This window comes from Glycine max, chromosome 15 (assembly GCF_000004515.6).
Source record: "Glycine max cultivar Williams 82 chromosome 15, Glycine_max_v4.0, whole genome shotgun sequence".
In the NCBI taxonomy this organism is placed as follows: Eukaryota; Viridiplantae; Streptophyta; class Magnoliopsida; order Fabales; family Fabaceae; genus Glycine; species Glycine max.
Window position 1 is genome coordinate 34058003 of NC_038251.2, and position 72089 is coordinate 34130091.

The following is a 72089-nucleotide window of genomic DNA, read 5'->3' on the forward strand; positions in this document are numbered from 1 at the left end:
ATGATCAGTGTATTCCTTTCACGGCTAGGCTAGGTTTTGATTGTACCAACAATATGGCCGAGTACGAAGCATGCGCCCTCGGGGTTCAGGCGGCCATTGATTTTGATGTAAAACTACTCAAGGTGTATGGAGACTCAGCTTTGGTGATACGCCAGTTGAAAGGAGAATGGGAAACTAGGGATCCGAAGTTAATACCCTATCAAACTCACATCTTGAGGTTAGCCAAGTACTTTGACGACATTTCTTTCCACCACATACCTCGGGAAGAGAATCAAATGGCTGATGCATTAGCCACCTTGGCGTTCATGTTTCAACTTGCCCCACACGGGGATCTGCCGTACATCGAATTCAAATCTCAGGGCAGGCCGGCATATTGTTATGCAATAGAGGAAGAGCGGGATGGGAAACCGTGGTATTTCGACATCAAACAATATGTCGAGAACAAAGAATACCCACCAGGGATTTCTGACAATGACAAAAGGACGTTGAGGAGATTGGCTATTGGTTTCTTTGTAAGTGGTACCATCCTATACAAACGGAACCACGACATGACCCTCCTATGATGTGTAGATGCCAAAGAGGCAAACTTCATGATTGAGGAGATCCACGAGGGTTCCTTTGGGACACATGCCAATGGGCATGCTATGGCCAGAAAAATCCTTAGGGCCGGTTATTACTGGCTCACTATGGAAAGCGATTGCTGCGCTCATATAAGGAAGTGTCATAAATGTCAGGCATACGCGGACAATGTCAATGTTCCGCCACATCCTCTGAATGTTATGTCCGCTCATTGGCCTTTTTCCATGTGGGGAATAGATGTCATTGGGGCCATCGAACCCAAAGTGTCGAATGGTCACCGCTTCATTCTTGTGGCAATAGATTACTTCACCAAATGGGTCGAAGCGGCTTCTTATACTAATGTCACGAGGAGTGTGGTAGTCAGATTCATCAAGAAGGAGTTGATTTGTCGATACGGACTCCCCAGGAAGATCATTACTGACAATGGCACCAATCTGAACAACAAGATGATGTAGGAAATGTGCGAGGATTTCAAGATCCAGCATCATAACTCCACCCCTTATCGGCCAAAGATGAATGGGGCTGTAGAGGCTGTGAATAAAAATATTAAGAAGATTGTTCAGAAGATGACAGTGTCATACAAAGATTGGCATGAGATGTTGCCTTTCGCCCTGCACGGATATAGAACCTCGGTACAAACTTCTACTAGGGCAACGCTGTATTCTTTGGTTTATGGGATGGAAGCAGTACTCCCATTTGAGGTGGAGGTTCCTTCTCAGAGGATAATAGCGGAGTCAGGCCTAGAAGAGTCAGAGTGGGCTCAAGCACGCTACAACCAACTTAACCTTATTGAAGGTAAGCGTTTGGCAGCCATGAGCCATGGGTGTCTATATCAACGAAGGATAAAGAACGCATTCGACAAGAAGGTACGCCCGCGCAAGTTCAACGAGGGGGACCTCGTGCTGAAGAAGATATCCCACGCTGTTAAGGATAATCGAGGCAAGTGGACCCCGAATTATGAAGTACCTTTTGTGGAGAAAAGAGCTTTTTCTGGGGGTGTTCTGATACTCACCCACATGGATGGCGAGGAGCTGCCCTCGCCCGTGAACTCCGATATAGTTAAACGATATTACGCTTGAAGTCTGGGGCAATCGAGAGGACCGTTGCATGTTTTTATTTCTGAGTTTTTCTCATTCTTTTTGGTTTCCTCCAGGGATTCCCTTTCATTGTAATTGTCTCGTTTCTTTAAAAGAAGAGGAGATGGGTTAGGATTCAGTCTTCCCTTTGGTTTTAAACCTCGTGTTAGTTTATAATCATCTGAGCCCTCTTCGCTTGGTTTATGGGGTGCCCCCAAACGATTATTTAAAATTGAATCTAACTAGCCTTCACTAAAAATCATCGCATTAGAAACATTCATACATGCACATGCACATGCATATCTTGTGATAGCAAGGAGCAGAATCGTCTCAGGCCACGGTCAGAAGTCAAGACAAGTCGATGGCAGAAATCAACCAAGGTAAGACGATGACCGGTCACGATTGGCCGCATATTGTTTGTCTCCTACTTGCAGGTACTTAGGGATGGAGGCAAATGGAGGATAGGGTCGCGACCGACCAATCGTCACCCCTTCCCGGCGTTGGGCCAGCGGAGAACGTCGCTGCAAGGCAGCCCAGTATCCTTTGAATTCGCAGTATTTTACTACTATTGTTTGTTTTTAAATAAGTAATCGACGCCTAATTCTAACTTAAGAAGGTTCAAGTAGGCAAAACGCTAACCCATAATAGGGGGGGGGGGGAAGGCATGGTTAATGTATCCTTAAAAAAAAAAAATTGGCAGGTTAGCTCGCTTGGGCGAGCATCCCCTGCACAAAAAAATAAAAACGAGGGAGGGAAATGTTTTTGGACCCAAAAACTTCCCCTCCCTCATTTAAAAGAGAGAGTTCACGAAAGGCTTGCGGTTTTTGCTCCCTCAAGTCACTTTGGGTTGCATTTTGCTTTCATTTTTGGTGTTTCTACTCACTCCAACAAGTAAGTATTCAATCCTTGAGTTTTTTGCTTCCTATTGGAGTGTTTTCTTCATCTTTTAGTGCTTTAAATTGTGAGAACGTGCTTATATTTGTAGGGCAGTTTTGGTTTGTTTTTATGTTTGATTTCTTGAGTTGAGGATTTGAATGAGAAGGCCTTAGGCCTATGTTGTATTCTGAAGCAATGGGGCATGCCACATTGCCCTCATTCTCTTGCAATTTATGTCCAAGCGTGTGCCCACCAAGTGCTCGGTGAAATGCCCCAATGATATATGAATATGGTTTTGCAAAATTGGGATGGTGGGACTGTTTTATGTATCTAGAGACAGCATAGGAGATTCAAAATAGGTTCCCAAATGCAATTTCAAGCTTAGGAACCCAAACTTTTTAGTTTCAATGCAAGAAGACATACTCATGGCTAGGAATCCAAAATTTGGTTTTAGAGTTAGAAAAGCATGAAATTTAGGACTAGCTTGTGAGAGTTTTTTTACTCGAATTTGAGCTGCCCCATGATCGATACTTTGCACCTAAGTGATGTGGGAAATGCTTTTCAATGGTATGTGGATATATGTGGGGCATGAAATTCTTTGCAAAGGGTGAATGAATATTGAGATCGCTTCCTAAATGAATGTATGATAGCATTGTTTTCTTTCCGTTTCATGCATACGCATTGCATCATTCATGTCGGAGTCTTGATCCACCCCTTTTTTATGATATAAATAAGTGTGATATATATTCCAAATGTGTGTAGTTAGTTTGTAATAGCAAATGTTTAGGATATAAATAAGTGTGAGTTTTGACGCAATGCCTTGGGCGTGAGAATGTATGTTCTTTTCAAATGCATATATATATGACAATTAGAATGTGTTGGATGGCCTCTATGCTGATATAAATAGTAAGATATTCCGCACATACGCGTGTGCATAAATAGATTACATGAGTTCGTTCTAAAATCAGAGGGATTAGCATGACGTTTTTTGCGTTAAGATAAGCATTATCTTGTAAAACTAACTTCTAAATGTTTGTTCTCGCAGGAAATGGCCCCGAGGAAGCTTGCCTCAAAGAGATCCAGGAAGGATAAAGCGGCTGAAGGAACCAGTTCCGCTCCCGAATATGACAGCCACCGTTTTAGGAGCGCTGAGCACCAGCAGCGCTTCGAGGCCATCAAGGGATGGTCATTTCTCCGGGAGCGACGCGTCCAGCTCCGGGACGACGAGTATATCGACTTCCAGGAGGAGATAGTTCGCCGGCAGTGGGCATCACTGGTTACCCCCATGGCCAAGTTTGACCCAGACATAGTCCTCGAATTTTATGCCAATGCTTGGCCTACAGAGGAGGGCGTGCGAGATATGCGATCCTGGGTGAGGGGTCAGTGGATCCCGTTCGATGCAGATGCTTTCAGTCAGTTCTTGGGATATCCTCTAGTGCTGGAGGAGCGTCAGGAGTGCGAGTATGGCCAGAGGAGGAACCGGGCCGATGGGTTTGATGAGGAGGCCATCACCCAATTTATCATTTCGGTTTCTTACCAAGTAAAAGGGATCATTTTTAAGGTCCAACGCCTTGAAATGATCACCTTTCAAGTAAAAAGAATCGCTTGATTCACGCTTAAGAAAGAACTACGTAGGTCTGATTTCCTCTCCAAAGGAGGGTACTGCCGAAGTGTCAGTTGGTGTACGCCATCCTGACACGGATGAGCATTCACGTGGCTCAGTTAATCGCTGATGCCATCTATCTATTTGCAGGTATGGCGCCTACCAGGCACCCTCTGGACCCGGATAAGTCCAACAGGGCCCTGCGGTTTCCCGCTTTGATCACAGGACTCTGCCAGTCATTCAGAGTCCCCGTCGCACCTAGCAAGGTGATTCGGCCACCCATCACCCGAGCTTTTATTGAGAAGTATTGCACGCAGAGACAGCTCAGGGGGATGCTCCGCAGGCCGCAGACGCGCCGCCACCTCATCATGCTGACCCAGCTGGATCATTTGATACGGAGCTGTATTTGCGGCATTTGGTTCGCCAGCAGGCGGCCAACCACCGGGCGCATGTACAGACCCATGATTGTCTTTACCAGTTGAGCCTCAGCCTGCAGAGCCAGGGTTTTACTTCTTTTCCGTGCCCTACTCCGGATCAGTTCAGGGCAAAGGTCGCATGGCCTAGAGATTGGCCTGAGGCTCGGGCAGGAGAGACACCAGCAGAGGCTCCCGACGAGGCAGATGAGGCCCATGAGGACGAGGAGATGACCGATTTGCTTGATTTCTTAGGAGGGAGCAGAGCCACATGATTGGGAGATCCCTTGATCCATATTTCTTTTTGTTTCCATTTTTTTCCCTGTTACATATCATCTTATTTTTGTTTGACTAAGGGACTAACGTTTGTTTCATGTTGATTGACCTTTGTTTTGTACATACATATCGTTTGAGTCGTTACATTAGTACTTGTTTCGTTGTTGTCAATAGTGCTTGTAGAAATTCCAGAATCGCGTAGAATTGTTTTCATTTAGGAACGTCCTCCTAAAAATAAAATGAATCAAAATCATGATAAAAAAGGAAAGAAATGTTGTGAATAAAATGTCTGCGTATATAAAGAAAAAGGAAAATGTGCATAGAAGGGTTTTTTTTATAAAAAAATATGTATAAGGGAATTCTTGTGTGTGTGAGCAGCAAGTGTATATAAAGAAATTTTTGTATGAACCATAAGCGTGTGTTAGGAAAAATGGAAAAAATCTTTGAACGTAAATAGGATTTGTATATAGACCGTGTGATGTAAAGAGAAAGAGTTCCAATGCGTGTACATAAAAAGTTTGTCATATTCAAAGAAAATTTTCTTCATAGAGGACCATAGGTGTATAATTTTTGTGAATATATAAAAATGAAACAAAAAGGAAAAAGAAAGAAAGACCGCGAAGGTCGACATGTTATAGTTAAGAAGTATAAATAATTCGTAAAGAGCAAACTTATCTTCTGGAAACAAGGGACTAATGCTAAGAGTTTATTTTCCGGAATAAACCGAGATAAGAATGGATGAATTCATTGAAGGGATGGGAGAACATAATTTGGAAACATTGGGTCTGTTTGTGTAAATTCCCAACCGTAGTATCACAATGCCATAAACGGGATGCTTGAGTGCCCACCTGGCTGTAGCCATGACTAATTTTGCACGTTGTTTTCAAATCATCATTGTCACGCGTGCCTTATGGAATAATATGGATGTTCAGCCCGAAATCGACTCCTTGACACCCAAATTTGTTTCGCCCTAGATATCAAGATTGGGTTCCCACGATAAAAGACCCCATTGAAACACAACCTTAGACCTTTTTGAACCTTGGCCTATAAAAAAGAATCCTCATTCCTTCCCCGAAGCAAAGGACAGCGGAATCTCCTCAAGGGAGAGCGAATAGAATGCTAAAACTGGATTTCCCAAAGAAAGGGATGGCGAAGGAGAAGTGAAAAGAAAGAAAAGGAATAAATGAAAAGAAAGAAAAATAAAAAGATGAAAATAAAGAAAAGAACAATAGAAAAGAAAGAAAGGGAAGGATTCCCGATCGAAGGTCGAAAGGAAGTAAAAAGGAAAAAGAAGCAATTCTCGATCAATGAAAGAAAGAGAACGGAAGATCTTCAAACCAGATAAATCTTCGGCAGGGTAAGTGACTGCCGACAAAGGAAAACCCATTTTTGGTGTCTCCTCCTTTCAGATTGCCATTCAAGGTCATTCTCGACGGGCGATATCCCACCCCACATGAACAAAGAGGAAAAGACCAAAACACTCAGCTTTCTCTCCTAAAACACTACCCTCGAGAAAATCCTATTGGTCCGTGATCGTACGTTTGATCTTTGATTCGATAGGAAATCGTGTGCAAAATAAAGTCATGATGCAGTTATGGTTTCGGAATACGATGAAACACTTGCCTGTGTGAATTTTATACAGTATGAGTGATTTATTTTCAACTTAGCTCGATGTTTCCCCTGCATGTTCATTTAAAAGCTAAATGTTGACATCCTGCCCTTCATTCTCGGTTACAAGGAAGATTACCCTTAGCACAAGTATATTGTTTCTCTAAGATATGGTGCTCTCGCGAATGATTTATTTTTCTTTGCAAAAAGCATGTTTGCCTTTTAGGTGGAAAAACCCGGTGGACCGTTTGGTCCTGCCAACAAACTTTTTTCGGAGCCAAATGAATGTCATTGCCTAGCGCTGTTCATGTGTCCTCCAACCTCGAGTCTGGAGCCCCGTGAAGTTATGCGTAGCGTTGTTCGCCAATTCTCCATTCTCCACTTTTTCGGAGCCCCATGAATGTTATTGCCTAGCGCTGTTCATGCACCCTCCACCTTCGAGTCTGGAGCCCCGCGAAGTTATGCGTAGCGTTGTTCGCCAATTCTCCATTCTCCACTTTTTTCGGAGCCCCAAGAATGTTATTGCCTAGCGCTGTTCATGCACCCTCCACCTTCGAGTCTGGAGCCTCGCGAAGTTATGCGTAGCGCTGTTCGCCAATTCTCCATTCTCCACTTTTTTTCGGAGCCCCATGAATGTCATTTCCTAGCACTGTTCATATGTCCTCCACCCTCGAGTCTGGAGCCCCGTGAAGTTATGCGTAGCGCTGTTTGCCAATTCTCCATTCTCCACTTTTTTCGGAGCCCCATGAATGTTATTGCCTAGCGCTGTTCATGCATCCTCCACCATTGAGTCTGGAGCCCCGCGAAGTTATGCGTAGCGCTGTTCGCCAATTCTCCATTCTCCACTTTTTCGGAGCCCCATGAATGTTATTGCCTAGCGCTGTTCATGCATCCTCCACCTTCGAGTCTGGAGCCCCGCGAAGTTATGCGTAACGCTATTCGCCAATTCTCCATTCTCCACTTTTTTCGGAGCTCCATGAATGTTATTGCCTAGCGCTGTTCATGCATCCTCCACCTTCGAGTCTGGAGCCCCGCGAAGTTATGCGTAGCGCTGTTCGCCAATTCTCCATTCTCCACTTTTTTCGGAGCCCCATGAATGTTATTGCCTAGCGCTGTTCATGCACCCTCCACCTTCGAGTCTGGAGCCCCGCGAAGTTATGCATAGCGTTGTTCGCCAATTCTCCATTCTCCACTTTTTTCGGAGCCCCATGAATGTTATTGCCTAGCGCTATTCATGCATCCTCCACCTTCGAGTCTGGAGCCCCGCGAAGTTATGCGTAGCGCTGTTCGCCAATTCTCCATTCTCCACTTTTTTTTCGGAGCCCCATGAATGTCATTTCCTGGCGCTGTTCATGTGTCCTCCACCTTCGAGTCTGGAGCCCCGCGAAGTTATGCGTAGCGTTGTTCGCCAATTCTCCATTCTCCACTTTTTTCGGAGCCCCATGAATGTTATTGCCTAGCGCTGTTCATGCACCCTCCACCTTCGAGTCTGGAGCCCCGCGAAGTTATGCATAGCGTTGTTCGCCAATTCTCCATTCTCCACTTTTTTCGGAGCCCCATGAATGTTATTGCCTAGCGCTATTCATGCATCCTCCACCTTCGAGTCTAGAGCCCCGCGAAGTTATGCGTAGCGCTGTTCGCCAATTCTCCATTCTCCACTTTTTTTTCGGAGCCCCATGAATGTCATTTCCTGGCGCTGTTCATGTGTCCTCCACCTTCGAGTCTGGAGCCCCGCGAAGTTATGCGTAGCGCTGTTCGCCAATTCTCCATTCTCCATCTTTTTTGGAGACTCATGAATTCATTGCCTAGCACTGTTCATGTGTCCTCCGTTATCAAGCGCGGAGCCTCCGGTGACTGGGAAATATGTTTTTGTTATTTTTCGGATCGGTTCCTTCGCTAAACATGTGTATATGTGTATATGTATATTCTATTTGTTGTGCTTGTTGTTGTTTGTAGTTTTGTTTTGTGTTGTGTAGAGAAAAAGAAAAAAAAGAAGGAGTAGAGACGAGAGTCGTCATGAACTAATCACGGAAAGGGCAGGACGGATGAAATCAGTGTTATCTTTGCTTTCCTCTTATCTCCGATGAGAGGTAAGTAAAGAGGGGCAACTGTCATACCCTAATTTCTTCCGGGATTATTATTTGATGATATACAACCTTTGATTGGCCGCTTCGAGTTACTTGGCACCCGTTGTTGCACAATATGTGAAGTCCCGAGACGTGCCGAAAATCAAAAGGAAGCAGGCTTACGCGATCCGTGAAAGTTCCGTAATGTGACGGAAATCGAAGGGAGGTGTTTTTCGCAATCTGTGAGTTTTCGTAACTTCTTCGAAAGCTAAAAAAGAGTAAATACATAATTCATAAGGATTCATAACCTTGCGGAAGGAAAATAAGTATCGTTACAAAATTCGTAAAGTTTCGTAACGTTACAGAAAAAGAATTACCAAAAAAAGTAAACGGGGGGTGCATTTAGTAAAAAGGGGGTACAAATAGCAATCAGGCCCACTTGGGCCTTCCAGATTCTTCCTCCAGAAGGTTGTTGCTTCTGGAGGAAGCAACTTTGCTCGCCTGGGCGAGCTAGGTGGCAAGCTCCTCCCCTATTTTGCTATAAATAAGGGGAGGAGTGAAGGGAGAAGGGGTTCAGCCTTCTTGGCACTTCTTATTCTCTCGAAATTGCTGAGGAAAATTGTTTCCGTGAAGAAAATCTAAGCCGAGGCGCTTCCGTAACGTTTCCGTGAGTAATTACGCGAAGATTTTTAACCGTTCTTCAACATTCATCGTTCGTTCTTCGTTTTCTTCAGTCTTCAACGGGTAAGTACCTCAAACCGAGCTTTTCAATTCATTCTATGTACTCGTGGTGGTCCACATTTTGTTTCATGTATTTTTATTCTCGTTTTCATTTACTTTCCATACCCCCTTTTGACGTGCTTCAGTCATTTATTTAAGTCGTTTCTTGCCTAATCTAGAAATAAAATGAATTTCCACCGATCATTTGAATTCTATTATCCGTTAATTTCGGTTAAAATGAATTCCGACCGTTCGGTCATGCCGTAACCACGTTGGAAATAAAAAAAGAGGTAAAATAATAATATAATAATAAAAAAATACCCTTTTAGTAAAATAAAGCGAAAAATCAATCAGACGTTTTCTCTTTGGGACTTCTCATTCTTAATTGAATTGACTAATAACTAAAGTGAAACTAAGGCTAAAATCAACTCGCCTAGTCAAGCTCGTCCACAAAAATAGGGTTTTGAAAATTTATCATTTCGGTTTCTTACCAAGTAAAAGGGATCATTTTTAAGGTCCAACGCCTTGAAATGATCACCTTTCAAGTAAAAAGAATCGCTTGATTCACGCTTAAGAAAGAACTACGTAGGTTTGATTTCCTCTCCAAAGGAGGGTACATAGGAGCAAAAGCCCCGCTTTTGTCGACCTCAAAAAATAAAAAGAAATAAAAGTTAAGGTAACACAATTTCCACAATTCTAAAAAATAGGCTGTTGTCTTTCGAGACAAACGTAAGAGGTGCTAATACCTTCCTTAAACGTAAATACAACTCCCGAACTTAGAATTTTCATTTTGACCGGTTTCCTTCGATTTTCCCGACGTTTTCCACAAATAAACGTTGGTGGCGACTCCGCGCATCTTTCCTCCTTTGGAAAGCGCACCCGTGAGCCTCGCCTCGCTCGCCCGCAAAAGGGCATGTTGCGACACCAATGAAATATCCACTGATTGTTCTTGCATCCAATTTTCTTTCTTGCGGATTATAAATCCTTATTTTTGCCTGACAACCCCAAACATGCAGGTGCCTTATACTAGGTGTCCTATTTGTCCAAAGTTCAAAGGTGTCTTTGGAACTGCCTTACTAGGAACCCTATTCAACAAATACATGGCAGTTTTCAAGGCATACATCCACAAAGATACAGGTAAAGTCAAATTGATTAACATACTCCTAATCATATCCATTAAAGTTCTATTACGCCTTTCTGATACACCATTTTGTTGTGGTGTACCGGACATTGTGTATTGTGCACAAATGCCACGTTTCTGAAGAAGCTTAGCAAATGGACCTGGGTGTTGCCCAATTTCATCATATCTTCCGTAATACTCACTACCTGTATCATATCTAATAATTTTCACATTTATGTCTAATTGCCTTTTTACTTCATTGTAGTAAATTTCTAAGGCATCCATTGCCTAAGAAATCTTGGGCAGTAAGTAGATATAATCGTAAGGTAAATAATCATCAATAATGGTGATAAAGTATCCTTCCTTTCCGAAAAAACTATCATCAAAAGGTCCACAAATATCAGTATGCACAATTTCAAGAAGCTGAGTGCTTCTTGTAGCTCCTTTCTTTGTATGTTTTGCTTATTTTCCCTTAATACAACCCACAAAAATATTTAGATCCGTAAAATCTAGATAAGGAAGAATTTCATTCTTTATTAATCTTTCCATCCTTTCTCTAGAAATGTGACCTAAGCGTTTATGCCACAAGAAAGTAGATCGTTCTTTCACTAAACTACGTTTGGTGCCAACATTATGGTGCAAAGTTAAAATAGTTTCAGCATACAAACTATCTATTTTCAATTTATATAAACCATCACAAAGAATATCAGTACCAATGAGATGATTATGCTTAAATAAATTGAAACATCCATTACCAAAATTAAAAGAGTATCCAGTAACATCAAGTTTAGATAATGAAACTAAATTCCTAGATAAACTAGGTACGTAAAGAGTTTCCAGTAAATCTAAATGATGTCTAGTGTCGAGTTTTAAATAATAAGTCTCGACTACTGACACTGAAGCTTTCACTTTATTCCCCATGAAGACGAACTTCTCATTTGGGCTTATGGTTTGGATTGTAAGGAATCTCTGCATAGAGTTAGAAACATGAATCATACATCCAGAATTAATCCATCATGTATCATGGGAAACTTCAGTTAAGTTTGATTCAAAACATACATGAGCATTAAGCTCACTTTTCTTTTCGAACAAGACTTGCACTTTAGGTAATCCTTCTGGAAATGTCCTGATTTCCTACAAAAATTGACAATTATTTCCCTTTGATACCTTCCTCTGGATTTGCAAAAAGTATTGATCTTTAATTACCCTCTGCCTTTATCATGCTTCTTCATAAATTTTTTTCCAACTCCTTGATTCCCTTGGTGGCTTACATAATGGACTGAGTGACTTCCTTGATTCTTAGGCCTCGTTTCTTCCTGAACTAACATAATGTGCAATTCATGCACATTCCATTTATCTTTCATGGTATTATAGCTCATTTAGAATGGGTCAAACTCAGACGGTAATGAGTTTAGAATAAACTGAACAAGAAAGTTCTCATTCACAACCATTATATTCCCAAGGTCTTAAGTCTTGCTGCAATGTTTGTCATCTCAATGACATGTTCATACATAGTACGTGAACCATCAAACTTCATGGTGACCCAATGTACTCATTAATGTCCCAGCAACAGACTTATCAACTGTTTGAGAGCGCTCTCCTACTAATCACATAAACCTTTTAGCACTTTCAATTTTAGGGAGATTTGTCTTAATACTGTTTGCAATAGTCATTCTCATTTACATTAGGCTGAGTCTGTCCGATTTTTCCCAATCTTTATAGTGGGTTTCTCTTCATTGCTACTAGCATCAATAATAGTAACAAACTTTTCTTCCAACATAGCAAGATCATGATCAAAAACACTGAGGTGAAATTGGACTTGCTCATTTCTATTAGAGAAGTTAAGCCCATTAAAATTGGCACAGATGATACATAAGAATCCAATGAATTCAAAACATGTATTACATAATAAAATTCACATAAGTGCTTTGAGACATAAAATACATGTCATACATATGATTCATTCAAATAACAGTCAATGTATATTGATGTTCTCCTTTGGGTGATACACCAACACACAACATACAAACATAATGATGCTAATAAAATTTTAATATTATTTGGAAATTAAATATGCACCAATTAGTAGTATCTATTTCCTTTGGGCATATAAATAAAATTAATGATACACACAAATCGCCTACAATTATATTCATTAATTATAAGAACAACTAATCAACCTTTGGGCGATTCATAAATGCCTTATAACAATGAATTTCAATTACCCATAAATCAATAACCATATTATTTGGCATCCATTATTCTTTGAGTAATCAAAATAATCATTAATTTTGGAATTAAATAACCTTACAAATTTGGCCACTTTGGTGACTAACAAATTCAACATACATTTAATTCCAACCAAATATAATTGAAATAATCATTAATTTGGAATTAAATAACCTTACAAATTTGGCCACTTTGGTGACTAACAAATTCAACATACATTTAATTCCAACCAAATATATATGGCCTGCACATACTTATTGCTATTAACAATTCATAGCCATTCTATTAATTTCATTCCAGGCCATAAAATAATATTTGCATTCAAACACTTTCAAAGGAATATGTAGCATATGCATATTTACTGCTACCAATAATTTCAAAACATCCCCGTTAACTTAATTAAAGAACATAAACTTTCAATCCTTTAATCACGTTTAATAATCATTTTCGGGAAAAAAAAATAAGCAAGTGGGATTGGAAATAGCAAAAAGGGATTTGCAAATAGCAATTCGAAAAGGAATCCTTTTCCCTGCAAACAATGTACATGGCCGCGCTTTTCAAAGAATTGAAATTAACACGTACCTGCGTGCAGCTTTTCAAAAAAGGATAATATTTGCTTTCTCCAAAAAGTAATTGAAATTATAACTTTCTCTAAAGTGGTACGTAATTGCCAAATTTTATTATTATAATATATGATTGTCTTCTTTGATCCCAAATAAAAGGCACGAATTTGCAGTTCAACTAAAACCTCACTTTTCGCTTTCTTTCCCAAAATTAGAATTCAACAATAATGAAATGTTACCAATAAGACAATACATGTAGCGAAAAATAAAATCCCTAAATTTCATAATTAAGGTTGATGTATAATTGGGAGAAATTAAATTATCCCTAAATTTCATAATTAGGGTTCATGCATAATTAAGAGAAATTAAATCATTATTGGAGAATCATAAATTTCATAACACATGCTCTGATACCACTTGTAAAAATTCTTAAGGGGTTTTCTTAGACTATCAATTATAGAATACCAACAGGATCTTGAAACCTATGATTCTCACAAACAATATATAAATAGATAATGCATACCTTTCTCCATAGGAAGGCTTGTACCTTTCTCCATAGGAAGACTTCTCTCCGATGTACTTTGATTTCCTTGAAAGAGAAGAGAAATAAAATTTCACTTCCTTAGACCTTTCTTTTCTGTCTCTCTCTATTCGTGATGGCTATGGGTGAGAGAGAACACTTTTCTGTCAGGAATGGGACCTTATTTCACGTTAGTGGGTATTAACCCCTTTTATAGTCACTACTCCCATCAAGTAGCAGTTTCCTCTAGAGACTTCTCATAATTAACCCAATTACAATTTAGTCCTTAATTATTAATTATTTATTTATTAGTCCCTACATAAGTCACACGTCTCTCACATGAGACATTAATTCTAACAGAAACCACAGTTGGTTCCAATTCCCAAGGACCTTCAGATGCTGCATATCCACCATGTTCCTTGCCCCATGGTATGTAGATCATATTGAAAATGGGCCATCTACAAACCTCCCTTAGAATAGCTTTCCTCTTATGCTTACCATTGTGAGGCAATATAGGAAATTTAAGGACCTCCTCCACATCCTTCCTTTCCAGGAAAGCCTTTAGCAGGTCCTTATTCCAACATCTACTCCCTTGGGAGGAAAAGATCCCTAACAGTGAGATCTCCAAAATATGGGGTAGGCTCTGATTGAATAGATGCATGTGTTTTTCCCCTAAGCCAAGCATCGCCCCACACCCTAAGATTCTCCCCACTCCCCACACGCAATCTACAACCCTCCCGTAGAATAGCTTGGGCACTCCAAATACTTGTACATGACACACTTGGGTTGTGACCTAACGAAGCATTCAAAAAGTTTGTATTAGGATTAGTACTTGGCTTTGAGAACTCGAGAAACAAGGGATTCTGGGTTTATGAGTAGCCTCCAAAGTTGTTAGTAAATATTTGTTTTATAATTTAAGATTTATAAAAATCTATTATTCATATTAATTCTGTTTTTATAAAATAAATTATTTATTTTAGAATCTGTTATGTAAAATTAGATTTCCTATCTTTTCTAAGATTTTGCTTTTAGTGGGTCAATGCATTTTGTTAAGTGTTTATTACGTTTGTTTTGATCTGCACGTTGGTTTCCAATGGGTCACGTAGTTTTACTTTAAAATTTTTTGTTGTTGCATAACGAGGTCTATGCCTATATATATCTCTTTCCTTCTCTCTAGAAAATACACACACAAGCAGAATAAACAATTTGCTTTCTTTCTCTCTAAATTTTCCTTTCTTATAAAAAAATTATTTTTGAGAGCAAGAGCATTGGTGTTCAGAAGGTTTGGGGATCCTTTCGCTGCACACGATTGGAACCAACGGGTTCTCGTATCTTGGGAGAGGAGCGCAATAAGATTTTTCTACTAGTGCAGTGTGGACGTTTTCTCTCTAAGGATAGCGTTTGCGCGCTTCAACCTAGACTAATTAAAAATTTCTCCTTTAAATTATTTTCCTTTGTGCTTATTGTATGATATATTGCATTGTTAATTCATGTTCTGTCAACTGAAATGATTTTACTACTATTGTTTTGTTATTTAGTTTAAGACTTTGCATTTTCTTCTTATTTATTTCTTTTATTTTGTTTTAATTTTCTAACAGTCTTCTTAACAATGCTAAATTGAAACCATTTAGGTTGAGGAAATTTAGGCCCTCATCCTCCTTATTCATTGCCAACTTCTCCCATCTAAGCCATTTAATACCTCCTGATGACCCACTCTTCAAACCCCACCAAAAGGAGTTCAACATCCTTTGAATTTTGTCAAGATTGGTAACAGGAAGCATATATATGCTTATGAATACATGGGTATTGCTTGAAGCATAAACTTAATAAGGACTTCTTTCCCTGCTTTAGATAAGAACCTCTCTGTCCATGACTGGATTCTCCTCCATACCTTGTCCTTAACAAAGCTAAACACTACCTTCTTGATATGCCCCAATGGAGATAGCAACCCCAGGTACTTCCCTAACCCCCGACCCTACCAATTAGAGGTGTGTTTTTACTAAACATAGCCTCTGATTTATGAAAATTAATGAGCTTCCCAGACGCATTACCATAGTTTTCCAAAATATTTGCAAGCAGTTCACACTCCACACCATCCACTTTGCAAAAGATGAAGCAGTCATCCGCAAAAAGCAAATGGTTAACACCATGAAGCTCACCCCTCCATTTTGCTCTCCCGATGAGCACTGAAAATCCCTCCATACAACCCCAATTCAAACTCAAGTTAATTAAACTAATTACCAACTACTTTAATTAATTACCTCATAATTGTTTTTAACACATGTATATCATAACAAGTTCTAACATTCATGAATTCGTTTTTTTTAATATCATTGTTCTTACTAATAATTTATTTGGTATATCATCTTACAATTATTTAAGTTTATGAAATTTCTATAAAATTAAATTAATAATTTCTTTCAAATTCTTATTTTTATAGATATAATTTCAAAATTTGTTGAAACATCTATAATGCTATTTTTTGTTATTAAAATAATATTACATTTCCATATTAATTACATAATTTTTTTTAAAAAAAAGGATATTACAAATTTACTCTATAAGGGAATGATACTTTACATTTACATTGATCAAATGCATAAATAATGTTCAATCTACCCTATACATGTTAAAATCCTTTTGATTGTCTTCTACCACTCAAGACGGAAACATTGTTTGAAACAAATGGTGTTGCATTGACAAGTTCTTTGGTCAATTCTGAAGATAAATGAGTTCTTTCCCTTTGGTACTTTTCCATGAAGTGTAATTCTTGAAGTCTTTTTACAACTTCTTCCATGTATGGCCTTTCCCTCCCACTCTCCCTTAAACAATCTATTGCAATTTTAGCAACACATATTAGTTGCTCAACATCTACCTTATGTATCAATTCTTTATCTATAATGTCAACCAACCGATCATTTTTCACATAAGAATCAAAATGCTTTCCAAGACCATCATCTTTGCCCATCCTATCATATTTGCCCTTCCTATCATCATAAGTCGAGGTAACAAAAAAGAGTGGCTTTTTTCTTGTCATTAGTATGACTAAAACAACTCTAAAGCTATACACATCACTCTTTTTTTGTTAATTTGCCTTTGTTAATGTATTCTTGGTCCATATACCCAAGTGTCCCCCGATAAACGTCAAATTTATTAGATTTTCATATGTATTTTGTGACATTTATTCAGCATTTTAGTTAACTTTAGGCCTTGTTTTGAATCAAATTAGCTTTAAATTCAGTTTTTACTTTGTCTTAGGTAGAATTTTATGTTTTAGTTATTTTTAATGAATTTTTGATAGTTTTTCAACAATCTCCTGCTTAAGCGCCAAAGCTCCAGAGGCCCAAAATCAACAAAAAGTTCTAGAAGGAGAAAATGCGAAAATTGAAGATAAAAGTTAGGAAAGTCAAGAGCAAGATATTTTTCAAGGATAAATTAGTTGAAAAAGAAGATAATTAGTTGAATTAATTAGAGATTATTTGTTTGCAATTTCTTGTGATTATCTCCATAATTAAATCTAGCTACAATTTTATAAATAGAAGGTTGGACATTCATTGTAATAGTGTAGAAGTCTTCAGCAATTCTTAGAATTATATTTTAGACTTCCACCTACTAGATGCCTCCATTATTCCATTAGACACTCTAGGTTTTATTGTATTATTTTTACGAGTGCAATTCCTTCCACCTAGGAGAGGAAAGGATGAATCTTGTTTCGTTTTAATTCTATCAATTCAATACTTCATCTTGAGTTCTTTATTTGTTTCCATACTTAATGCTTTTATTTGATTGACCATCTTATAGATGAATTTAAGAATTGACTTACGCTTTGGCAAACCTTGTTGAAACCTAAACACGAATCAAGTACTTAATTGAGATTATCTTTAGTGATAGAATAATCTTGGTTAAGCCTCGTTAATTTTTGGCCATTAATGTTGATTGCTTATGTCAGCATATCCAAGGGATTGGGTATCTAGCAAGTAGTTTAGAATCTGCAACCATGCGGAAGCTGAGGTAGAATACATTAGTAAATTGGGGATGAACAAGAGAGATGAGTATAAAATTGTGAAGTTACATTGGATCAAACAAATTTCAAGTCCAAACCTGACGTAGCTCCATGTGGAGCTTGTAGGCCTTGGATCTTCTTCATCAATGGAGTCTTTTGCTTCTTGAAGATCAATGGAAGCGGAATGGAGATGGAAGAAAGATGATTGGAGATGCCACTTCAAGGAGAAGATAAGTCAAGAAGAAGCTCACCACCATAGGAAGCCATAGATAAAAGCTTGAAGGTAGGAGAAGATGAGTGAAGGGAAAGGGAGAGAAGGAGCACGAAATTTTGTGCCTCAAATGAGGTCTGAACTTTGAAGTGTAATTCTAAGATGATCAAAGTTCAAAAAAATGCACACACAAGGTCTCTATTTATAGCTTAAGTGTCGCACAAAATTGGAGGAAAATTTGAATTTCTATTCAAATTTCACTTGAATTTGAATTTAAATTTGTGGAACCAAATTTGGAGCCAAAATTTCACTAATTATGATTAATGAATTTTAGCTATGGTTTAGCCCATTAATCCAAGATCAAGTCCAAGATTCTCCACTAAGTGTGCTTAGATGTCATGAGGCATGTAAAACATGAAAGACATGCACAAAGTGTGACTATATGATGTGGCAATGTGGTGTAGCAAGCAAATGCTCACCTCCCCCTCTAAAATTTAATTGGATTGGGCTTCTCCCAGTTCAATTAAATTTATCTCCCAACACACACATCAAATATTCACTTAATACATGTAAAATTACAAAACTACCCCTATTACAAAAACTAGTCCAGGTACCCTAAAATACAAGGGTTGAAAAATCCTACATTATTAGAGTACCCTACCTACATTAAGGAGCCCTAAATACACGGCCCAAAAATAATGAAATCATAATCTAATATTTACAAAGATAAGTGGGCTCGTACTTAGCCCATTGGCCCAAAATCTACCATAAGGCTCATAAGAACCCTAGGGCCTTCTCTTGCCTTTCTGGCTCAATCTTCTTGGAGTCTTCTATCCAATGCCCTTGGGGGATAGGATTGCATCAAAACCTAGGCATTCATTCATCAAGATTGACATCACCATTCAAGTCTAGTATTTCTATCTTTACTTAATTATTTTATTGTCATTTAATTTTTATTACAATTTATTTTATGCTATTTATTTTGTGACAATCACAAAAAAAAAATATAAAAACCTAATTCTTAGTTAAATAATTATATGAAATCCCTCCTTTATTCCTTTGGGAGACAACTTGTACGACAATTCAGTTACTACATCATAATTGGGTTACTCTTGACCTATAAGTTGAATCTAACGTGAAATAAAATCCTAACATCCTCTCACCTTTGTGGTTATCTAAGTTTGATCTTCAAGAATAATCCTTGAAGTTCCAAAATCAGAAACCTTTACATTGAGATTGTGATTTGTAGAAGCAAATGAATTTGGTGTTTTGATGATGATCATGATGATTTGATGCAAATGATGCAAATGGGCTTTTCAAGTTTAAATTCAAAACAATGATTCAAGAATACAAGCCACAACATCAAGATGATCACTAGTATTTTAGGAAGGGAATTCCTATTTGATATAGCAAAAGGTTTGGCCAAGTAATTTAAGTTAAAAAGTGTTTCTCAAGAGATTTACTCTCTGGTAATCGATTACCAGAGGATGTAATCGATTACCAGTGGCCAAAAATGATTTACAACAGCTACTAAATATTTGAATTCAAATTTTAGATTGTGTAATCGATTACACAATATTGGTAATCGATTACCTGCAGTTAATAAACGTTTTAATTCAAATTTTAAAACCTGTAATCGATTACACAAATCCTGTAATCGATTACCAGAGGAGATTTTCAAAAAATAACTTCCAAGAGTCACATCTATTCAAATGGTTTATGAATGGCCATCAAAGGTCTATTTATATGTGACTTGGAAACACAAATGGAAAGAGAGTTTTTCATTGCCCAAAAAGTTTTATCCTCTCAAAAGATTAAGAGAGTTTTTCTGAATTAAAATGTCTTATCCTCTCAAAGATTCCTTGGTCAACCACTTGCATATTCAATAAGGAATTGTGATTGATCTTCATTGTACAATCTATCTCTTTTAAGAGAGATTTCTTCTTCTCTTCTTCTTACTTCTGAAAAGGGATTAAGAGACCGAGGGTCTCTTGTTGTAAAAGAATTCTGAACACAAAGGAAGGATTGTCCTTGTGTGTTCAGAACTTGTAAAAGGATATTACAAGAGAGTGGAAAATCTCAAGTGGGTTGCTTGAGGACTGGACGTAGGCACGGGAAGTGGCCGAACCAGTATAAATCAATTTGCATTTCTCTCTTCCCTTAAACCTCTTTTATTTATTATTGTTTTATATTTATATTCAGATTGTTCTATTTGAATCAATATTTAAGAAGTTCATTGTTAAGGGAATTTGTAACTTGAATAGAAAGTGAAATAGAATTTTAATTGGGGAATAGTTCTTGTTATCTTAATTCAACCCCCTTCTTAAGATAAATGAGGCCATTTGTCTAACAAGTGGTATCAGAGCAGGTTTCTTGTGTAAAGTTTAAAAACTTCAAGAATTGATATGGCCTTATCCAACTTTCCATTTCTTGAGGGAAATTCTATTAATAGGCCTCTTATGTTCAATGGCGAGGGTTATCACTATTGGATAACCCGAATGCAGATCCTTATTGAAGCCATAGATTTAAATATATGGGAAGCCATTGAAGTTGGTCCTTTTATTCCTACAAAGGTAGTGGGAAATGCAACTATAGAAAAAACAAGAGAAGAATGGAATGATGATGAAAGAAGAAAGGTTCAATACAATTTAAAGGCCAAAAATATAATCACTTCTGCATTAGACATGGATGAATTTTTTAGAGTCTCAAATTGTAAAAATGCAAAAGAAATGTGGGATACATTGCAAGTAACCTATGAAGGCACAACTGATGTCAAGAGATCTAGAATAAACACTCTCACATATGAATATGAACTGTTTAAAATGTTTCAATATGAGACCATAGAAGATATGCAGAAGAGATTTACTCGTATAGTTAATCATCTTGCATCATTGGGAAAAATATTTCCTAATGAAGATCTTATTAACAAAGTGTTGAGATATCTAAGCAGGCAATGGCAACCAAAAGTAACAGCAATTGCAGAATCAAGAGATCTCACTAATATGTCTCTTGCCACTCTCTTTGGAAAACTTCAAGAACATGAAATGGAACTTATGAGACTCCATCAACATGAAGAGAATGATATAAAGAGAAAAGGAATAGCACTCAGAGCCTCATCATCTTTTATTCAAGAAGAAAGTGACAAAGAGGACTTGACTGAAACAGAAGAAGATGATGATGATTTCAGACTCTTTGTGAAAAGGTTCAATAAATTTATGAGAAACAAAAGAAATAAAAGGGAATCAAACATCAATACAAAGAAGAAAGAAGAAGACTCCTCCTTAGCCCCAACATGCTATGAAAGTAATCAACCTGGGCACATGAGATTCGATTATCTTGTCTTTGAAAGAAGAATTGAAAAATCTGACAAGAGGAATCTCAAAGAAAAGAAAGAAAAGAAAGCATAGATCACTTGGGAAGAAAATGACAAAAATTCTTCAAGTGATTCAGAAAAATAAAATCATAAATCTGGGTATCATGATGAAAGACTATGAAAACAGAGAAGAGCAAAGGCAATACATTGATAGCAATTTCTCCAAACACATGGCATGCATCAAATTTTATTCATATTTCTCCCCAAGACAAATGGATATGTGATTTATGGAGACAACAAACAAAGGCCACTTGATCAACAAGCCCAACAAGTAATATCAAATGATACCAACAGGTCACTTGTCTTTGATTGATTACTTTGATGATTTTTGTCTATGATTGTTAACTTTTGATTGAGTTTTTGATGCTTGTTTACTCCTTAAATATTTGATTGTCATTAATGTTTTTGATTGATAGTTATGTTGATTGTCTTAGATAATTGTTTTTGATTATGTTTTGATGATTGCTTTTGTTTGATTGTGTTTAATTGTAAGTATTTGATTATATTTGATTGGTGTGTGTTAATTGTTTGATCAATACTTGTTTGAATGAATTAAATACATATTAGTGATGATGATTGATAGTGTTAGATGTATTTAGCATAGACATAGGTAATTTTTTTTTTTGGAAACTAGCCTAGTTTATGCTCTGGTAATCGATTACCATCCAGTGTAATCGATTACACAAGAATAGGCAGCCTGTAATCGATTACAACATCCTGTAATCGATTACCAGAAGGCTTATTACTCCTGTAATCGATTACCAAGCCTTGTAATCGATTACAACTCGTCCTCATCTATAAATACCTATGAAACCAGTGTTGCTGCGCAGCCAAGGCTTCTCCTCGTGCCTCCTCCATCCCTAAATCTTCAAACCTTCGTATCTTACTCAAATCTTCACCAAAACACGTCCCGTAAAGCCCAATCTTCCTCTTTTTCACACCTCTTTCACTTCCACCGATTGAAATCCACTAAAACTTCATCAAATGGGAGAACCATCGAAGAAGAGAAAGGGATCATCCTTCACCGCCACTGCTGCTACCCATCGCCGCCACGGACCATCCGAAGCACCCACAGCACCTATTCATCCCTCCTTGTCATCTCCAAGATCATCCACGTTGTTTTCATCCGATGATCAGCGTCTACGGTACCTTTCTCAATTTTCTTCTAGGATCATCTTAGACCCTAAGTACCTAGACGTAGATTTCTTTAATGATGAAATGTTTGATTGCTATCAAGTGTTTCAAAATTCTGGCTTGGTTGATTTCATGTCCTTAAAATTGCCACATTATCCTGAACTTGTAAAGGTCTTCTACTGTAATTTAAAAATTCAGGATGGCATTATTTCTTCTGAGGTGCATGGTATTCCAATGATCATTGATCAGTCATTGTTCTTTTCTTTAACTCATTTACCCAGTCAAGGTGCACCTTTTGAGGGCACCATTGTTGATGACTGGAAATTTGATTATTCTAGTCGTGATGCTCGCCGTATGGTCTGCAATGACCAGGCTGAAATGACCGGTAGATTGCTGGCCGAGTCATTAACATTTGATAATCGCATCATGCACTATATAATTGTTAGAATTTTGCTTCCCCGGTCTTCAAATTTGGCACAAGCCTCTGAGGAGGATTTGATTCTGATGTGGGCTTTTCTTACCGGTCGTCAAATCGACTGGGCTCACTTGGTTCGGTACCGAATGCATAAGGCATTACGGGCCAATGCACCTCTCCCTTACCCTCAATCGATAACTTTGTTTCTGCGTCATTTTCAAATTCCGCTTGATGATGAACCATTTGTTCAAGTCAAGCGTTCCTTTGCAATTGGTGCTGGTGCAGCGACTTCCTTTGGATACCGTAAGGATCGGAATGGTCAATGGCTGAACAAAGACGCACTCCCTCCTCAAGATGAGCGTACTCCTTCACCTCCTCCTCAGCGAGATGATTCAGCACTCATGACTGAAGTTCTTTCCGAATTAAGGGGTCTTCGTTCTTATGTTGGTGAACATTTCGACTCACTGGATACACGCTTTGCCGGAATGGATATTCGCCTCACACAGCTTGAAGAGGATGTGGGCTACATTCGTCAGAGTTTCGATCTTCCACCACCACCTCGACCTTCTTAGAATTTAGTTTCTAATTCTATGTCTCTTATAAGCCGTATATTTTTGCTATGCTACTTAGATTATTATTTTCAGTACTTTATTTATCTTGTAGTATTTGGATTTCAGACTTTTATGCTTTGATACTATGTGTTTTTGAGTTTTGAACTGTTTGGATTCTGGTTTGGTTATGTCTTATTTATGATTTTGGTTGGTTATGACTTATACTTTGTAATTGATCTGTTTCCACTTCATTATTATATCTGTTTTGATTCCCAAGTACTTTGGCTTTTGATGTTGCCAAAGGGGGAGAAAAATGAGGTGTAGAAAGGCTTAGAAAAAGCATAGAAATCAAGTGATCATCAATTCCAAAACATAGGGGGAGTGAACGTCAATTTTATACATATACATTGTTTGCTTGTATCTTGATTTCAGGACTTATATTGTCATCATAAAAATGGGGAGATTGTAGAAGCAAATGACTTTGGTGTTTTGATGATGATCATGATGATTTGATGCAAATGATGCAAATGGGCTTTTCAAGTTTAAATTCAAAACAATGATTCAAGAATACAAGCCACAACATCAAGATGATCACTAGTATTTTAGGAAGGGAATTCCTATTTGATATAGCAAAAGGTTTGGCCAAGTAATTTAAGTTAAAAAGTGTTTCTCAAGAGATTTACTCTCTAGTAATCGATTACCAGAGGATGTAATCGATTACCAGTGACCAAAAATGATTTACAACAACAACTAAATATTTGAATTCAAATTTTAGACTGTGTAATCGATTACACAATATTGGTAATCGATTACCAGCAGTTAATAAACATTTTAATTCAAATTTTAAAACCTGTAATCGATTACACAAATCCTGTAATCGATTACCAGCGGAGATTTTCAGAAAATAACTTCCAAGAGTCACATCTATTCAAATGGTTTATGAATGGCCATCAAAGGTCTATTTATATGTGACTTGGAAACACGAATGGAAAGAGAGTTTTTCATTGCCCAAAAAGTTTTATCCTCTCAAAAGATTAAGAGAGTTTTTCTGAATTGAAATGTCTTATCTTCTCAAAGATTCCTTGGTCAAACACTTGCATATTCAATAAGGAATTGTGATTGATCTTCATTGTACAATCTATCTCTTTCAAGAGAGATTTCTTCTTCTCTTATTCCTACATCTGAAAAGGGATTAAGAGACCGAGGGTCTCTTGTTGTAAAAGAATTCTGAACACAAAGGAAGGATTGTCCTTGTGTGTTCAGAACTTGTAAAAGGATTTTACAAGAGAGTGGAAAATCTCAAGTGGGTTGCTTGAGGACTGGACATAGGCACGGGAAGTGGCCGAACCAGTATAAATCAGTTTGCATTTCTCTCTTCCCTTAAACCTCTTTTTATTTATTATTGTTTTATATTTATATTCAGATTGTTCTATTTGAATCAATATTTAAGAAGTTCATTGTTAAGGGAATTTGTAACTTGAATAGAAAGTGAAATAGAATTTTAATTGGGGAATAGTTCTTGTTATCTTAATTCAACCCCCCCTTCTTAAGATAAATGAGGCCATTTGTCTAACATGATCAAGCAATATGTTTGCACTTTTCACATCTCTATGTATGATTGATGGAGAGGTATCAGAATGCAAGTACTTTAGTGCCTTAGTAGTTTGTGTTGTTATTTGCAATCTAAGTTGCCAAAAAAATCCTAAAGATTGTCCTTGATCGTAAAGACGCTCATAAAGAGTACCGTTTGGAAAAAATTCATACACAAGAAAAGGAACTTTTGTTTCTAAACAACATCCCAAGAAGTTTACAAGGTTCTTATGCTTTATTTGACAAACTATGATGAAATCATTGATGACTATCTCTTTCTGGATTGCATCACAGATTTGGGACTTCTTAATGGCTCATTTTTAAACTATTCCTTTATAAACTATTCCTTGGCCACCTTTGCCAAGGATCCTGCTTACGTCAAAATTGTTGGTGGCCTATTTTTTTTCTTTTTTAGTGAAAACCTTAGGTATTTCTAATGATGCTTTATGCTTAGCTATTTCTTACCATAAGAAAAGGCCACCATTTTGTTTAGTATTTTGGTTTTTAAATTTGATGTACATTATTTAATTTCGTGGCACCCTAAAATCTATTATGAATAAATATGCACTTTTTCCTTTAAAGTAAACTCATTTTTAATGTAATGATGTTCATTAATCCATTTGTGGAAATATCTTACCTTAAGAAAATGCAAGTATTTTTTTTTCTTTTTAATCCTTTATGTATGCAAGTCGTGACATAAATATAAATCGTTTGGTACAAACAAATGTGTTTCAAAAGTAAACCATACATTTTTTTTTAATAAAGAGAAGGGGAAATGATATAAAATAAAGCTATTGAAATATATTATAAAGAGTGATTCATTACAATAAGTACTAAGTTTGAAACCGAAGATATATCAAAGTGTGGGTAAGTCTCAAAATGCATATGATAAAAAGCTTATGACCACAAGTACATACAAAATATCTAGAACCTACGTCTACCTATACATATGAAAAAGAAAGGAAGACACCCAGTCTCAGAGCAGTCATTGCCAACCCAATCCTACAGGAGAAACTGTACGCAAAAAGGGGCGAGTCAAGAATCAACAACTAAGAGGTCCTTAACAGCAAGACTCCCTAAAGAGACATCCCACCTATTTTTATCAGGGTCCTCCTCACTACTTTCCTTCATAAGCCACCCTACTTCTCCATAAGAAAGCTCTCCATTGACTATAGCTATGCCATCCACCATGATAAGATCAAAAGGATACTCTATCGCCTCTAGCGGGTCCTCCTCTAACATCTCTGGGTCCTCCTCGATCTCATCGTCCTTTGCAATGGGTGTTAGAGAGAGCATGGCTGACACCGCATGCTCAAAATCCTCACCTACATCAGATGGCCCTAGCATATAGTCCAATGCGCCCAAAGAAGATGATGAAGACAACAAAGAGGAGATCTCTATGATCTCCCTAGGAATGGCATGACGATAGTAGGGTGATGTAGGTTGCACCCACCATATAAAGTACTTTATGAACTACGATGCCTCCTCGAAGTAAAAAAAGGATGTCACAGTGAACCTTAGGTACCCAATAAAGTGGTCAACTCCCAATGCCACATCCAGGAAGCATCTGCCAATCCCACAGTCAAGCTTGAGGAGAAGCTCCGACTCCATCTTACCTTATAAATAAAAACGTAAGGGTGAGTCTTTCCACTTTATCAGCCAAAACATAGAAAGACCTAAATCAAGTTAAAACACACAAGACTAGCAATCACTGTGATGTGGCTATCTATCGAATCTCACATGCATTTTAAGGCATTACCTTTTGATTAACTCAACATATATGTTTATATATCCCACTGGCCAAATGCCAAAGGAACTTCCAAAACTAAGTGGTCTTACGATACTTTAGTCTGGATGACTGTCAGGAAGGCACCCTATGGTATAATGGCAAGGCTCTCACTAACTGGTTATGTCTCGCATTTGTTGGGATTGCTAAGTCGACACTGTGGAAAATGCAACCGCAAACTTAGTGCCATATCCCTAAGAAACAACAAGTTAGCAAGCATACCCTAGGTACCACTCGGTAAGGCCATCCTAACTTTGAGGCCTTGCTCCTCAACCACTCCTTATTGTTGTAGGGCTCAACTACATAGGTACAAAACATCATCAAAAGGCGAACCAAGTTTGAGAATCATCCAAACTTCACATCACAACAACAGGGATCCCATCCATACCGCATGATGGAAACCACCAATCAATTAGTGTCTAGTGAGCTCTCACAATTTTTAGCACATTCCCCCATGCGACTCTCTTGAAATAGCTCTCTACATTCCCTTGCGAGTCCGCGTCCACTTGTACATCGCTCAAATGCATTAAGAAAACATCCTAGTCACAAGGGTACTTGTATTTGAGTCCTTGTGAACTAACAGAACTTGCACATTATTCAAGACATACAATGTCCACTAGAACAAGGTTCTAGTCCACATTGGGACTCATGCCTAAGTCCTTGTACCATACACACAAAGGCACACGTCTTTCGAGATGCAATATGCCCACTAAAATAGGGTCCTAGTCAACACTGGGACTCATGTCTGACACTCTGTAACTATCACACACATGTCTTAACACATAGATCATTACCATTGGCGATTGCAAGCCAATCGAGCCACAAACCAAACATCACATGCAACAGTGCCTGAGGTCACACCTCCTGATCTCCAATTAAAACATCGCATTCCACAATTATAAGTGCCTGAGATTCACAATTCCTGGGTCTTTCAAATGTAAACAAACATATTATACTTACAGGGAAATCACTAAATTATCACACAACAGTTTGACAAAAATTAACAAGGCAAATCATCCATACTTAGTCAAAATTTAAACTATAAGTAACATGCATTTTAAAAAACCTAGCTTTTGGAAATAGTCAGATTTAAGCATCTGTAAAACTTTACAAATAATTTTATTATTGAAAACTTTTTACAGACTTGAAGGAAATTTTATTATCTTTCAAATAAGGTAAAATAAACCATCAACAAAAATCTAGAAAAAACATAAAAAATTCTTCAAGGCAGTGAGATAGAGAGCACTCTAGTTTGGACATAATTCAAAGACTTTTGAATTTCTACTTCTTCCCAAAACCAAAAAGACTTCTAATTTTTATAGTGTAAAGCTAACATCATCCCCTTTTCAGAAAGGTAAAAATTACACAAAAATTCATCCTATGTTGTTCCTGGTGAAATTTTCTTTTCAACACTTTTCCCCGACCTAAAACTATCTTTCTTACAGCAACTATGTTTCATTTGAACCCTGAGAAAATGATTTATAAAATTGTGTTTGGAGCGAAACAAAACAAAATTCATGAAAAGTCAACAGGTAGATTTAATTCTAGGCTTGAAACCCCGAGGCTGGTTTAGAGGATCCAACCTCTCCCTTCTCATAGCCTAATTTTGAAAATCCAAACTTGCTTTTTAAAATCTAAACAAAAATTGGACAGAGTCTCCTTTGTACTAGTAGCTTTTCCAAAGCACAAAAAATGAAGAAAAACTAGAAGGAGAACATGCATGCAAAGAGAAAAAGGTTTCAGCTTGGAAAAAACAATGAAAAAACTGGAAAAAAATAAAGGAGAACTTTGATGCATGCAATGCATAGGAGGCTTAATACACCATGGTTGCCTCCTCCCAAAGGCAACCAAGGCAACCATGCATAGCTGAGTTCATCACAAAAGCCCTCTTACCCTAAGCTTCATATCACGAAAATGAGAGGAAAGTGAGGTTGCAAGCTCTTGGCCTTGCACACCACGAAATACTTGTGCTGAAAAATAAGGTGTGATTACCCTAGCCTTGTAGTGTCCACACAAATTGAGAGGTGGAAAGGAGAGTGTCTAGCTTTCTTGGTCTGAATAGGAGGTGAGAGAAGTGACATTTAGTTCACTCTTTGCTTAGTCACCAAGATTCAAAAAAGAAATGAAGTGAATGCATGTGAAGTGAGGTATAGAGAAAGGGAGAGTGGTGAAGTGATTGAATGGGTGAGTGTTTATGATTAGGTAAGAGTGTGGTGTAAGCATGAAGTATTGTTTTGGTTTTTGAATATGTTAAGAAAACATTGATGTTATTTCCATAAGCATTTGAGAATTCTATTTATTGTGATTTTTTCTTGACTTGGGTAAAATACGAATTATACAAGTAGTTTTTTTTTTCCATTATATGAAGGAGATGTACTTCAGTCTACCTATTCTAGATGATCCATTCAATGATCGAGGTGGGAAACAACAATTCAAAACAAAGGGTCCTAAATAGAAAAACGTTGAAAACCAAAAGACAAGATGATTCATTTTAATGGTCAAGAGTGTAGATGAAAAGAAAGGTGCAATTGGTGGGAGAAAAATAGCAAGGAAATTGAATGATTTACAAAGAAAAAAATGAGTCTGTGACAACTAGCAATAATCTAAGTTAGAAAATGTGTCATTAACTTAAGTGACTAAGATTATAAACTAGCTATAATCCTTAAGAAACTCACTAATTTCCTATTTTTCAAGAGAGACGATCTATGTAATATGAAGAAAAGGATCTGGATATCCTTATACAAATGTTTTATGGGATGTAAGATTACATTATTAGATTGTATGACATTGTATAACTGATTTGGTTGGCCAAATATTTCTTTATCTTTTTTAATCATATCTCCTCAAATCTTATCTTTATTTATTTATCATCTTATCTTTGCATTATTTTATAATATTAAATAGTCTTTGCAAATCATAAGTGAATAATAAATACTTTAAAAACAGGAAAAAATACAATTAAGCACATGAATTATTGATTTAGTCAAATTTATTTATAATCATTAGTGACTCAAAATTTATCATGTTTACATATGTAGTTAACTACATATGATGCTCAATAAAATTACTAACCACTAAACAAAGTAAACAATAATTTATGATTGACTTAATCACCTTATTCACGACATGAATAGAAATTTTCATCATATGATTCGTCTAAATTTAAAGCAAAAGTAAGATTTATCATGTGTGCCATACACTTATGAAATAATTTATCATTGTCATGTTTTGTAGTTTTTACCTTAACTTTGGACAGAACTAACTAGGAATATAGGTTGCATGATTCAATTCGTACAAGTAGAATTATTCCCCAAGATGATATGGCACAAGCTTTGCTCATATAAGTTTAGTCTTTTAGGCATGCAATAAAAGAAAATCATGTTCACATTCGACTTTTGAGTAATAATATTAAAAGGGATAAAGTTAACAACCAATGATAACATGAATACAAATTTCAACCATACGATGTGCCTTGATTTAAAATAATAGTAAGAGTTAACTTGTGCATTACACATTTATCAAATCATTTAGGATTATCATTTTTTGAAGTTTGTAATGAAAAGTTTGGCTTTAAAATGAAATCCAATTGAATGTAACAACTTAAGTTATTAATGTAACCTTAACTTTGATGCACATAACTAACCAATAAATATAGCTTACATGATTCCCTTAATACATGTAGAATTATTCCCTTATATGACGTGACACAAGCTTTACACACACAACATGAATCTTTTAGGCATGAGTCAAAGAACATCTTGTTCAAATATGACTTTTGAGAAATATATATTAGAAGGATTAGAGTTAATCACAAATGATAAAAGGTTAACAATTATTTATGATATACTCTTTTCATCAAGTCATACAAACATCCGAGTCCATTTTGGCATTCGGGAAAATCTTTCATTGTTTTCACCCTCTAGGTGCACATTTTTTTTCCAAAAAACCTTTCGTGTTTTGATCCATGAATTTCCAAAGAAAACTGGCGATAAGTTCTTTTTCAAAAGAATGTTAGTTTTGTTAGTTTTTTTAGTTTTTTGTTTTGAAAAAAGTTATAACCTAGGAAAGGTTGTCACCTGAGATTACACTTATCAAAGGAACAAAGGGCGCGTGAACGAAAAGAAACCATACACAAATCCCTTCTTTTTTTGTTTAGTTTTTTCTTGTTTCAAACCAACCATCACAATGAAATAACACGACAACATGCTGGAAGCGATAAACTAGAGACGAGTTCCATCACAATGAAATAATACGTCAATATGCTGGAAGTGATAAAATAAAGTTTCATCACAATAAAATAACAAACAAATACTGAAAGAAATAAAATGAAGTCAAGTTCTATCACAATGAGATAACAAACAAATACTGAAAGCAATAGAAACAAAATAAAGACGAGTTCACAGTTTTAAGTGATCATGGTCAAGCGACTTAGCCTCCTCAAAGGAAGAAGTTCATCACATCGACCATGTCATCGTCCTCCTGAGCAACATCCTCACCTTCGAGGGTCCCTGCGGGTCCTGCCCCTGCCTGAAATTGGGCCTATCTACAGGCCATGCAACTGTGGCCCCGAACTGCTCTGGGGTAGGCCACGAGTAAAGGCTGGGATCCTGGCTTTGCTGATGTAGGGTGTACTGGTAAAAGCTCTCATTCAACTGCACCCGACCCCTATGATTGGCCACTTGCTGGTCAGCCACATGCTACATGTAGAGTTCCATCCTCTAGATGTGAGCAGAGATGGACTCTAGGGATGGCGGCTGCTATGGAGGTGGCGGTGGTGCATATGCGACTAGCTACTGCTGATGGTCCTGCCCCTGCTGCTACGCTTGTCTCGACATGCAGTACTTTTCTATAAAGGTCCTGTTAATAGGAGGCCAGATAAGCTTTGTGGGCGTAACCGGCACCCCATAGAACTGGCAGAGACCCGTGATCAAGGGTAGAAAACCTAGTGCTCTGTTGGACTTTTTCGGGTCCACTAGGTGTCTGGGAGGTGCGATCCCTGCAAATTGGTAAGTTTTGTCTGAGATTAGCTAGGCCACATGAATACTAACTTGAGTAAAAACGGTGTAGACCAGCTGGCATTTCGGCAGGGGAAGATCGAAATTATGATCGCTGGGGAGGATATTACTGAGAAGCAGCGTCATCCAGATCTGTGTCATGGTGGTCATGCTAGTGTTCATGATCCGCACCCGTCTCCCCGCCACACTTCGTGCAACGTCCTGTCCTGGAATGCACAGTAGCTGGCTTATGGCCTCCTTATCAAATCCCGAAGCTTGGCTCCTCCTTTCACTGAACTCGCAACGTTGCCCCTCTTCCAGGACCAACGGATGCTCCAAGAACTGATTAATGGCATCTTCATCAAAGGGGACCCATTGGCCCTGCACCCTGGAGCGCTTATCCCTAACTTCTTCATCTGTGGGCCATGCATTAGCATAGAATTCCATGACTATTTTCGGGTTATATTTAGCCATGGGCCCTATGAGTTGAGTCCATTGCCTTTTGAAACTTCCTCCTGGAACTTGGTGTATTCTTCCTCTCTTAGTTGGACCCGCCTCTCCTTGAGGAAAGACTAACTCTTGATCACCTCAAAGCGGCGTTGGTGTTCCTCACTTTGTAACTGGTGTCCGTCAAATTCTATGTCCGCTTGTGGAGCCACACTGGATCCTTCTCTCGTGGTGTCCTTCCTTGCCCTCTTAGAGAGAAGCTTCTTTGGAGCCATTGCCTACAAAGACACATCCATAAAAAGTTAGTTTGCACAAAATGCACAACCATTATTTCATTTATCTTGAGAAAGAAAAGGCCAACCAATTTTGAGTGGTGTGTGTTTCTTTTGCTAATTGCAAGTGTTACTCTGCAAATAATTAAAACAAATCACACACCAGTGCATATTATTATTTTTCTTTGAAAAACATCCTACAACTACTTAGATGCAAAGGGCATATGATAGTGTAGCAAGCTCAACCAATAACTAGGCTAATTCCACCCAATCACTTTCACATATCTATGTAATTCATGTATTTTGCAACTTAGGTTGTTAGATCAAAATTCCAAGAGCATGAGCTTGACTGTACATGCATAAACTCATTTCACACTTAAATTCCAAAACAAAACATGAAATGGTCATTGAGGCATTTTATTGAACAGTTGGTGGGCGCATGTTTAAGCATGAAAAAATGAGGAATAAAGAACAACATGACAAGCCAACCTATAATAGGATCAAGGATAGGCCTAGGGCCATCCATTGAAGCCCCTAATCAAGCATTCAAGATACCACAAGGAACAAGTAAAATTGAATGGAGATGGTGCTTACTTGTGTGAGATGAAAGAGAATGTGAAAAATGAAATCAAAAGGGCACAAAGGAAGCTTGGGGCCGCCAATGGTGGCTCCCCTAAGCTTGCTAAAGGTTTTGAGTTTTGGGGAAGAAATGGGGTGAAAATGGCTTCACCCTTCCCCTTTTTATGTTTTCTCGTCAGACCTCGCTCGCCCAGGTGAGCTGGCCACTCGTCGAGGCGAGCTAATTTTTTTTTTTAGCAAAAAATCCTTTGCAAAGTTGTGTTATTCATTGTTATATTTTCTCTCTAAAAATCCTATAATTGCATATAAACTTAGGCGAATTCAGGATATAGTTCAAGAAAACAAACAAGTATGAAATAGGAAATTTTAAAAAGCAAAGCTAGAGATACTAGGCTGCCTCCCAGGAGCGCTTCTTAAACATCTTTAGCTGGACGTGGGGTGGTGATCGATTGATCATGGGCCTAGCACCTGTTCGTACCTGCCCCTAAACTTGGACAAAGAAAGTTTCATCATGCAACAAATGTGAAACAATACTACAAGATGCTTGCATTACTTTTCTCCTGCCCCTAGTACTTACCCAAATTGGTATGGTGCTGACCATCACTCAAATGATTCTTTATTCATCTTTCGATTTGCAGGATCCTGGATGACAAGATGCAAATGCATGCATGTTTATGATCGAACGTTAAATGTAACAATTCAACAGGTGTTATTGTGTTCAATTTTACTTAAACGCTTACAACACCCCGTTGATCGAGCCGAATGGCTCCGGATTTAGTGAGGAAGATCGAGAGTGTATGTTCTTAAAGACAATAAAATGTAAAGGACACAACACTGGAGGTAGAGATGCAAATCATTAACCCACATTTATTAATGTTGCGATTATTGTTTACAAAAGATTTCAAGACTTGGAGATTCCAATGAGTCCTTGAGGATGGTCAGATGTTAAGCCTTCTAATTGCCCCAGGTGTTATGCGTAATACCGCTTAACAATATCAGAGTTCACTGGCGAAGGTAGCTCTTCGTCATCCATGTTTGTAAGCAATAATGCTCTTCTCGAAAAAGCCTTCTTCACAATAAATGGTCCTTCATAATTCGGGGCCCATTTCCCTCTGTGGTCCTTTTGAGCCTAGGATACTTTCTTTAGGACAAGATCCCCCTCACTAAACTTACGCGGGTGCACCCTCTTGTCAAAAGCATTCTTCACTCTACTTTGATACAGTCACCCATGACTTATGGTGGCCAATCTCTTACCCTCGATAAGATTCAACTGATCAAAGTGAGCTTGGGCCCATTCTGATTCTTTCAACCCCGACTCAGCTAGGATTCTCAAAGAAGGAACCTCCACCTCAAACAGGAGCACAACCTCTATCCCGTACACCAAAGAGAAAGGGGTTGCCCTGGTAGATATGCGCACCGAAGTTTGATAACCACGCAATGCAAAGGGAAGAATCTCATGCCAATCCTTGTATGACACGGTCATCTTCTGAACTATCTTCTTGATATTTTTATTAGCAGCCTCAACTGCCCCATTTATCTTAGGCCTGTAAGGCGTGGAATTATGGTGTTGGATTTTGAAATTCTGACACATCTCTTTCATCATCTTGTTCTTTAGATTGGTGGCCTTATGGGTGATAATCTTCCTGGGCAACCCATATCGGCAAATTATCTCATTTTTGATGAATATGATCACCACACTCTTAGTCACACTATCATATGAAGCTGCTTCGACCCATTTGGTGAAGTAGTCAATGGCATTAAGATGAAGTGATATCCGTTTGAAGCTTTAGGCTCAATGGCTCCGATCATGTCTATGCCCCACATAGAGAATGGCCAAGGTGCTGCCAAGACGTTCAAAGGTATGGACAGAGCATTAACATTACCAGCGAAGGCCTGACACTTATGGCATTTTCTCACATGGATGCAACAATCGCTCTCCATAGTGAGCCAGTAATACCCCGCTTTCAGAATTTTCTGGGCCATGGCATGTCCATTGGCATGCATTCCAAAGGATCCCTCATGCACCTCTACCAGCATTTGCTCAGCCTCTCGGCATCCGCACATCGAAGTAAAACCATGTCACGGTTCCTTTTATATAGGATATTCCCGCTCAGGAAGAAGCCGGCTGCCAACCTTCGCAAAGTTCTCTTATCGTTGTTAGAGGCCTCCTGCGGGTATTCCTTTTCTTCGATGTATCGTTTGATATCGAAGTACCAAGGCTTACCATCCTTCTCTTCTTCTATTAAGCAGCAATGTGCAGGCTTGCCATGACATCTGAATTCGATGTACGGAAAATCCCCGTGTGGGCTTAGCTGAACCATGGATGCCAGTGTGGCAAGGGTGTCAGCCATCTGATTTTCCTCTCTGAGAATATGATGAAAGGATATGTCATCAAAGAATTCTATCAATTTCTTGATGTAAGCCTGGTAAGGTACCAATTTATGATCTCTGGTCTCCCACTCACCCTTCAACTGGTGAATTACAAAGGCCGAGTCCCCATATACCTTGAGCAACTTGACATTGAAGTCAATTGCCTCTTGGATCCCAAGGGCACACGCCTCATACTCAGCCATGTTGTTTGTACAGTTGAAGCCTAACCTAGCTGTGAAAGTAATATATTGTTTGTCTGGGGAAACCAATACTGCCCCAACTCCATGGCCTAGTGCATTAGACGCACCGTCAAACCACACAATCCATTTGTGATGTAGGCTTCATTGGAGCTTGTAGGCCTAAGATCTTCTTTATCAATGGATTCCTTTGCTTCTTGGAAGATGAATGGCAGTGGAATGGAGAAGGAAGAGAGAGAGGAGACGCCACTTCAAGGAGAAGATGAGTCTAGAAGAAGCTCACCACCATAGGAGGCCACAAATTAGAGCTTGGAGGAAGAAGAAGATGAATGAAGGGGGAGGAAGACAAGAGCACGAAATTTTGTGCTCTAAAAGAGCTCTGAAATCTAAAGTTTAATTTTCAAATGATCAAACTTAAAAAAATGCACACACATGACCTATATTTATAGCCTAAGTGTCACACAAAATTGGAGGGAAATTTGAATTTCACTTGAATTTGAAATTGAATTTGTGGAGCCAAAATTTCACTAATTATGATTAGTGAATTTTAGTTATGGTTCAGCTCACTAATCCAAGATTTTCCACTAAGTGTGCTTAGGTGTCATGAGGCATGTAAAACATGAAGGACATGCACAAAGTGTGACTATATGATGTGGCAATGGGGTGTAGTAAGCAAATGCTCACCTCCCCCTCTAAAATTTGATTGGATTGGGCTTCTACCAATTCAATTAAATTTATTTCCAACCACACACATCAAATATTCACTTAGTGCATGTGAAATTACGAAATTACCCCTAATACAAACACTAGTCTAGGTGCCCTAAAATACAAGGGCTAAAAAATCCTATATTTCTAGGGTACCCTACCTATATTATGGAGCCTTAAATACAAGGACCAAATATAATGACATCCTAGTCTAATATGTACAAAGATAATTAGACCCAACCTTGGCCCATGGGCTCAGAAATCTACCCTGAGGGAGCCTTCTTTAGTAGCTCTAGCCCAATCCTCTTGGAGCCTTTTGCTCATGGCTCTAGTGACTGGTCCCTTCCTAGGGAGGATTGCATCATCCCCTTCCCCTTGAAGAGGATTTGACCTCAAATCTGTTAGTTCCTCCTCCTCAATATCAGCTCCACCTGCAAAAGGAATTAAATCAAAAATGTTAAAAGTGGTGCTGACTCCATACTCTTCTGGGAGGTCCAACCTATAGGCATTATTATTGATCCTCTCCAAAACCTGAAAAGGTCCATCCCCTCTAGGGCTAAGCTTGGATTTCCTTTTAGTAGGGAATCTATCCTTCCTAAGATGGTGCCAAACCCAGTCACCCTCGTTAAGAACTAGCTCTTTTCTTCCTCTATTGCCTTTAGTTGAATACACCTTTGTTTGGTTCTCTATTTGGTTCTTAACCCTCTCATGCAACTTCTTTACAAACTCTGACCTAGATTCCCCTTCTTTATGTATAAAAGAAGTGTCTAGTGGGAAGGGAATGAGGTCTAACGGTGTTAGGGGATTGAACCCATAGACAACCTCAAAAGGGGAGTGTTTGGTGGTTCTATGAACCCCCCTGTTGTAGGCAAATTCTACATGAGGAAGATACTCATCCCAAGACTTATGGTTGCCTTTCAGAAGAGCCCTTAAATGGGTGGATAAAGACCTATTCACTACCTCTGTTTGCCCATCAATTTATGGATGACAAGTGGTAGAGAAAAGAAGTTTAGTTCCTAGCTTAGCCCATAAGGTTTTCCAGAAGTGGCTAAGGAACTTAGCATCTCTATCTGACACAATGGTCCTAGGCAAACCATGGAATCTCACAACTTCCTTGAAAAAGAGTTTTGAGATGTGGGAAGCATCATCTACCTTGTGGCACGATATAAAGTGTGCCATCTTGCTAAACCTATCCACCACCACAAAGATAGAGTCTACACCTCTTTGGGTTCTAGGAAGCCCAAGGACAAAGTCCATACTAATGTCTACCCAAGGTGAGAAAGGGATGGGTAAGGGTGTGTATAGCCCATGAGGCATCACCCTAGACTTGGCTTGTAAACAATCCACACACCTAGTGCAATGCTTATGGACATCTTTCTTCATATGGGGCCAATAAAACTTTTCTTTGAGTATGACAAGGGTCTTGTCTATCCCAAAGTGGCCCATGAGTCCGCCCTCATGGCTCTCTTTCACAAGTAATTTCCTAATGGATCCTTGGGGGTACGCAAAGCTTTCACTCTTTGAACAAATACCCCTCAGCCAAATAGAATCCATCTTGGGCCTTTTTCCCACAACTCTCGTAAATGGGAGAGAAATATTCATCTAAAGCATACAAGTCCCTAATATTATCAAATCTTAAAATTTGAGCTCCTAAGGAGAAAAACAATGTGTGTCTCCTAGAGAAGGCATCAGCTACCACATTTGTTTTTCCCTTTTTGTATTTGATAACATATGGAAATTGCTCTAGGTACTCTACCCATTTTGCATGCCTCTTGTTTAACTTGCTTTGCCCTCTAATGTACTTAAGTGATTGATGATCACTATGAATGACAAATTCCTTGGAAACAAGGTAATGTTCCCATGTTTGGAGGGCTCTTATTAAGGCATAAAGTTCTTTATCATAGGTAGGGTAGTTGAGGGTGGCACTGTGAAGTTTTTCACTAAAATAAGCAATAGGGTGCCCACCTTGTAACAATACAGCTTCAACTCCCACTCTTGAGGCATCACATTCTAGCTCAAAAGTTTTAGAAAAGTCAAGAAGAGCTAGAACAGGTGCCTTAGTAAGCTTTTCTTTGAGCAAAGCAAAGACTTGCTCTTGTTTTTCACCCCAGGTAAATGCCACATTCTTCTTCACCAACTCATTGAGAGGTGATGCAATTGTAGTGAAATTAGGAACGAATCTTCTATAGAATCTTGCTAACCCATGGAAGCTCCTAATATCTCCCGCACTTTTTGAGGTAGGCCATTCTTGGATGGCCTTGATTTTCTCAGGGTCCACTTGGACCCCATTTCTACCAATTACAAAACCTAAGAAAACTATATTTTCTACACAAAAGGTACATTTCTCTATATTTGCATAGAGGGTGTTTTTCCTAAGGACTGAAAGAACTTGCCTGAGATGTCCTAAGTGATCATCTAGGCTCCTACTGTACACTAAAATATCATCAAAATAAAAAACTTTAAATCTACCTATGAAATCCCTTAAGACATGATGCATAAGCCTCATAAAGGTGCTTGGTGCATTAGTGAGCCCAAAAGGCATCACTAGTCATTCATACAAACCAAACTTGGTCTTGAAAGCGGTTTTCCACTCATCACCCTTTTTCATCCTGATTTGGTGATAACCACTTTTAAGATCAATTTTTGAAAAGATATTGGCACCGTGCAACTCATCAAGTAAATAATCAAGTCTAGGAATGGGGTGCCTATATTTTACAATGATGTTGTTGATGGCCCTACAAACTGTACATGTCGCAACCTACCCTTGGGCGGGAGGGCAACACGAGACTCACGGGTGCGTCTTCCATGAGAGGAAAATGCGTGGAGTCGCCACTAACATTTAGTTGAGGAAAACGTTGGAAAAATTGGAAAGGTGTGGTCTACGACCTTTAATCGTGAAAGGTTCGAGAGTTATTTTTATGCACGGGGAAGGTATTAGCACCCCACACGTCCATCACAAAAGACGACAACCTTTAATAAAGTGTGCAAATATGACTTCAAAATGTTTTATTTTCCTTTTTTTTATGTCTTTTTGTGTTTTTATGCTTTTTGTATTTTTTATCTTTTTGTGGTCGATGAGGGTGTTTCCCTTGCTCCTACATATCCTCAATTTGTGATGAGGAAATCAGACCTACATAGTTCTTTGAGAACTAAACGTTGGTTAAGTTGTTTTTATCTTTTTTAGCAAGATATATTTTAATCGAACAAAAGGTCATTTTAAGGCGTTGGACCATTAAACGATCTTTTGATTTTTGAAAGGAGAGAAACGTTAAGGCGTTGGACCATTAACGATCTTTTGGTTTTTGACATAAAACGACAAAGTTACATATTGATTTTATGATTTTGAATGGTCCATGTTTAACCAATGAAAGCAAAGGGGACCGTTTTAAGGCGTTGGACCTTTAACGGTTTTTAGTGATTTTTGTGGACAAAGCTTAATTTGTGAGTTGATTTTAGCTTTAGTTTCACTTTGGTTATTAGTCAATTCATTCAAGGAAACTTTCAGAAAAACGTCCGATTGATTTTTTTTGATTTATTTTATTCGAAGATATTTTGATTATTTTATTATTATTTTTCCCTTTTTTGGTTTAAAACGTGGTTACGGCGTGAATGATCGGTTGGATTTTATTTTAACAGAGATTAAACGATATTATAACTCAAATGATTGGTGGAAATTTATTTTATTATTTATTAGGTGAGAAAACGGCTTAAATAAATGGTTAAAGTACGTCAAAAGGGGGTACGGAAAATAAACGAAATAAAAATAAAAGCACGTGGAATAAGTGGGGACCACTAAGGGTGCATAAAATGAATTGAAAGATTTGAGTTCGAGAACTTACCGGTTGAAGACCGAAGAACGATGAAGAACGGTGAAGAATCTTCACGAAATCGCTCACGAAAACGTCTCGGAAGCATTACGGAAGCGCCTCGGCTTGGATTTTTTCCACAGAAACAATTTTCCTCACTAATTTCGAGAGAATCCTAAATACCAGAAAGACTGAACATTTTTGCTTTGCCCTCTTTCCCCTATTTATAGGAGGAAAGAGGGAGGTGGTTGCCGCCCAGCTCACCTGGGCGAGCTGGGTTGCTTCCACCAGAAGGCACCACCTTCTGTTGGAACCCCCTGAAAGGCCCAAGTGGGCCTGGTTTCTATTTGCACCCCATTTTTACTAAATACACCCCCTTTTGTGTTTTTTTGCTGATTCCTTTCTGAAACGTTACGGAACTTCACGGATTACATAACAACACCCCTTTTCTTTCCATAAATGTTGCGAAACTTTACGGATTACGCAACAATGCCCTTTTTTGACTTTCGGAACTTTACGTATTGCGCAACAATGCTTCTTTTCGACTTCCAGAATGTCGCGAAACTTTACAGATTACCTAACGATGGGTGTTAAGTACCTCGAGGCGGTCAAGAGAAGGTTGCATGCCACCAGACAATGGTCCCTGGATGAAATTAGGGTATGACAGTTGCCCCTCTTTAGTTATCTTTTATTGGATATAAAAGCAAAGTAAAGACATGACACTAATTTCATTCGAGCGGAACATTATTCGACCAGTCAATATCTCGACCAGTGGAACCTGTCATTCAAAAAGAAAGAAAAGGCATCAGAAGTGTCAACAAAACTTCAGTGTCTTTGAAAGCGATAAAGCGGGACAACCACGACACTTCCCTATGCCATCGAACTTGATCGTCCCCACCCATCAGAGAAGAATCTCGTGCGTCATCGGGCTTGAATGCGTTCGGACGACGAGAGAAAAAACCTGCAAAAATTTTGAAAATAATCAAATCGAACGACCAATATTATCTAGATATCGTCAAATTCGTTCCCCTCGATTGACGAAAGGTGCGGATGACCATATGGTATCTTCGCTTGCCACCTGACTCGTTGTCCCTGGATGGCCAAAAGGTGCAGAAGATGATGTTAGTCTCTGCGCGTCAACGGGTTCGTTTGCCCCTGGTTGACAAAAGGTGCGAGTAACAATACGGTACCCCCGCATGTCACCTGACTCCATGGGTCAGGATGACAAAAGGTGCAGAAGACGATGGTAGTCTCTGCGCGTCAACGGGCTCGTTTGCCCCTGGTTAACGAAAGGTGCGGGTAACCATACGGTACCCCCGCATGTCACCTGACTCCATGGGTCAGGATGACAAAAGGTGCAAAGGACAATGTTAGTTTCTGCGCGTCAACGGGCTCGTTTGCCCCTGGTTGACGAAAGGTGCGGATAACCATATGGTACCCCCGCATGTCACCTGACTCCATGGGTCAGGATGACAAAAGGTGCAGAAGACGATGTTAGTCTCTATGTGTCAACGGGCTCGTTTGCCCCTGGTTGATGAAAGGTGCGGATAACCATACGGTAGCCCTGCATGTCACTTGACTTCATGGGTCAGGATGACAGAAACCGTTCGTACGGATAACCGCTTGGTTATTTCCGTACGTCACCTGACTTCACGGGTCAGGATGACAGAAAGCGCGAAAGACGACGTAAATCTTTGCGTGTCAACAGGTTCGTTGGCCTTGATTGACAAAGGGTGCAGAAGACGACGTTAGTCTTTGCATGCTACCGGACTCTTAGTCTGACGGATAGCGAAAGTGTGTTTATAAGGATAACCACTTGGGTATCTCCGCCTACCACCTAACTTCACGGGTTAGGATCAACAGAAATCGTTTGTGCGGATAACCACTTGGGTATCTCCACATGTCATTTGACTTCACAGGTCAGGATGACAGAAACCGTTTGTACAGATAATCGCTTGGGTATCTCCGCACGTCACCTGACTTCACGGGTCAGGATGACAGAAAGCACGCAAGACGATGTAAATCTCCGCGTGTCAACAGGTTCGTTGGCCCTAATTGACAAAGGGTGCAGAAGACGACGTTAATCTCTGCATGCTACCAGACTCTTAGTCTGACAGATAGCGAAAGTGTGTTTATACGGATAACCACTTGGGTATCTCCACCTGCCACCTAACTTCACGGGTTAGGATAAACAGAAATCGTTTGTGCGGATAACCACTTGGGTATCTCCGCATGTCATTGGACTTCATGGGTCACGATAGCAAAAGGTGAGGCGATCGACAAAAGCGAGACTTTTGCTTCTACTTATCCTCAATTCGTGATGAGGAACTCAGACCTACGTAGTTCTTGCTTTTGTGCGAGACTAAAATAGTCTCTACCGGGAGATGCTGACATCTCTAGAAAGGGTGCAGATGACCACATTGGCCTCTGCTTGTCAATCGAACTTAGAGTCTCCGAATGACGAGGTACGGATAACCGGAAGGTGTCTCCGCATGCTACCGGACTCTTGGGTCATGATAGCAAAAGGTGGGGTGGTCGACAAAAGTGGGGCTTTTGCTCCTATGTATCCTCCATTTGTGACGAGGAACTCAGACCTACGTAGTTCTTTCTTTTGTGAGACTAAAATAGTCTCGATGTTCTTTCACTAAAATGGGAACATGCTTTAGTAAAGAAACAAAACCTCAAACTAATGTGTCTATTGGGGAAGGAGGGTATGCTGATGAAATTTTCTCATAACCATAAATGAGATTTTGGATGTTAGCGTTTCGTTTCTAAACGATCATTTAGAGGAAACACTGGGTCCAACAAAATAGAAGAAAATCACTCAAAGTGTATCAATCTCACACAGGTAAGTGTTTCATCCTAATTCCGAACCATAGATATGTCATGACTTGATTTTGCAAATCATTTCCTATCAAATCAAAGATTACACGCGTGATCATGGATCAATAGGACTTTTCCTTGGGAATAACATTTTTTGGCGAGGAATTTGGCTCTGAGTGTTTTGGCCTTTCCCTTTTTTGTTTTTGTTTAGTGCGGGGCGAGAAAGTCGCTAGCGCACAGGATTTTCGTTGGCAATCAAAGGGAGGGGATCACTTCAAGTCGTGGTTTTCTTTCTTTTCTTGTTTACTTGTGACAATTTTGTATTGTTCAGATATTGTCTGGTCTAAAGACCTTTCTGTATATTTTGTTTTCTTCCGCTCTTTGATCGGGAATTTTTCTTTCTTTTTTTTGCTTTCTTCCAATCTTGATTGGGAATTTTCTTCCTTTGCTTTCTTCCGATCTTTGATCGGGAACTTTCTTTTCTTTGTTTTCTTCCGAGGGCAAGGATGGACATTCTCACCCTGGGTCAAGGTTTATGGTAAGTTGGGATTTTGGCTCAAGGCTTGTAGAACGGCTGGACATGATATATGTCAGGGTGTGGGTTTTGCCAGCGGTTTAGGGATAAAGGGGATGTCCCACATTATTTCCATGACACACATGCAACAATGATGATTTGGAAATTTTATGCAAAACTAGTCATGCACACACCCATGTGGACACTCAAGCATCAAGTTTTTATGGTCACGTGACACTAGGGCTCAGGATTCATTTTCCCTATTTAAGTCAACCCAGTGTTTCCAAAACATGTTCTTTTACCAATTCATGCATTCATCCGATCCCATTATGGGTGTCTGGGAAAATTTTCACAGCATTCACCCTTCAGGTGTATACACGTTTTCCAACAAAAACCCTTTGTTTTGATCGGTGAATTTTTGTTCAAAGAAAAGCGGGAGATTATTTTCTTTTCAACAGCATGTTGGCTTTTTAGCTAACCAATTTTATTTTTATTATTATTATTATTTTCTTTTGTTTTCTGAAAAGGTTGTGCGAATGAGGGCACACACGGCCTACCTACGTCAAATCACAAAGCAAACGGAAAAGAATGCAATGATAAGTCGCAACAAAAATAGTGACAAAATAACTGAGAGCCGTAATGCCAGATCATAGCGGAAACAGAAATAATAATTGAAAGCAGTAATGTTAGATGACAACAAAAATAATAACTGAAAGTTGTAATGTTAATAACAAAAAGTGCGGCGACCTTGGTCATGTGGCTCCGCTCCCTCCCAAGAAACCGAGCAGGTCAGTCATATCTTCATCCCTATGGGACTCATCCGCCCCACCGGGGGATCCTGCAGGCTCCTCCCCTGCCTGGGCATCGGGCCAGTCTCTAGGCCATGCGACCTCAGCCCCAAACTGCTCCAGGGTAGGGCATATAAAAGGGGAGAAACCCTACCCCTGCTGATTGAGGCTGAACCGGTAGAGACACTCATGTATCTGCACCTGCCCACGGTGGTTGGTCGTCTACTGGCGAACCAAATGCTATAGATAATGCTCCATGCCTAGTGGCCCAACCGGATCGGCCTGTCGAGGTGGTGGCAGTGCGCCCGCGGCCTGATGTGCATCACCCTGTGCCTGCCTAGGCGTGTAGTACTTCTCAATGAAAGTTCGGGTGATCGACGGTCGGATTACCTTGCTGGGGATGACAGGAACTCCGTAGGACGGGCAGAGGCCTGTGATCAGAGCCGAAAACCCCAGGGCCCTGTTAGACTTCTCTGGGTCCAGAGGGTGCCTTGTAAGCGCCATACCTGCAAACAAATAAATGGCATCTGCAATCACCTGGGCCACGTTGTCGCAACCTACCCTTCGGCGGGAGGGCGACGCGTGACTCGCGGGATGCGTGTTCCATGGAAGGAATACTCGCGGAGTCGCCACCAACGTTTATTTAAGGAAAACGTCGGAAAAACCGGAAAAGACGCGATCTACGAACTTTTAAGTGAAAGGTTCGGGAGTTGTATTTACGCACGGGGAAGGTATTAGCACCCCATACGTCCGCCCCAAGGGACGGCAGCCTTTAATCGAATGTGCAAACATGACTTTGATTTTTTATGTTCCCTTTTTATGTCTCTATATCCTTTATACCTTTTTTATATTTTCTCTTTTTGTGGTCGACAAGGGTGTTTCCCTTTGCTCCTACGTATTCCTCAATTTGGGATGAGAAAATCAGACCTACGTAGTTCTTCTGGAACAAAGTGTTTGGTTTAAGTTTGTTTTTTGTCTTTTTTGCAAAATATGTTTTTTATTTGAACAAAAGGTCATTTAAGGTGTTGGACCATTAAACGGTCTTTTGATTTTGAAAGGAGAGAAACGTTAAGGCATTGGACCATTAACGATCTCTTGTTTTTGAAAGGAGAGAAATGTTAAGGCATTTGGACCATTAACGATCTCTTGGGGTGAAAGGAGAGAAGCGTTAAGGAATTTGGACCATTAACAATCTCTTGGGGTGGTCGACAAAAGCGAGGCTTTTGCTCCAACGTATCCTCAATTGCGATGAGGAAATCAGACCTACGTAGTTTTTGTTTATCAAGTGATTCTTTTTTACTTTAAGAGGTGATCATTTTAAGGCGTTGGACCTTAAAAATGATCCATTTTTACTTAGTGAGAAAATGAAATGACAAACTTCAAAAGCCTATTTTTATGGACGAGCTTGACTAGGCGAATTGATTTTAGCCTTTAGTTTCACTTTAGTTATTAATCAATTCGATTAAGAATGAGAAATCCCAAAGAGAAAACGTCCGATTGATTTTCCGCTTTATTTTACTAAAAGATGTCTTTTTGATTATTATATTATTTTTTACTTCTTTTTGATTTCCAACGTGGTTATGGCACGACCGAACGGTCGGAATTTATTTTAACCGAAATTAATGGATAAAACAATTCAAACGTTCGGTGGAAATTTATTTTATTTTTAAGTTAAGCGAGAAATGACTTAAGTAAAATGGCTTAAGCACGTCAACAGGGGGTATAAAAAGTAAACAAAACGAGAATAAAAATGCACGAAACACAATGTGGACCACTACGGGTACATAGAATGAATCGAAAAGCTTGGTTCGAGGTACTTACCCGTTGAAGATCGAAGAACGATGAAGAACGAATGAAGAACGTCGAAGAACGGTTGAAACCTTTGCGAGATTCCTCACGGAAAACGTTACGGAAACGTTTCGGAAGCGCCTCGGCTTAGATTTTCTTCACGGAAACAATTTTTCCAAGCAAATTCGAAAGAGAGAGAAGTGCCAAAGGGGCTGAACCCTTTTCTTCTTCACTTCCTCCCCTATTTATAGCAAAATAGGGGAGGTGGTTGCCGCCCAGCTCGCCCAGGCGAGCTCAGCTCACCCAGGCGAGCCAGGTTGCTTCCTCCAGAAGCAACAGCCTTCTGGAGGAATATTCTAGAGGGCCCAAGTGGGCCTGGGTGCTATTTGCACCCCCATTTTTACTAAGTACACCCCCCTCTGCTGTTTTTTGGTGATTCTTTTTTCGTAAAGTTACGGAAACTTACGAATTTCGTAACGATACTTGTTTTCTTTCCGTAATGTTACGGAACCTTGCGGATTACATAATCATCCCCTTTTTGACTTACGGAATGTTACGGAACCTCACTTAATTATGCAACGATGCTTCCATTTGATTTCCGGTGTGTCACGGAAACTTACGGATTGTCCATCAATATTTTTTGGTTTTTCGGCATGTCCTGGAATTTCACAAATTGCCTAATGATGGATGCCAAGCACCTCACAAGGACCAAAGAATGGTCGCATGTCATCAAGCAAAGGTCCCCGGACGAAATTAGGGTATGACAGTTGCCCCTCTTTACTTGTCTTTTATTGGAGATAAAAGGGAAGTAAAGATAAGACACTAATTTCGTTCCTCTCGATTCGACGAGAGTCGCGGGTGACCATAAAATCTCCACATGCAAATGACTTGTTGTTCCCAAAATTTCACAAATTGCCTAATGATGGGTGCCAAGCACCTCACAAGGACCAAAGAATGGTCGCATGTCATCAAGCAAAGGTCCCCGGACGAAAATCAGTGTATGACACTAATTTCACTCCTCTCGGTTGACGAGAGTCGCGGGTGACCATGACTTGTCGTTCCTAGAATTTCACAAATTGCCTAATGATGGATGCCAAGCACCTCACAAGGACCAAAGAATGGTCGCATGTCATCAAGCAAAGGTCCCCAGACGAAAATCAGTGTATGACACTAATTTCGCTCCTCTCGGTTGACGAGAGTCGCGGGTGACCATGAAATTTCCGCATGTAAATGACTTGTTGTTCCCGGAGGAACAAAAGGTGCAGAAGACTGTGTCAGCCTCTGCATGCTATCAAGCGTTCTGTCTTACAGATAGCAAAAGAATGTTTATACGGATAACCGTAAGGTATCTCCGCGTATCATCGGGCCCGCCGCCTCTGGATGACAAAAGGGTGCGGATAACCGTAAGGTATCTCCGCGTATCATCGGGCCCGCCGCCTCTGGATGATACAAGGGTGCAGAATGACCAAACTTGGTCTCTGCTTGTCATCGGGCCCGCCGCCTCTGGATGACAAAAGGGTGCGGATAACCGTAAGGTATCTCCGCGTATCATCGGGCCCGCCGCCTCTGGATGATACAAGGGTGCAGAATGACCAAACTTGGTCTCTGCTTGTCATCGGGCCCGCCGCCTCTGGATGACAAAAGGGTGCGGATAACCGTAAGGTATCTCCGCGTATCATCGGGCCCGCCGCCTCTGGATGATACAAGGGTGCAGAATGACCAAACTTGGTCTCTGCTTGTCATCGGGCCCGCCGCCTCTGGATGACAAAAGGGTGCGGATAACCGTAAGGTATCTCCACGTATCATCGGGCCCGCCGCCTCTGGATGACAAAAGGGTGCGGATAACCGTAAGGTATCTCCGCGTATCATCGGGCCCGCCGCCTCTGGATGATACAAGGGTGCAGAATGACCAAACTTGGTCTCTGCTTGTCATCGGGCCCGCCGCCTCTGGATGACAAAAGGGTGCGGATAACCGTAAGGTATCTCCGCGTATCATCGGGCCCGCCGCCTCTAGATGATACAAGGGTGCAGAATGACCAAACTTGGTCTCTGCTTGTCATCGGGCCCGCCGCCTCTGGATGACAAAAGGGTGCGGATAACCATAAGGTATCTCCGCGTATCATCGGGCCCGCCGCCTCTGGATGATACAAGGGTGCAGAATGACCAAACTTGGTCTCTGCTTGTCATCGGGCCCGCCGCCTCTGGATGACAAAAGGGTGCGGATAACCGTAAGGTATCTCCGCGTATCATCGGGCCCGCCGCCTCTGGATGATACAAGGGTGCACGTCACATGACCTCAGGGTCAGTATGACAAAGATTATGGGGCGGCCGACAAAAGCAAGGCTCTTGCTCCTACGTATCCTGCAATGAGGAACTCAGACCTACGTATTTCTAGATAACTTGTGAGACTTGAAAAGTCTCCATCGGAATATGCTGACATCTCCGGAAAGGGCACAGATGACCATATTGGTCTCTGCTCGTCAATCACACTTGGGGTCACTGAATGACGAGGTGCGGATAACCGTAAGGTGTCTCCGCGGGCTACCAGCTCTTGAGTCATGGCAACAAAAGGTGGTATGGTCGACAAAAGCGAGGCTCTTGCTCCTACGTATCCTCCAATGAGGAACTCAGACCTACGTAGTTCTGGATAACTTGTGAGACTTGAAAAAGTCTCGGTGTTTTCTCCACTAAAATGCAAACATGCTTTAGCAAAGAGACAAATATTCCAACTGATTTAGAGCAGCATATGCTTTTTTTTTTTTTTTGAGTGAAAAACAATGCGTCTACCGGGGAAGGAGAGTCTGCTGATGAAATTCCCCATAACCATAAATGAGATTTTGGATGTTAGCATTTCGTTTCTAAATGACCATTTAGAGGAAACACCGGGTTCGACAAAAATAGAAGAAATCACTCAAAGTGTATCAATCTCGCACAGGTAAGTGTTTCATCCTAATTCCGAACTATAGTTATGTCATGACTTGACTTTGCAAATTATTTCCTATCAAATCAAAAATCACATGCGTGATCATGGATCAATAGGGCTTCCCTTGGGAATGGGTTCTTTTGGGGAGTTTTTCGGCTTTTGTGTGTTTTTGGCTTTTGATTTTTCTGGCTTTTTCTTTTTCTGTTTTTTTTTGTTTAGTGCGGGGCGAGAAAAAAAGGTCGCTAGCGCACGGGATTTTGGTTGGTAATCAAAGGGAGAAGACTATTTTAGGTCGTGGTTTCCTTTCCTTCTTTTTTTGTTCATTTGGTGACAATTCTGTATTGTTCAGATATTGTCCGGTCCAAAGACCTCTCTGCACATTTCTTCTGTTTTCTTTCGATCCTTGATCAGGAGCTTTCTTTCCTTCTTTTCTCTTTTTTTCTTTCTCCCATTCTTTGATTGGGAATTTTCTTTCTTTTCTTTTTGCTTTCTCCCACTCTTTGATTGGGAATTTCCTTTCTTTTCTTTTTTGCTTTCTCTTTGATTGGAAATTTTCCTTCTTTTCTTTTTTGCTTCCGAGGGTAAGGATTGACATTCTCACCCTAGGTCAAGGTTTATGGTGAGTCAGGATTTTGGCTCAAGGTTTGTAGAATGGCTAGACATGATACATGTCGGGGTTTGGTTTGGTTCAAGGATAAAAGGGGTGCCCCACATTATTTCCATGACACAAATGCAACAATGATGATTTGGAAACTTTATGCAAAATTGGTCATGCATGCACCTATGCGGACACTCAAGTGTCAAATTTTTATGGTCATGTGATGCTAGGGCTCAGGATTCATTTCCTCTATTTTAGTCAACCCAACGTTTCCAAAATATGTTCTTTCATCAATTTGTGCATTTATCCGTGTCCATTTTGGGCGTCTGGAAAAATCTTCACAGCATTCACCCTTCAGGTGTATACACATTTTTTTCAAAAACTAGTTATGATCAGTGAATTTTTTTTTCAAAGAAAAGTTGGAAGTCATCTCTTTTCAAAAGCATGTTGGTTTTTCAGCTTGACAACTTATTTTCTCTTTTTCTACCTTTTTCCTTACTTGCTTTCTTCTTTTCCTTTTTGTTCTTTTTTCCATTTCATTCATTTCATTTTTTCTTTTCTATTTTTATTTTTATCATGATGATTTTTTTTTTGTTTATTTCACACATATATTCTTTGGACGATGTTCCTAAACGAAGAACTCTACACGGTTCCAGAATTCCAAACATCATCAATAGTAATGATATATAAACACTAACGCAACAACCTAAACAAAAATGTATGCGCTGTACAAATGACAATCGAAACAACAAAAACAAACATTAGTCTCTCAAGTCAAAACAATAACATAGAATAAAAATGAAAAAAGAAATATGAAAGAAAACATGAATCTGGGGATCTCCCAGTCACGTATCTCCACTCCCTCCCAGGAAGTCAAGCAAATCGGCCATCTCCTCATCCTCGTGGGCCTCTTCTCCGTTGCCGGGAGCTTCTGGGGGTGCCTCTCCTGCTTGGGCCTCGGGCCAATCTCCGGGCCATGCAACCTCTGCCCTGAACTGGTCTGGAGTAGGGCATGAAAAAGAAGCGAAGCCCTGGCTCTGCATGCTAAGGCTCATCTGGTACAGGCAATCATGGGTCCGTACATGTGCTCGATGGTTGGCCGCCTGCTGGCGAACCAAATGCCGTAAATACTGCTCCATGTCAAATGCCCCAGCCTGGCCAGCCTGATGAGGTGGTGGGGGCGCGCCTGCGGCCTGTGGAGCATCACCCTGAGCCTGTCTCTGGGTACAGTACTTCTCAATAAAAGCCCGGGTGATGGGCGGCCGAATCACCTTGGTAGGTGCAACGGGGACTCTGAACGACTGGCAGAGTCCTGTGATCAGTGCGGGGAATCCCAGTGCCCTGTTGGACTTATCTGGGTCCAAAGGGTGCCTAGTGGGCGCCATACCTGCAAAAATATAGATGGCATCAGCGATCAACTGAGCCACATGGATGCTCATCCGTGTCAGGATGGCGTACACCAGCTGACACTTCGGCATGGGAAGGTCGGAATTATGATCGGTGGGCAGGATGTTGCTAAGGAGCAACGTCATCCATATCTGGGTCAGGGTGGTCATGTTGGTGCGCATGATTCGCACTCGCCTCCCTGCAGCAGTCCGGGCGAAATCCTGCCCCGGTATACATAGCAGCTGGGCGATGGCCTCCTCATCGAACCCATCAGACCGGTTCCTCCTCTTGCCATACTCACATTCCTGGCCCTCTTCCAACACCAACGGATATCCTAGGAGTTGGCCGATAGCGTCGGCATCAAACGGGATCCACTGACCCCTTACCCAGGATCTCATGTCACGCACGCCCTCCTCTGTTGGCCAAGCATTGGCATAAAACTCAAGGACTATTTCTGGATCAAACTTGGCCATAGGAGTAACCAGTGGTGCCCACCGCCGGCGCCCTATTTCCTCCTGGAAATAAGTATACTCATCGTCCCTGAGCTGGACGCGTCGCTCCCGGAGAAACGACCATCCCTTGATGGCCTCGAAGCGCTGCTGCTGTACAGCACTCCTAAAGCGGTGACTGTCATACTCCGGAGCGGAACTAGTTCCTTCAGCTGCCTTGTCCTTCCTGGACCTCTTTGAGGCAAGCTTCCTCGGGGCCATTTACTGCGAAGGCAAACATTTGGAAAGTTAGTCTTACCAGTGAGACACTACTCTTAAAACAAAAATGGCATACAACCTCCTCCCATAAATACAAACATCAATGTAAATTTAGAGCAAGCTTATGCGCATATTTCCTTACGAACGTTCACTTGCACAAGACATCCTATTAACTATGAAAAATGCACCCATATACAATCAAGGTAGCTTCATCACCTAGATTATTTACATGTACTCCCAAGGTGTATTTGTTATTTACATCACACACGCCTCCTTGGCTGAATTTACACACATGCATACTCAAAGCATTTTGGGGTACCAAAAATTGCACATGCGCTCACCTTGGTATTTCTAATACCTATACATATACAAACTTCACGATGAATCTTGACTACCTACACAATAAGGTGCTACATTTCATGCCTTTTTTTTTTTTTTTCAAGTTTTTGCTACCTAAAGCCGCATGCAAATTCAAGCATATTTTCCTTTGCTGACTAAAATTGTATTCAAATTAAAAAGGTATATATTTTTTGTAATATGGTTTCTTCACATAACATGCAACATATTTATATATATTTTTTGTGAGACATTTTGACTACCAAAAATTATATATACATACATCCGAGTATCTTGCTATCATACCCAAAGTGTAAATTGCCAAAGGTATCTTGCTACCTATTCTAAACCTACACATTCATGACGAGCAAAATTCCTAAACATCTAGGCGTAGGGAAAATATTGTAGTGTGGCCCATAGCTGATTGCTGGCCAAAAAGGGTAACTTTACCCAATATGCACCTCCTTTTGTGTTCTTTTTGCATAAAATTTTAGTTTCTAGGCCTAGGATATATGTGTGGCAATTACCCTAGCCTTTTTCGGGAATGAATACATATTCCAAAAATAGAAAAAATGTACAAACCAAAATGCCCCATGGGTTGTTTCCTTACAAAAGTCACGCGCTAATGCCATTGAGGCATTTCACCGAACACTTGGTGGGCGCGCGTTTAGGCGTCAATAGCAAGAGAACGGGGACAATGTGGCATGTCCCATTGTTTCAAAAAGCATTATAGGCCTAGGGCCATCCCATACCAACCCCTAATTCAACCTAATCAAGCAAGAAAACAAACCAAAATTGCCCCATATATTTGAGCACACTCCCACAATTTAGAGCACCAAAAGGAGATCAAAATACACCAATGAAAAGCTAGAAAGCTTAGGGATGGAACACTTACTTGGTGGTGATGAACAAAAGCGCAAAACGGAATCAAAAAATGCGAAAAAGGATGACCCTAGGGCTGCAAACTCGTCAATCCCGTGGGTATGGCTTTTGAAAGGGGGGAAAAGAAGTTTTTGAATGTAAAAACGCCCCCCCTTTCGTCATTCTTATAATTTGGTGCAAGGGTGGCTCGCCCAGGCGAGCTAACCTGCACTTTTTTTTTTTTTTTTTTTTTTTTTTTTTTTTGAGGGGAACATTAACCATGTCCCCTCCCTTCCTATAGATTAGCATCTTGCCTAACTTGAACTTACTTAGGTTAGAATTTAGGTGTTGACTACTTATTTTTTTACCTTTTTTAAAACAAACAAAAAGTAAAAGAAAGCTGCAAAATACAAAGGATACGGGGCTGCCTTGCAGCGACATTCTCTGCTTGTTTCGCACAGAGAAGGGCAACGATCGGTCGGTCGTGACCCCATCCCCCCTTGCGTTCGTCCTTAAGTACCTGCAAGTAATAAACAACCAGGTATGGCCAATCTTGACCGCGTCATTACCCTACCTTGATTGGTTTCTGCCGTTCATGTTTCGTCTCTACTCCAGAAGGTAGCCCCAGGTGATCCTGCCCCTGTTTTACCACAACAATATACATGCGTATGCGTATGCGTATGCATGAATGTTTTCAAACAAAGAAAATTTAGGGAAAGTTGGTTCAGGTTCAATTCTAATTAAGCGCTTGGGGGATCCCATGAACTGAGCGAAAGGGCTCAGGTGATCACAGATTAACGCAAGGTGTGAGACTAATGTGAGGACTAAAAGCCTCGAATCCTACGTTCATTTCTTTGAAAGATTGTAACGAGAGATACAACAGATAGGAAATCCCTGGGGGAAATCCAGAAAACGCATAAAGATAAAGAACATGCAGCGACATCCTTAATTGCCCCAGCTTCTAAGCATAATATTGTTTGACGACATCAGAGTTCACGGGTGAAGGTAGCTCTTCGCCATCCATGTTGGTAAGCACCAGGGCTCCTCCGGAAAAAGCCCTATTCACAACAAAAGGCCCTTCGTAGTTCGGGGCCCATTTCCCTCGATGGTCCTTGACAGCATGGGACATTTTCTTTAGCACAAGGTCTCCCTCATGGAACTTGCGTAAGCGTACTTTCTTGTCGAATGCACTCTTCATTCTTTGCTAGTATAAGCGCCCATGACTCATGGTCGTTAAGCGCTTACCCTCAATGAGGTTGAGCTGATCGTAGCGTGTTTGAGCCCACTCTGATTTCTTTAATCCGGATTCTGCCAAGATCCTTAATGACGGGACTTCTACCTCAAACGGCAACACAGCCTCCATCCCATATACCAATGAGAACGGCGTTGCCCCAGTTGACGTTCGCACTGAAGTCCGGTAACCATGCAACGCGAAGGGGAGCATCTCGTGCCAATCCTTGTATGACACGGTCATCTTTTGGATAATCTTTTTGATATTCTTATTGGCCGCTTCCACGGCTCCATTCATCTTTGGCCGGTAGGGCGTGGAATTGTGATGCTGGATTTTAAACTCCTCGCACATTTCCGCCATCATCTTATTATTCAGGTTAGTGCCGTTGTCCGTGATAATCTTCCGTGGCAAACCATATCGGCAGATGATCTCTTTCTTAATGAACCTGACCACCACATTCCTCGTGACATTGGTATATGAAGCCGCCTCGACCCACTTGGTGAAATAATCTATCGCTACGAGGATGAAGCGATGACCATTCGAGGCCTTGGGCTCAATGGCCCCGATGACATCTATTCCCCACATGGAGAAAGGCCAAGGGGCGGACATGACATTCAGAGGATGTGGTGGGGCATTGACATTATCTGCGAATGCTTGACATTTGTGGCACTTCCTCACATGGACATAACAATCACTTTCCATGGTAAGCCAGTAATAACCTGCTCTTAGGATCTTCCTGGCCATAGCATGTCCGTTGGCGTGCGTTCCGAACGAGCCCTCATGGACTTCTTCAATCATGTGATTTGCCTCCTTGGCATCCACACACCGCAGGAGTGTCATGTCGTGATTTCTTTTATACAGTATGCTTCCGCTCATGAAGAAACCGGCTGCCAACCTCCTCAATGTCCTTTTATCGTTGTCGGCAATCTCTGGCGGGTATTCTTTGCTTACGACATATCGCTTGATGTCGTAATACCAAGGCTTTCCGTCCCGTTCCTCTTCCACTTGGCAACAATGTGCGGGTTTGCCACGACACCAAAATTCAATGTAAGGTAGATCCCCGTGCGGTGTTAGCTGGAACATAGACGCCAACGTAGCAAGTGCATCCGCCATTTGATTTTCCTCGCGGGGAACATGATGGAAGGAGATCTCATCGAAAGTCTTAGCCAATTCCTTGATATAGGCTTTGTAGGGTATCAGCTTGGGATCTCTAGTTTCCCATTCCCCTCTCAGCTGATGGATTACCAACGCTGAGTTGCCGTACACCTTGAGTAGTTTGACATTGGAGTCAATTGCTGCCTGGACGGCTAGGGCACATGCTTCATATTCGGCCATGTTGTTGGTGCAGTCGAATCCTAGCCTGGCTGTGAAAGGTACACATTGATTGTCCGGAGAGACCAACACTGCCCCAACGCCATGACCTAGAATGTTTGACGCTCCGTCAAACCATACAGTCCATTTGTCCCGATCTTCGTCCAACTTTTCCTCCAACAAGGCCATGATGTCCTCATCCGGGAATTCCGGATGCATGGGCTGGTAGTCGTTAAGAGGCTGTTGAGCCAAATAATCTGCCAAAGCGCTTCCTTTTATCGCCTTTTGGGTGACGTAGACTATATCAAACTCAGATAGCAAGACTTGCCACCGGGCGATTCATCCTGTGAGAGCTGGCTTTTCAAAGATGTACTTAACCGGGTCCATTTTGGATATCAACCAGGTAGTATGGCTCAGCATGTACTGCCTTAGGCGATGGGATGCCCATACTAAAGCACAACACGTTCTTTCGAGCAAGGAGTAATTCATCTCACAGGTCGTGAACTTCTTACTTAGGTAGTAAACAGCGCGCTCTTTCTTCCCGGATTCGTCATGTTGCCCCAGCATACACCCCATTGACTCGTCCAAGATTGTCATGTACAAAATGAGAGGCCTTCCAGGTACTGGTGGCATAAGCACGGGAGGATTCATTAGGTACTTTTTGATCCTTCCAAAAGCCTCTTGGCAATCCTCATTCCACCGATCAGTTTGGTTTTTGCGCAAGAGTTTAAACAACGGCTCACAAATGGCGGTGAGCTGCGATATGAATCTGGCAATATAATTCAAGCGCCCCAGGAAACCTCGGACTTGCCTCTCTGTACGGGGTTCTGGCATCTCAAGGATAGCCTTCACTTTTTCGGGGTCTACCTCTATCCCTTTCTGGCTTACAATGAATCCAAGCAATTTCCCTGATTTGACCCCAAAGGTACACTTAGCGGGGTTCAACCTTAATTGATATTTCTTAAGCCTTTCGAACAATTTCCGCAGGTTGACAAGGTGTTCTTCCTCGGATTTAGATTTAGCAATTATGTCGTCCACGTAGACCTCGATCTCTTGATGCATCATATCATGGAACAAAGCTACCATGGCCCGTTGATAAGTTGCCCCGGCATTCTTGAGTCCAAAGGACATCACCTTGTAACAGAACGTTCCCCACAGGGTGACGAAAGTAGTCTTTTCCATATCCTCGGGCGCCATCTTTATCTGATTGTAACCAGAGAAACCGTCCATGAAGGAAAATAAAGCGAAATTGGCCGTGTTATCTACGAGGATATCGATGTGTGGTAAAGGAAAATTGTCCTTGGGACTGGCCCGATTCAGGTCCCGATAATCTACACACATTCGTACTTTCCCATCTTTTTTAGGAACTGGTACGATGTTGGCAACCCATTCTGGATACCGAGCGACGGCCAGAAATCCAGCGTCAAATTGCTTCTTCACTTCTTCTTTTATCTTCAAGGATGTTTCGGGCTTCATCCTCCTCAGTTTCTGTTTTACCGGAGAACACTCGGGATTTAGAGGTAATCGGTGCTGTACAATGTCAGAACTCAAACCGGGCATATCTTGGTATGACCAAGCAAAGATGTCTTGGTAGTCTTTTAGCAGGATTATTAATTCTTCACGGATAGGTGCGGTAATACTTGTACCTATCTTTACTTCCCTCTTTCCACTGCCAATTCCTAAGTCTACTAGCTCTGTTTCTTCTTGATGAGGCCCCATTTCTTGGTCCTCATGGGCGACCATTCTTTCTAGTTCTGGGGGAAGTCCCACATCCTCATTTCCTTCATCTTCCGTTTGATTCATTTCTTGCTCGAAGTCGATAGACGGGTCCCAGGTATTAGTACCTTCGGGGGACTCGTCATCGGATCTGCCGTTTCAGAAAAAGAAGTAAACATGCAAATGAATGAGAATGGGTAGAGACCAGGAACAGATGAAGAAAGATCCTTGTATTATAAATTCAAAAACAAAAGACACAAAGCCTTAACAAAAGGAAAAACTCTAAAGCCTAGGCCCAACTATAGAGCTTTTAAAACCGTAAAGGTTTACATTATGCTTGTTGCGTAAATGCCGGGGCGTTCCTCCACTCGCCAATTTCCCAGCTGGAAATCAGGAGGGCATGGTCGTACCAAATCCAAAGTACTCGGAATATCATCTTCGCATATCGCGAACGCTTGACCTTTGTCTCCCGAACCCGCGCTTATAAAGCTTCTACTTATGTGGCAGGGCGGGCTTCCTTCACCTTCTTGTCTCCAACGCGAACTTTGACCATTGTTCTTCCTTCCCGCGATGCTTCTTTTCATGTCCGCCTGAGTGGGCTTATAGCCTAAACCATACTTCCCACGATTTCCTTGGGTATTTATCAGGCTAGTTATGCCGCCGTTGTGTTTTCCTAAACCCATCCCGGGTTCATAACCGTTCCCCAACATATCTCGGGCCATCATTACTGCTGCATCGGACAGACAAGGCTGCCCAAAGAGGGAGTCCACGGAGGAAATGCTGACCACCTCAAAAGACTGGAAAGCAGTTTCTAACGATTCTTCTGCGGCTTCCACATAAGGCATGGCGGATGGGCAGCTTACCAAGATATCTTCCTCGCCTGACACGATGACCAAGTGCCCCTCCACTACGAATTTCAGCTTTTGGTGGAGTGTAGAAGGCACAACTCCCACCGAGTGGATCCACGGGCGCCCCAACAGGCAGCTGTAGGGGGGGTTAATATCCATTATTTGGAAGGTGACTTGACAGGTGTGAGGGCCTATTTGTACTGGGAGATCGATCTCTCCCCTAACCTCTCGGCGAGTGCTGTCGAAGGCCCGAACCACCATTGAACTTGGTTTTAAGTGGGAAGCATTGAATGGTAACTTCTCCAAAGTGCTCTTAGGCATCACGTTTAAACTGGAACCATTATCGATGAGCACCTTGGCTACGATATGGTCCATACACTTGACTGATACGTGTAAAGCCTTATTATGCCCTCTCCCCTCGGCGGGGATTTCTTCTTCGGCGAAGGCAAGATAGTTGTTGGCAGTGATATTGTTGACCAGCCCTCCGAAACCTTCTACCGAGATATCTTGGGCCACGTGAGCCTCGTTCAGCACTTTTACTAGCAGAGCCCGATGAGTCTCGGAGCTCATAAGTAACTCCAACAGCGAGACCCTAGCCGGGGTTTTGTTGAGCTGTTCGATAACCTTGAATTCGCTCTGCTGAATTATCCGAAGGAACTCGCTGGCTTCCTCTAGCGACACCTCCTTTCTACCATCCTTTTTCTCCGGGGGCCCCTTTGCTGGAATATCTTTATTCGAAGCGTGGGGTGCTTCGCCATCTTGTTCCTCCACCACTTTTCCCTTTCCCTTGACGTCGGCGGGTTGGACTGGTAGGTCCGGAGGTGCGAACACACGACCACTACGGGTCACACCACTCAGTCCAGTGATATTTGTTACTTTAGCTGACAGCGAGCTGACGTCAGTGACTTCTTCTTCCTTCTTCCCCGGAGGTGTATATCTCCACGGGACCGCGTGACTATTTTGGTACGGGAAAGGAACAGGTTTGGCCATTAAGGGGTGTCCGGGCTTTTGCGAAGTTGCGCTTTTAGTGAAGTATATCACCAAGGGTTTGGGCTTCGCAACACCGCTCCCCTCCGTAGATTGCATGCATATATGCTGCTCTTCTTTTCCTTCAATGCCGACTTCCAGTCGACCTTGATCTATCATCCGCTGTAACAATTCCTCTACTTCCAAACACGTCTCCATGTCATGCATCTCGCCGGAATGCAGCAGACAGGAATCCTCCTTACACCCACTATGGGGAATCACACCTCCCTTTTGTAGGGCCTCAAAGATAAACCTCCTAGGGGTTGCCACATCCCTTAAAGGTTTAGACTTGTGCGGCCTATCGGACTCAACTGCATTAACCGCTCCCCTTCCATGATTGGCGAGCGGGTTGGTTCTCACATTGGGCCGATCCTCTTGGAAAGTCAGCCATCCGACATCTATTAAATGTTGGACCTTGTATTTAAGGGCCAAGCATTTTTCGACGGAATGCCCCGGGACACCCCCATGGTACTTGCAAGTTGCGTTAGGGTCATACCACTTCGGGAAAGGGGGTTCGAGGACCCTTCCGGGAGTTACCACGGCCAAATGATTGGCGATGAGGGATGGTAGAAGATCTTCGTACGTCATTGGGAGCGGGGTGAATTCCGGCAATGGCCTCGGAGGGAAGTTCCTTGTCGTGTTGGAATTACCGGCCAGTCGAGTCGTGTTCGGAGTTGGAACCTGGGGAGCTTCCCTCTGGGTGGGTGCCTTAGGCTGCACGGGTGTTGAACTAGAGGCGTTCCCAGCATGAGCCGAGAAGCTTGGGTGATGTTGCGCATACTGATGGGTACCATGAGGTGTTTGTTGGGGTTTGACCCATGCGGGTGTTGAAGAGACGGCATGGGCATCTCCTTCCTTCCTTTTTGCCCCTGTTGCCCCGATTCTTTTGGCATTCGCGTTTGTGGAGGACACGTAATCAAACTTTCCTCTTTTCAATCCAACCTCGATTCTTTCCCCGGCAAACACCAGATCCGCAAAGCTGGACGGCATGTAACCCACTAGCTTCTCATAGTAGAACACTGGCAGAGTGTCTACCATCATGGTGATCATCTCTCTCTCAACCATGGGAGGAGCTACTTGTGCCGCCAAATCCCTCCATCGCTGCGCATATTCTTTAAAGGTTTCGCCCTCTTTCTTGAACATATTCTGCAGTTGAGTACGGTCAGGAGCCATATCAGAATTGTACTGATACTGCCTTAGGAAGGCGGTAATCAGATCCTTCCAAGTACGGATACGGGAAGCTTCCAAATTAGTGTACCACACTACCGCAGCTCCGGCCAAGCTATCCTGAAAGAAGTGTATCAACAGCTTTTTATCTTTAGAGTGGGCGCCCATCTTACGGCAGTACATTTTGAGATGGTTTTTGGGACAAGTCGTCCCTTTATACTTGTCGAAGTCCGGCACTTTGAACTTCGGGGGAATAACAACATCGGGTACTAAGCAAAGATCCGTCATGTCTGCAAATGGATAGTCCCCAAATCCTTCCACAGCCCTCAATCATTCCTCAAGGAGATCGAGCTTCCTTTTTTCTTCATTTGCTGGGGGCGGCCCTTCCGTGGACAAAACTATTGGTGATGCTGCGATGTTGGGTTGAGGCAACGTGCCTGGTGCCGGCCCTTCGGGGATCGGGGGATAGAACTCGACATCCCTTCGAGCATAATCTTGAGGGTCTTTGTGGACTTCGTCGGGCTGCTGAGGAGGCTCTCTTTCATGGACGGGAGAAGCAATGTGGCCCGCATCTTCTTGCAAGACGGGTGGTGAATAGTAGGGCGGCAATCCATAAGGGTAAGCCGCTCGGTTGTATCCCAGGTGAGGGCTGCCATCGTGCCCCAGTGTGTCCCTTCCCCGTCCTACTATGTTTGAGGGAGGATGGTGCGTAGTTGCCAAGAGAGTCGGGTCTGCTTCGGCAGCCGAACTGACAGCGGCGGCGGTAGCCGCGTTCTTCTCTATGAGCTGCTTCATACTTAACATGGCCTCCATCATGGAGGCCATTTGTTCTTTCAGAGCCGACATGTCGGCTTTCATATGTTCCTGCGTCTCCTCTTGATCACCCATCGTTTTAGATTTGGATCTGGTGCGATAGGGATCCCTTGCGGCGCGTTTAGTTATGGTGTTTTTTCCCTAAAAAACCAAACGTGAGGAGTGGGTAAAGAAAGAAAATGCATGCTAGAGATGAAACGTAGGAGTGATTTGATTTGCACAAGTTTTTGGAGTAGAAACATGGGACCAACTCATTTTATTTCAAAAAGGAAGTCATATCTAGTCAAGGTCTGAGAGACCATAGCCGAGAAGCCCGTGAATCTCTTCGGGGGTGGAGTAGGTGTCTGCCATCGCTTTGGCCTTGGCTAACAATCGGGGAAGTTCTTGACTCCCGTTCAAGGTAAGAGCAAACTGATCCATCCACATGGTTGCCTCTTGGTGTAAAGAGTCGATCACCCTTCCTCTAGCCTCTTTTTCCGCGTATACTTGGGCATATTCGTCCGCAATCCTATGCTCGTGGGCCGCGGCTAGACCTAACTTTTCTTGGTACTTGGCGATGATAGCTAGCATGTTGGTCTCTGTCTCGCATAAACGCTGAGACAAGCTTCTTTTTGACCTTGAACAAGCAATCAACTCCTCTTTCAGAACCATGCTATGTGTTCGCGACTGGTCTCTTTCTTCCCTTCGCAACTTGAGTTCACTATTGCTACCCCATAGAGCCCCGCGAAATTTGTTCCGGCCATACTCTTCCTTGCGAGCCCTCTTGGTCTCTTGTTCAAGGGCTCTTGCGGTAATTGCATTCTCTTCCCGTAACCCGGCACACTCCTTCCGAACGTGTGTAGCGGCCAACTTGAACTTCTCCTTGGCAAGTTTTGCCTTTCCTAACTCACTTTTGAGAGCTTGGACTTCTTCGTTCTCTTCCGGTGCTTCAAAACTCTCTTTGCTGACGACTTTTAACTTGGCGAGCCAATCTAAACCTCGTATATGAACTTTCAGCCATTCGTGGTACCCACCAATGATGCCATTACGAATGCCTCTAAGCTCTTGATCTTTCTTTAACGGGGTTTTCCACGCCTTATGGATTCTTTGTATAGTCTTGGAATTTTGTGTGCCGAAATCCCTCACAAGGAAAGGAGACATGCTTTCTTCCGTCGGTGCTCCCCTCATGGGGTACCCTAGTTGTCTTATAGCGAGTGCGGGATTGTAGTTAATACAACCCCTCGTTCCTACCAGCGGAATATTTGGGTATCTTCCACATGAGAAAAGGACTCCTTCTTTTCCTTCCTTCCATCGGGGGAACCAACTGATTGTTCTACCTCCTATCCCGGCCAAGAGCTGGTCCCAATCTATTCTCCTCTTTTCAGTACACGAGCGATGGCTCAGGAGCGGACATGGATGTCTTGTGTCTTGTTGGAACAAGTGTGAAACCAACCAAACACAGAGGGCGGGTAAGCAACAGATGATCCGTGCGCTACTCTTTTCGCACCTTCGGTCAAATGTGTCAAATAGATCTGCCAAGACAGCTACCACCGGACTTTCCTTGCTATGGTGGTAGGCAAGGAAAGCGTCGATTGCTGCTAGGTCTACCAAACCATCCACGTTTGGAAAGAGGACGACCCCAAAAATTAGCAAAGCTAACACACCCATAAACGGGACCCAGTCTCCTTGATTGGCCATACCCCTCGCCTTGTCTTCTAGGTACTTCTGTGGTAGGCCCGCTATGCCGTTCCGAGTCTGTTTTATGCGGTCCAAACCTCTTGCTGAATCCTTGACCACAGTTGCAATTCTGCTCAAAGAGGGGAGACACCCGGAGGAAAGATATGGTTTTCTTCCCCCGAGAGGACATCCTAGAATTTCCTCAAATTCTTCAATGGTTGGTACTAATTGGAAGTCTCCGAATGTGAAGCACCTCAAAGGCTGGTCGTAGTATTGGGTAAGTGATACAATGGCTTCTATGGACACCTCTGCTATGGTCAACTCTAAGATCTTTCCGTAAGTCTTGCGGAAGGCTTGCATTTGGAGGGGTTCCATCAACCGCCCTAATTCCTTGATGCTGGTGGTATCTAGGCTTTTGACCTTGACTTGGTAGAACCTCTTGCCGGTTTGATTTGTTCCCATGCTTACTAAAGTGAGACAAAAGCTGGTGCAAATCAAAACTCCGATATCTCATGGGTGGGATGGATGAATGCATGATGGAATGCATATGACACAGATGCAATCTAGGAATGCGGGGGTCCGGGGAATTTGTCCCCTTCTTAGATACGACGTCTAGGGGTAGCGAAATGCCCCAATGCACGTTTTTAAGAAGGCGACACGGACCCTCCGTTGGTTTGTTTACAGTAGGGATCAAGACAGAACCCATATGCAATGCCTATGCAAAAGACACAATGCGGGAATGTGCACAGTATGACAATATTTACCGAACATAAGCAAAAGGGTATATGATACTCATGCATGGCAGTGTGAAAAATGGCACGCAGCGTGTTTGCTTCGTGCCCCTATTTAAGGGACCTATAAGGGAGAGAACTAACTAGGCTTTTAGCAATAATCCCCAAGGTAGTTATATCTCTCTTGATGGTTTCTAGAGGTATCATCCCCTTTGAAGAACATATTGTAGCAGTAGGGACTACTAGCAACAATAGGTTTTCAAAGAGAAAAGCTCTAGATGAGGGTTCACTGTAATCAAGCAAGTCGGAGACCTAGCATGATCACAGATTCACCTCCACTCCTTATGCTCACATGAACCCGGGTATAGGGCCCTTTTTCACTCACAGTGTGTGCAAATAGTGTTGGTGTTTGTGTGCATCAAATGAATAAATATTTACTTCATGCATACATTTAAAACGCACTAAAAGCAACAAAGAGTTTATATACACAAGAACATAATGAAAGGAAACCAACAAAGGGGGAAGTCATGATAAAAACATTGCACACTGACTGAATGGTCTAACTCTCTAATGGTCCCCAGTGGAGTCGCCAACTGTCGCAACCTACCCTTCGGCGGGAGGGCGACGCGTGACTCGCGGGATGCGTGTTCCATGGAAGGAATACGCGCGGAGTCGCCACCAACATTTATTTAAGGAAAACGTCAGAAAAACCGGAAAAGACGCGATCTACAAACTTTTAAGTGAAAGGTTCGGGAGTTGTATTTACGCACGGGGAAGGTATTAGCACCCCATACGTCCGCCCCAAGGGACGGCAGCCTTTAATCGAATGTGCAAACATGACTTTGATTTTTTATGTTCCCTTTTTATGTCTCTATATCCTTTATACCTTTTTTATATTTTCTCTTGGGGTGGTCGACAAAAGCGAGGCTTTTGCTCCTACGTATCCTCAATTGCGATGAGGAAATCAGACCTACGTAGTTTTTGTTTATCAAGTGATTCTTTTTTACTTTAAGAGGTGATCATTTTAAGGCGTTGGACCTTAAAAATGATCCATTTTTACTTAGTGAGAAAATGAAATGACAAACTTCAAAAGCCTATTTTTATGGACGAGCTTGACTAGGCGAATTGATTTTAGCCTTTAGTTTCACTTTAGTTATTAATCAATTCGATTAAGAATGAGAAATCCCAAAGAGAAAACGTCCGATTGATTTTCCGCTTTATTTTACTAAAAGATGTCTTTTTGATTATTATATTATTTTTTACTTCTTTTTGATTTCCAACGTGGTTATGGCACGACCGAACGGTCGGAATTTATTTTAACCGAAATTAATGGATAAAACAATTCAAACGTTCGGTGGAAATTTATTTTATTTTTAAGTTAAGCGAGAAATGACTTAAGTAAAATGGCTTAAGCACGTCAACAGGGGGTATAAAAAGTAAACAAAACGAGAATAAAAATGTACGAAACACAATGTGGACCACTACGGGTACATAGAATGAATCGAAAAGCTTGGTTCGAGGTACTTACCCGTTGAAGATCGAAGAACGATGAAGAACGAATGAAGAACGTCGAAGAACGGTTGAAACCTTTGCGAGATTCCTCACGGAAAACGTTACGGAAACGTTTCGGAAGCGCCTCGGCTTAGATTTTCTTCACGGAAACAATTTTTCCAAGCAAATTCGAAAGAGAGAGAAGTGCCAAAGGGGCTGAACCCTTTTCTTCTTCACTTCCTCCCCTATTTATAGCAAAATAGGGGAGGTGGTTGCCGCCCAGCTCGCCCAGGCGAGCTCAGCTCGCCCAGGCGAGCCAGGTTGCTTCCTCCAGAAGCAACAGCCTTCTGGAGGAATATTCTAGAGGGCCCAAGTGGGCCTGGGTGCTATTTGCACCCCCATTTTTACTAAGTACACCCCCCTCTGCTGTTTTTTGGTGATTCTTTTTTCGTAAAGTTACGGAAACTTACGAATTTCGTAACGATACTTGTTTTCTTTCCGTAATGTTACGGAACCTTGCGGATTACATAATCATCCCCTTTTTGACTTACGGAATGTTACGGAACCTCACTTAATTATGCAACGATGCTTCCATTTGATTTCCGGTGTGTCACGGAAACTTACGGATTGTGCATCAATATTTTTTGGTTTTTCGGCATGTCCTGGAATTTCACAAATTGCCTAATGATGGATGCCAAGCACCTCACAAGGACCAAAGAATGGTCGCATGTCATCAAGCAAAGGTCCCCGGACGAAATTAGGGTATGACACACGTGAACGCTCATCCGTGTCAGGATGGCATACACCAACTGGCACTTGGGCAGAGGGAGGTTGGAGTTATGGTCGCTAGGCAAGACATTGCTGAGCAGCAGTGTCATCCATAACTGGGTCAAGGTAGTCATGCTGGTGCGCATGATCCACACTCGCCTTCCTACAACGGTCTGGGCGAAATCCTGCCCCAGTATGCACAGTAGCTGGGCAATGGCTTCCTCATCGAAACCGTCTGCCTGGCTCCTCTTCTGGCTGAACTCACACTGCTGGCCTTCCTCCAAAATCAGTGGGTCGCCTAGGAACTGGCTGAGGGCATCTGCGTCGAAGGGAATCCACTGACCCCTCACCCAGGAGCGCATGTCCCGAACTCCCTCCTCTGTGGGCCAGGCATTAGTGTAGAACTCTAGGACAATCTCAGGGTCGAACTTGGCCATGGGAGTCACTAGAGGTGTCCAATGCCTACGAGCTATCTCCTCGTGGAAGTCCGTGTACTCATCTTCCCTGAGCTAGACACGCCTCTCCCTATGGAATGACCATCCCCTGATGGCCTCGAAGCACTGCTGGTGCTTGGCACTCCGGAAACGATGACTATCAAACTCTAAGGCAGCACTGGATCCTTCTCCTGTGGCCTCTCTTCTAGACCTCTTCGTGGAGAGTTTCTTTGGAGCCATTTCCTGCGAAAAAACATTCGGGAAGTTAGTTCAAGAAAACCAATTAAAACAAAAGCTAAACCAAGCAAAAACAGCGTACACTTCTTTCCAACAAAACGCGAACATCAACGTGAATTTTAAAAGAAAAACTTATGCATTAACGTGCAGTTTTTCCTAGGACATACATACATTTACACACATCTTTCCTTTGGTGAATGACATTTTATGAGATGCGCCTACTTTCGTTTGCAAAGAATTTTCTTATGCTACATGCAAAACTATCCAACATACACATTTTGCAAGGCACCTTGCCTACTTATCTAAACATACACATATATTTTGCCAAGCATTTTTGCCACCTATCTACTTCATTTGAACAACATTTTTGCTATATGTTCACATTATGGTCATACACCTGAGAGGCAGCTTCATGTTATGTACGTTCACACATATTTACACTCATTTGGAAAAAACAATTTCATGTTACACATTCATTGGAAAGGAAATTTTTGTATTACTAATTCATATATATATATATATATATATATATATATATATATATATATATATATATATATATATATTTGAAAGGCAATTTCATGTCATATATTCCTATTTTGAGAAGCATTTTCGTGCCATATTCAACATACATGCACACTTGCAAAGCACTTGGCTACCTACTCTACACGCCCATGTACATGGTGAACAACATTTTCACACCATTTAGGTACAAAAAGAAATCATCATGGCATAGCCCAAACCAAGTGTTGGCCTAAAAAAGGAATCCTCACCAACATGCTCTCATTTTCATGCTTTCTTGCACTCAAAATCAAAAGCTCGGATTCCTAGGTCTAAGTCCTTATTTTTGGCACTTATCCTAACCTCTACAAGCTGTCCATATACACAAGTCAGTCCCACAAACTAAAGTTCACAAAATCACACCCAAATGCCATTGAGGCATTTCACCGAGCACTTGGTGGGCGCACTTTAGGTATGAGGGAAAAGGGGGATGGGGGAAACATGATGTGCCCAACCATTTCAGAATCCATATTAGGCCTGAGGCCATCCCACACAACCCTCCAATTCAGACAAACAAGCGTAAATTCAAGCATACATTGTCTCATGAAATTGGCAAAAATTGAACAACTAAGGCACTAAAACACATCAATGGAGAGCCAAAGAATTAAGGGGGAGTGCATTTACCTGTAGGGAGTGAATTAAAGTGCAAAATGGGAAGCAAAAAACCAACAATGGAAACTTGGGGGGCTGCTATTCCTGCTGTTTCCATGAGCAATGGGGTTCTTGAGTGGGAGGGGGGGAGTTTTGGGTGAAGAAAACTCACCCCCCAGCCCCTTTTCATCTACCTCGTGCAGAGGGTGCTCGCCCAGGCGAGCTAACCCTGTGCTTTCTTTTTATTTTTGAAGAAAATACGCGCTCTCTATTGGACAACGTTCACTTACTCGAAACCCCTAGGGTAAGTTAGGCATCCGATCATCATCTTAAATAATAATAGGTAGGAATTTAAAGGATACTAGGCTGCCTCCCAGTAGCGCTTCTCGATTGTCTGGAGCTGGACGTGGGACAACGATCTATTGATCATGGGCCTAGCATCCATTCGTGCCTGTCCCCAAGTACCTGAAAGCAAGAAATGACATTGCGCAACAAATCGTGGTCACATTACCACTTACCTCAGTTCATTTCTGTCTTGGATTTGGCGTGGTATTTGACTATTGCTTAAAACGATCTTACCCCTGTCACAAGATAACAAATATGCATGCACACGCGTATGCATGAGTGTTTCAAAATGCAATAATTCTTTAGCAAAAGCTTGTCGGATTCAGTTTCAATTAAGCGCTTGGGGCATCCTATGGATTGAGCGAAAAGGCTCGGGTCATTAAAGACTATGCATCTTTTAAGGCACAAAGCGAGGATCGAAACCCCAATCCTACATTCTTTTAAATGACTGTGATGAGAAAATTACAGAGGACAGAAATCCCTAGGGGAAACCACAGAAAAATAAAAGCATGCAGCGACTTCCTTAATTGCCCCAGAACTTAAGCATAGTATCGCTTGACAACATCGGAGTTCACCGGCGAAGGTAGTTCCTCGTCATCCATGTTGGCAAGCACAAGGGCCCCTCTAAAGAAAGCCTTTTTTACGACGAAAGGACCTTCATAGTTCGGGGCCCACTTTCCCCTATTGTCTTTCAGGGTTTGGGAGACTTTCTTCAGTACCAAGTCCCCTTCGCTGACCTGCGCGAGCGTACCTTCTTGTCAAAAGCGTTCATTACTCGTTTCTGATATAAACGCCCGTGACTCATGGCGGCCAAATGCTTGCCTTCTATGAGATTAAGCTGATCGAAAGTGCTTGGGCCCACTCCGACTCCTTTAATCCGAACTCCGCCAAGATTCTTAATGATGGGACTTCCACCTCAAATGGTAGCACAACCTCCATTCCGTATACCAACGAGAACGATATTGCCCCGGTTGATGTGCGCACTAAGATTTGGTAACCATGTAGCACGAATGGGAGCATCTCATGCCAATCCTTGTATGGCACAGTCATCTTCTGGATAATCTTCTTGATATTCTTGTTGGTTGCCTCCACTGCTCCGTTCATCTTGGGTCTGTAGGGTGTGGAATTGTGATGTTAGATCTTAAACTCCTCGCACATTTCTCCCATCATCTTGTTATTCAAGTTGGTGCCATTGTCTGTGATAATCTTCCTCGGCAAACCATACCGACAGATAATCTCCCTCTTAATGAACCTGACCACCACACTCCTGGTGACGCTAGTGTACGATGCAGCTTCAACCCACTTAGTGAAGTAATCGGTCGCCACTAGGATGAAACGATGTCCGTTTGCAGCTTTGGGATCTATAGCCCCAATCACATCTATTCCCCACATGGAAAACGGCCATGGTGCGGCCAAAACAATCAGAGGCAAGGGCAGAGTGTTGACATTGTCTACAAACATTTGGCATTTGTGATACTTCCTCACATGGAGACAACAATTGCTCTCCATGGTGAGCCAATAGTAGCCCGCCCTTAAGATCTTCCTAGCCATGGCGTGCCCGTTAGCGTGCGTACCAAAAGAGCCCTCATGGACCTCCCCCAGCATGCTCTCAGCTTCTTTAGTGTTCACGCAGCGGAGCAAAACCATGTCATGGTTTCTCTTGTATAGTATGCTTCCGCTCAAGAAGAAACCGGCTGCCAATCTCCTTAACATCCTCTAGTCGTTGTCGGAAGCCTCCGGTGGGTACTCTTTGCTTTCAACGTATCGCTTGATATCGAAATACCAAGGCTTACCGTCCCGTTCTTCTTCCACCAGACAACAATGTGCGGGTCTGCCATGACACCTGAACTCAATGTACGGTAGGTCTCTGTGCGATGTCAGCTGGAACATGGACGCTAAAGTGGCAAGCGCATCCGCCATTTGATTTTCCTCTCGGGGAACGTGATGGAAGGAGATCTCATCAAAGAACTCAGCCAATTCCTTGATATAGGCCTGGTAGGGTATCAACTTGTGGTCATTAGTCTCCCATTCTCCTCTCAACTGGTGAATCACCAGCGCCGAGTCTCCGTACACCTTGAGTAGCTTGACGTTGAAGTCAATTGCTGCCTGGACGCCCAGAGTGCATGCTTCGTATTCAGCCATGTTATTGGTGTAGTCGAACCCTAGCCTGGCCGTGAAAGGTATACATTGATTGTCTAGAGAGACCAATGCTGCCCCAACGCCATGGCTTAGAATGTTTAACGCCCCATCGAACCATACGATCCATTTGTCCATGTCCTTGTCTAGCTTCTCTTCAAATGAGGCCATGATGTCCTTATCCGGGAACTCGGGATGCATGGGTTGATAATCATTGAGAGGCTACTGAGCCAAATAGTCTGCCAAGGCGCTTCCCTTTATCGCCTTTTGGGTGACATAGACTATATCGAACTCGGATAGCAAAACCTGCCACCGAGCGATCCGCCCCGTGAGAGCTGGTTTCTCAAAGATGTACTTGACCGGGCCCATCTTGGATATCAGCCAGGTGGTATGGCTCAACATGTATTGCCTTAAACGGTGGGACGCCCTGACCAAAGCACAACATGTCCTTTCCAGCAGGGAGTAGTTCATCTCACAGGCCGTGAACTTCTTACTTAAGTAGTAGACGACTCGCTCTCTTTTCCCGGACTCGTCGTGTTGCCCTAGCATGCACCCCATTGATTCGTCCAAAACCATCATGTACAAGATGAGAGGTCTCCTGGGCACTGGCGGCATAAGCACGGGAGGGTTTATGAGGCACTGTTTGATCTTTCCAAACGCCTCTTGACAGTCCTCGTTCCAGTGGCTGGATTGGTGAGCTGTGATATGAATCTGACAATGTAGTTCAAGCGCCCTAGGAATCCTCGAACATGCTTCTCGGTACATGGTTCTGGCATCTCAAGGATGGCTTTTACCTTTTTGGGGTCCACCTCTATTCCTTTTTGACTCACGATGAAACCCAGTAATTTTCCTGACTTGACCCCGAAGGTGCACTTAGCGGGGTTCAACCTCAATCGATACTTCCTAAGCCTTTCGAACAACTTCCGCAGATTGACAAGGTGTTCCTCCTCCATTTTAGACTTGGCGATCATGTCGTCTACATAGACTTTGATTTCTCGGTGCATCATGTCATGGAAAAAAGCCACCATAGCCCGTTAATAGGTTGCCCCGACGTTCTTGAGCCCAAAGGACATCACTTTATAGCAGAACGTCCCCCACAGGGTGACGAAAGTGGTCTTTTCCATATCCTCTGGCGCCATCTTTATCTGATTATAACCAGAGAAACCGTCCATGAAGGAAAACAAAGCAAAATGGGCCGTATTATCCAGGAGGACATCGATGTGCGGCAGAGGGAAATTGTCTTTAGGACTGGCTCGATTGAGGTCCCGATAATCCACACACATTCGTACCTTCCCATCCTTCTTAGGGACTAGTACAATGTTGGCAACCCATTTCGGGTACAGAGCGACAGCCAGAAAGCCAACGTCAAATTGTTTCTTTACCTCTTCTTTTATTTTCAGGGAAGTTTTGGGCCTCATCCTCCTTAGTTTTTGCTTTACTGGGGAGCACTCAGGATTTAGAGGTAGTCTGTGTTGTGCGATGTCAGAACTCAAACCAGGCATATCTTGGTACGACCAGACAAAGATGTCTTGGTAGTCTCTCAACAGGGCCATTAATTCTTTACGGACGGGTGTGGTCATACCCGTGCCTATTTTTACTTCCTTTTTCCCACTTTCGATTCCTAGGTCCACGAGTTCTGTCTCTTCTTGATGCGGCCTCATCTCTCGGTCCTCCTGCGCGATTATCCTCTCCAGCTCTGGGGGAAGCCCCACATCCTCGTCCTCTTCATTCTCTACCCGACTTGCTTCTTGCCCGAAATCGACGGCCGGGTCCCTGGTATTAGTACCTTCGCAGGACTGTATCTTTTTAAGCGTAACAAGGAAATAAACATGCAAATGAATGAGAATGGGTAGAGGCACATGAATAGATGAAGAAAGATCATTATATTATAACTTCAAGAACAAAAGACATAATTCCTTAACAAAAGGAAACTCTAAAGCTTAGGCCCAACCGTAGAGTTTTAAAGCTACAAAAGGTTACATTATGCTTTTCGCGTAAACGTCCGGGCGTTCCTCCACCCGCCAATTTCCTAGTTGGAAACCGGGAAGGCATAGCCGTACCAAATCCGATCTCGTCGGGGAGTCATCATTGTATATCGCAGCAACTCGACCTTCGCGTCTTAAACCCGCACATATGAAGCTCCTGCTGATGTGGCCTGGCAGGGCCTCTTTGGCTCGCTGTCCCAACCGCGGGCCCTGGCCTTTGTTCTTCCTTTCTGAGA

The 72089-nt window shown here is 41.6% G+C and overlaps 1 protein-coding gene across 1 annotated transcript; it reads right to left on the reverse strand.

The window, feature by feature from the left end:
* Positions 1-35031: 35031 nt before the first annotated feature.
* Positions 35032-35577, reverse strand: LOC102666539 (uncharacterized). Its single transcript, XM_006598439.1, has one exon. It carries the CDS (start codon positions 35575-35577, stop codon positions 35032-35034), a length of 546 nt encoding a protein of 181 aa, XP_006598502.1.
* Between the last annotated feature and the right edge of the window lie 36512 nt (positions 35578-72089).

Excerpts from the sequence above, each read along its gene's own strand:
- LOC102666539 (XM_006598439.1), bottom strand. The coding sequence starts at position 35,577 with ATGGCTGAGTATGAGGCGTGTGCCCTTGGGATCCAAGAGGCAATTGAC.